The sequence below is a fragment of the Ictalurus furcatus genome, chromosome 7 (assembly GCF_023375685.1).
Source record: "Ictalurus furcatus strain D&B chromosome 7, Billie_1.0, whole genome shotgun sequence".
In the NCBI taxonomy this organism is placed as follows: Eukaryota; Metazoa; Chordata; class Actinopteri; order Siluriformes; family Ictaluridae; genus Ictalurus; species Ictalurus furcatus.
The window spans coordinates 1,506,405-1,578,493 of record NC_071261.1 but is presented as its reverse complement, the minus strand read 5'-3'; the positions used below and the strand labels follow the sequence as shown (position 1 = coordinate 1,578,493).

Here is a 72,089-nt window from a genome sequence, read left to right as displayed (position 1 = left end):
TCACCTGAGCGGTGGAGCCCGGCCTCTCTCACTCCGTCACGGGGTGCGGTGTGAGGTGAGCTCTGAGGTCTCGGTGGAGCAGGTGCTAATGGCGGTAGGGGAGTTTATTAAATGCGAAAACATTGTGGCGGCATCGAGAATGAACAAGGCCGTGGTGGTGTTCGTGAAGGAGAGGGAACTTGTGCACCAGCTGACTGAAAATGGAATAAAGGTAAGTGGAGAGCTTTATTCCGTCACTCCGCTGGGGGCTACAACAAATAAAGTTACGGTTTCGAATATTCCGCCGTTCATTCCTAATGAGGATATCGAGCGGGAGCTGTCTCGCTTCGGTAAAATAGTGAGCGGTGTGAGAATGGTTCCGTTAAACTGTAAAAACCCCGCGCTGAAGCACGTGACCTCTCTCAGGCGCACAGTGCTCATGTTTCTGAATGAACCCACGCTGGATATTTCATTCAGAGTATGGCATGAGGGAAAATCATACATGCTGTACGCCAACACTGGGAGCATGAGGTGTTTCGAATGCGGGGACATTGGGCACAAAAAGTTTGCGTGTCCACATAAAAAACAAGACGGAGAGGAATCCGGGACGAGCGGAGTCAGGGTGGAGAAGCAGGTTAATGTGAGCAGTCTAGAGCAGTCAGAGACTGCTGGAGGACAGGACACTGACCAAACCACTGCGGGGGGTAATGGACCTGATAGACCTGAGCAAACAAGGGAGGAATTAAGAGAGGGGTCAGATGAGCTGACTCCTGGAGGGAGAGGCCCAGAAGTAGAAAGAACTCAGGAATCTATAGTACAGGCACAAAAACGGAGCAGAGTAGGGGGGTCAGACAGCACCAGGGGTGCGGCAGTGGAAGCGGGGTCAGATAGCACTGGGGGTGCAGCAGTGGAGGGGGGGTCAGATAGCACCGGGGGTGCAGCAGTGGAGGGGGGGGTCAGATAGCACCGGGGGTGCAGCAGTGGAGGGGGGGTCAGCTAGCATGAGGGGTGTAGCAGTGGGGGGGGGGCAGACAGCATGGAGGGTGCAGCAGGGGAAGGGGGGTCAGACAGCACCAGGGGTGCAGCAGTGGAGGGGGGGTCAGACAGCACCGGGGGTGCAGCAGTGGAGGGGGGGTCACCTAGTATGGGGGGTGCAGTAGTGGAAGGGGGGCCAGACAGAAAATGGGGTACAGCAGTAGGGGGGGGGGTCAGATAGCATGGGGGGTGTAGAAGGGGAGGGGGGGGTCAGAAAACATGGATATAGCAGACAGTAGTGAGAAGTCAGTAAGTCTTCAAGCAGAGCAGGAGAAGGAAGTGGAAGAGGAGGAATTCCAGGATGACAACCTCTCCGATATCTCAGACATTAGTGGGTCGCAGTTGGGGGAAGATCAAGAGCTCTATTCACTAACTGAAATTGTGGGATTTCTGGATGACACATTTGGCAGACCGGTTGAGATCAAGGATTTTTTTCCGGATACTGAAAAATTTATTGCTTCAGCAGTAAAGTTACGACGTACAGCAAGTTACGAGGAGCTAGACCAAAGGAAGAGATACCGTTTAAAAAATCATCTAGCTAGATTACGGAAACCTTCGGCCAAAAGAAAGAAAAAATGAAGGCGTTACACTGGGTGTTTTTCTTTTTCTGCACTGCTGTCTTTTCTGTTTTCTCTTTTTTCTCTTTAATCCCTCCAATGGAGAAATTAAAAATAGGCTCCTTAAACATCAATGGTGGTAGGGATAGGAACAAAAGAGCAGCAGTTGGAGAACTGATAAAACAAAAAAACATGGATATAATTTTTTTACAAGAGACTCATAGTAATCCGGAAAATGAGATAGAGTGGGCAATGTGGTGGGAAGGGAAAAATTTCCAGAGCCATGGAACGAATGTTAGCGCTGGGGTAGCAATACTTTTTAACAGAACATTAGGGGAAACCAACACACGCATAACAGAACTGGAGCAGGGCAGGGTTTTAATGGTGCAGGCGGAAATAAAGGGAATAGAGTGCATTTTTATAAATGTTTATGCCCCCAACAATGGCAGTGAGAGAGCACAACTTTTCAACAAACTAAAAAATGAAATACAACAAAGTGGAAGAAATCCCCTAGTAATATTGGGAGCGGATTGGAACTGCACCACAGATTTTACCCTAGACAGGATCGGGGAGGAACCACACCCACAGTCTGCTAAGGCACTTGAGGGGCTTATCAGACAGTGTGGCTTGGTTGACGTGTGGAGGGAGAGAAACCAGGGAATCAAACAATACACTTGGGTCAAAATTACTAATAAGAGGATCACTGCAGCAAGATTGGACAGGTTCTACGTCACCAGAACAAACGGAAATAAATTCTATAAAGCAGTCATGAGCCCCTCTGGTTTTTCAGCTCACCATTTAATTACTGTAGACCTACTGATGTCTGTCACAAAAAAGTATAAATCATATTGGCATTTCAACACAAAACTGCTTCAGGATGAGGGTTTCTGCGGAAATTTTAAGGCTTTTTGGGGTGAGTGGAAAAAAACAAAAGAAGATTTTAACAGCTTGGTCTCCTGGTGGGAGGTGGGAAAAACACAAATTAAAGTATTTTGTCAGAAATACACAGCACACTCAGTAGAGACAATAAAAGGTAAAATACAAGAACTCGAGGCGGAGATAATTTTAACAGAAAGCGAAATAACTGGTAGAAATGACCCAAACACGAGCAGTTTGCTGGAGGGAAAGAGAAAGTCCTTAAGTTCCTTCCTCCACGAAAAGGCCAAAACAGCACTAATAAGATCCCGTTTTTCAAATATCAAGGCATGGACTCTCCCAGTGCCTTCTTTTTCAACCTCTCCAGGAAGGTGAAACCACAAAACCAGATGCTGTACCTCAGACGAGCGGATGGAACTATAACAAAAGAGGCGGCTGAAATGAGGAGAGAAGCTACAGTCTTTTACACCGACCTCTACAGCGCTGAGACTTGCGATCCATCCTGCAGGGAGGAGCTGTTCAGGGAGCTGCCCAAACTGACTCTGGAGCAAAGCAGTATGCTGGACGCAAACCTTGAAATGCAAGAAGTGACCACTGCTGTTCAGCAGCTCGCACAGGGACGAGCACCTGGAATAGATGGAATACCAAACGAGCTGTACAAGCATTTTTGGGGACTCCTAGGTGCAGACCTGCTGGAGGTCTTCAAGTGTTCGTTCACCACAGGAAGGTTACCAGTGAGCTGCACAAGAGCGGCTTTGACTTTGCTGCCAAAAAAAGGAGACCTGGGACTCTTGAGGAATTGGAGACCTGTGGCACTTCTTTGTAGGGACTATAAAATCTTATCAAAATGCCTGGCTAACAGACTAAAAAAGTGCATGCACACAATTGTACACAGAATCCAATCATACTGCATACCGGACCGTACAATAATGGACAACATTTTTGTTGTTAGAGACGTAATAGAGCTAAGTAAACTGAATTCATGTGATTTAGGTCTTCTTTCATTAGATCAAGAAAAAGCTTTCGACAAGGTTGATCACGAATACAGTAAGGGAAAAAAGTATTTGATCCCCTGCTGATTTCGTACATTTGCCCACTGACAAAGAAATGATTAGTCTATAATTTTAATGGTAGATTTATTTGAACAGTGAGAGACAGAATAACAATAAGAAAATCCAGAAAATGCATGTCAAAAATGTTATGAATTGATTTGCATTTTAATGAGGGAAATATGTATTTGACCCCTCTGCAAAACATGACTTAGTACTTGGTGGCAAAACCCTTGTTGGCAATCACAGAGGTCAGACGTTTCTTGTAGTTGGCCACCAGGTTTGCACACATCTCAGGAGGGATTTTGTCCCACACCTCTTTGCAGATCTTCTCCAAGTCATTAAGGTTTCGAGGCTGACATTTGGCAACTCGAACCTTCAGCTCCCTCCACAGATTTTCTATGGGATTAAGGTCTGGAGACTGGCTAGGCCACTCCAGGACCTTAATGTGCTTCTTCTTGAGCCACTCCTTTGTTGCCTTGGCCATGTGTTTTGGGTCATCGTCATGCTGGAATACCCATCCACGAACCATTTTCAATGCCCTGGCTGAGGGAAGGAGGTTCTCACACAAGATTTGATGGTACATGGCCCCGTCCATCGTCCCTTTGATGCAGTGAAGTTGTCCTGTCCCCTTAGCAGAAAAACACCCCCAAAGCATAATGTTTCCACCTCCATGTTTGACGGTGGGGATGGTGTTCTTGGGGTCATCGGCAGAATTCCTCCTCCTCCAAACACGGCGAGTTGATGCCAAAGAGCTCCATTTTGGTCTCATCTGACCACAACACTTTCACCCAGTTGTCCTCTGAATCATTCAGATGTTCATTGGCAAACTTCAGACGGGCATGTATATGTGCTTTCTTGAGCAGGGGGACCTTGCGGGATTTCAGTCCTTCACGGCGTAGTGTGTTACCAATTGTTTTCTTGGTGACTATGGTCCCAGCTGCCTTGAGATCATTGACAAGATCCTCCCGTGTAGTTCTGGGCTGATTCCTCACTGTTCTCATGATCATTGCAACTCCACGAGGTGAGATCTTGCATGGAGCCCCAGGCCGAGGGAGATTGACAGTTCTTTTGTGTTTCTTCCATTTGCGAATAATCGCACCAACTGTTGTCACCTTCTCACCAAGCTGCTTGGCAATGGTCTTGTAGCCCATTCCAGACTTGTGTAGGTCTACAATCTTGTCCCTGACATCCTTGGAGACCTCTTTGGTCTTGGCCATGGTGGAGAGTTTGGATTCTGATTGATTGATTGCTTCTGTGGACAGGTGTCTTTTATACAGGTAACGAGCTGAGATTAGGAGCACTCCCTTTTAGAGTGTGCTCCTAATCTCAGCTCGTTACCCGTATAAAAGACACCTGGGAGCCAGAAATCTTTCTGATTGAGAGGGGGTCAAATACCTATTTCCCTCATTAAAATGCAAATCAATTTATAACATTTTTGACATGCATCTTTCTAGATTTTCTTATTGTTATGCTGTCTCTCACTGTTCAAATAAATCTACCATTAAAATTATAGACTGATCATTTCTTTGTCAGTGGGCAAACGTACAAAATCAGCAGGGGATCAAATACTTTTTTCCCTCACTGTATCTATTTCAGGCACTTGAAGCCTTTGGTGTGGGGAGAAATTTTTTACTGTGGTTGAAAATGTTTCATTCTGAGGCTTTTTTTTACACTCAAGGTTGGAGGGGGTCTTAGCTGCCCAGTTAAAATGGGAAGAGGAATTAGACAGGGGTGCCCGTTATCTGGCCAGCTTTACAGTCTGCCTATAGAACCGCTGCTATGCCGCCTTAGAGCAGAACTACGGGGATTGTCCGTGAGCGGAGCGCAGGAAAAGCTGGTCTTGTCTGCATACGCAGATGACGTGACAGTTTTTATAAAAAACCAGGACGATATCCAAACACTGACTCGCAGCCTAGAAATGTACACAAGAGCTTCTTCAGCACGCATCAACTGGAATAAATGTGAGAGTCTTTTAATAGGGCAGTGGCAGGAACAAGGCCCTCCCACGCTACCGGGCAATCTCCAGTGGGGAAAAGCTGGGTTGAAATATCTGGGAGTTTTTTTAGGAACACCAGACTTTCAAAACAGGAACTGGGAGGGGGTAGTGGAGAAGGTATGTGCCAAGTTGTCTCAATGGACCTGGGTTCAGCCCCAGTTGTCCTATAGGGGGAGAGTACTGGTTGTCAACAACCTGATTGCCTCCATGCTGTGGCATCGGTTCACTGCTCTCGAACCCCCAAGGACTTTGAGCAAAGAAATTCAGAAGAAGATTGTGGACTTTTTCTGGGCTGGACAGCACTGGACTCGTGCCCCTGTTATCTACCTGCCATTGCAGGAGGGGGGGCAGGATTTGATTGACCTGTCAAGTTGAGTCAAGACTTTCTGACTGCAGACGGTACAGAGGTTACTCTATGGGGAAGGGATAGCGTGGGCCAGCACAGCCTGTGCCTTACTTCAGCGCATTGAAGACCTGGCGTACGATAAACACCTGTTCGTGCTGAATTTGAAGGAAATGGACCTATCAGCTACAACAACTTTCTACCAGTCTGTCCTGAGAGCCTGGTCTTCAGTACTGAACATCAGCAGGACCGGTGCAGATTTTTTTCCCAACATTGAAGAGCCGTTGTTCTACAACTCAGTCATACAGTCCAAAATGTTAGAATCAACATATTTTTGACAGCGCTTACGGAGAGCAGGACTCACAAAAATTAAGAATCTGAGGGCTGGCAACAGATGGAAGACGGCTAGCGAACTGTGCACTGAGACGGGGGTACTGTTGGGCCGCCTCATGCAGAGACTGTTGGGAGAGGTGGTCTCTGCACTGCCCTCCCTTTTCAGGGAAGCATTGGGGCAGGATTGAGAGGAAAACCAGCAGGCCTCTTCATCTCTACGAATCTCTGCGGCAGTAGAGGGGAATCAGCGAGAGGGAGGAGCTCTTTTATCCTTTAAAACACTGACACTGACAACTTTGGAGGATGCCTCCAAGAAAGCACTGTATGAAACATGTATCAAAGTTGTGTACAGAGGTGCTTTGACAGGACTGAAAGAGTCACACTGGTCAGGGCTGTTGGAACCGGACTCTTCCCCACGAGGATGCTGGAGGTCCGTGTACAAACCGCCCATCGAGAAGCGCACAGCTGATCTTCAGTGGCGGATAGTGCATGGGGCCGTGGCCACAAACAGACACGTGGCACACATCGACCCCACTAGGGGCAGGGAGTGTCTCTTCTGTGGCGAGGATGAAACAGTAGAACACTTGGTCTTGCATTGTCGAAGATTACAAAGGTTGTTCTCTCTACTTAGAGCCTGGTGCAGAGGGTTGGGCGTTACATGGGCAGAAAGCCTTTACGTATACGGGCCAAAGTACGTTCCAAAAAATAAAGCTGTGGTTCTACTAAATTTTATAATAGGCCAAGCCAAGATCGCTATCTGGCTTTCAAGAAAAAACAAAATGCAGGGAGGAGGCACTCAGGAGGTGGAAAAAACTGCTAACTGCACTAGTTAAAGCTAGACTCAAAGTTGAATATGGCTTTTTTAAAATGACTCGTAGGCTGCGGGAATTTTTGGAAGTTTTGGGCAGTTGGGGAGGTTTTATGCTCTGTAGGTGCAGGAGTTTTAAGTTTTAATTAAAAGGTAAAAAAAAAAAAAGGGATGTGAAATAGTTTCCTTTTTACCTTGGTTTTTTGTCAATTTTATATATTTTTTATAATTTCTATTTTTTCTACACTTTTTTATATTCTGTTTATTTATTTATTTATGTATTAATGGAATTTTTTTTCATTATCTACCATGTCTCTCAAAATTTTTGGAGGAATCTAAATGACTGAATAAAAAAGACAATTTAAAAGTCAAAAAGTCTCTCTCTCTCTCTCTCTCTCTCTCTCTCTCTCTCTCTCTCTCTCACTCTCTCTCTCTCTGTATCAAGCTGCATTGCTGCTGCCTGATGTGATGGCCATGCATGACATTAGTCTTGTGTTTTCAAGCAATGAGATGACAATCAGATGTTAGTGAGCATCCTATTTTATTTAAAGAACAGGGATCCATTAGATCTATTAATCAAAGTCTCATCTTCACATCACATGTTTTTGGGAGTGTATCATGGCATGAACAAAGAGATTTTTGAGGACCTCAGAAAAAGAGTTGTTGATGCTCATCAGGCTGTAAAATGTCACAAAACCATCCACTGAAACCATTGAAAGCCACTGCTCTCCAAAAAGAACATTGCAACCCGTCTGCAGTTTGATAAAGATCATGTAGACAGGCCAGAAGGCTGTTGGAAAAATGTTTTGTTGATGTATGAGACCAAAATAGAATTTTTGGTTTAAATGAGAAGTGTTATATCTGGAGAAAAGTCAACACTGCATTCCAGCATAAGAACCTTATCCCATCTGTGCAACATGATGGTGGTAGTTTCATGGTTTGGACCTGTTTTGCTGCATCTGGGCCGGGACGGATTGCCATCATTGATGGAACAATATTCTGAATTATATCAACGAATTCTAAAAGAAATTGTCTGTGGTCTGAATCTCAAGACAAAGTGGGCCATGCAGCAAGACAAAGACCCTAAGCACACAATTCATTCTACCAAAGAAGAATAAACTCAAAATCCTGACCTTCAGAGAAATGTTGTAGAAGGACCTGAAACAAGCAGTTCATGTGAGGAAACCCACCTACATCCCAGAGTTGTAGCTGTTCTGTACTGAGGAATGGGCTAAAATTCCTCCAAGCCAATGTGCAGAACTGATCAACAGTTACTGGAAACATTTAGTTGCAGTTATTGCTGCCACTTTTGCCACTCACAGATTTGTAATACTGGATCATTCTCCTCAATAAATAAATGATCACGTATAATATTTGTGTCTCCTTTGTTTAATTGGGTTCTCATTATCTACTTTTAGGACTTAGTGTGAAAATCTGATGATGTTTAGGTCATATTTATGTAGAAATATAGAACAGTCTAAAGGGTTCACAAATTTTCAAGCACCACTGTATAGTGGTTAATGATCAGTATCACTTTATCTGGTTCAACCAGAAGAGGATTGGATTATCTGGTTCGCCTTTCAAGGTTTCTTCCTCATGTCATCTCAGGGCGTTGACAGCAACTGTAAAAAGAATTGAGTTGAATTTCTTTACTGAAGCAGAGTGATGACTACATCAATAATATAAGGAACTGTACATGTTGTAGGCATGCTTTTATAAAGTGAAATTTCACGCTTTCAGTATTTTAAACTGATAGTCTCTAAAATAATAATAATAATAATAATAATAATAATAATAATAATAATAAAAGCAAGAATGTAGTATCTTAGTATTAGCTCTACAAAATTTAGAATTTAAGATTTATTCATTTGTCCAATGGGATACTGGCTAATCTGCCCCCCAAATAAATTAAAAAATTAATTTTGTGCTAAACTAAAACCTTGTGGAAATAATTGAATGAAAAGACTCTGAAAAAGCACTAGTCTCTGTTATTCCACTAGGGGGCAAAATAAAGCAATAAACTCAGCTACTGAAAAAATGTCCTACAATGACTCTGTAAACGTGTCTCTTTAAAAAAATCAGGTTCAAGAAATTAAAAAGTTGTACATTTTGTAAACAGAATGTGGATTTTTATTTTTATTTTCCAATGAACTGTAGTCTATTTATCTATTTTGTATGTGACGTATTCATTTGTACATTAAGAATAAAGCTTTCAGATGCTAATGAGTGAAGACATTTAAGAGTTGTTGTTGATTTGATTCTTTTGTCTAACAACAACAGTGGTACCTTGGCAATGCTGGGGCTTGAACCTCCAACCTTCCGCTCAGTAACCTTGAGCCTTAACTGCCAATCCACCACTGCCATTAGATTATGATGTTATAGATTTTTCATTAAATACATTTTCCCCTTTCAGTTTGACTTTGAATAAAATGACAGGTTCCCCATATGAGTCTGAATGTAAAGCCAGGAAACAGCATGAAGTCAAGAATCTGTCAGCATACTAGTGACTCTGTCATGTGATGCTGTGGGGCGGAGCGTCATGAACCTTTAAAATACTAACATAATACAGTACAAAAAGACCTCAGAATATTGTCATTTGGCAACACCATTCATCATGCTCAGTGTTATATTTATGTGTATATGGCTTTCAATAGGTAAGTCACAACTTTGTGTTATTTCAAAATTAAATGTTGAATTAGTGAGTAATTAGACTGTGTGATGTTAAGACAAATCAGAATACGAGTCTGCATTATGTAACTCTGGCTTGCTGGTGTTAAAAGAGATTTTAAATAATTAGTTTTCTTCTCTATGACAGGTGACTCCCTGGCAGATCCAATAGAGCCACTTTTAACTCATAAAGTTGTAGATGAAGGTCATGACGTTACTCTGTCCTGCAGCTACAAAGACTTCAGTGGTACAGTAAGAACCCTGCAATGGTACAAACAATATCCAAAATCTACACCAGAGTTCCTTCTTTACATCACTCCAGGTGGAGTTACAAGTGACTCTGTACCACGTCTGTCTGCTAAAGTTGATAATAAAAAAAAACAAGTGGATCTGCTCATCTCCTCTGCTGCTGTATCAGACTCTGCACTATACTACTGTGCCGTGGAGCCCACAGTGACAGTGACAGTGACTTAGGGGTGTACTCACTTTTGTTGCCAGCGGTCTAGACATTAATGGCTGTGTGTTGAGTTATTTTGAGGGGACAGCAAATTTACACTGTTACACAAGCTGTACACTCACTACTTTACATTGTAGCAAAGTGTCATTTCTTCAGTGTTGTCACATGAAAAGATATCATCAAATATTTACAAAAATGTGAGGGGTGCACTCACTTTTGTGAGATACTGTATTTTAATGAAGTGAAATCTCATGTTTCAAGTATTTTAAGGTAATAGTCGCTAAAGTAAAGATGTCAATGTGGTATTGGCTATAAGACATTTAATTTCACATTATATTTGAAACAAATTATAGTGAATTTTAAATGTCATTCCACTAGGGGGCAAAATAAAGCAATAAATTCAACTACTGACAAAATGCGCTAAGTAGGTAAAAAAAAATTCAAAAATTGTACAAGATACACACTCTCTATATTTTTTTTAACCAAGATGTGGATTTTTATCAGTATCAATATATCATTATATCAATATATCAGTACATTCAGAATATACACTGGACATGGCAGATTGTTGTAAAAATAAATAAATAAATAAAACCAAGATAAATAATGCCAGAGCTTTTTCAACCTTTATTGTGAAATTTTAATTTAATAATTAAAATGAAAAATTGATAAGAATCATTTTAGCTAAGAAATAAAATAAAGTACAATAACCTGGCTGCAGGTTTAGATTTTATCACAGCATTCAATCTTTTTGGGTAAGAGTAAATCAGTCAGGTATATCCTGATTTAACAATATTTTGACATTCTTCCCTGCAAAAGCATTTTAACTCTGTCAAATGGGCTGGACATCTCCTGTGCACAGCCCTCTTCAGGTCACTTCACAGATTTTTGATTGGATATAGGTCTGGACTCTGGCTGGGCCATTCCAAGTCTTTGAATTTGTTTTAGTGAAGCCAGTCCTTTGCTGATCTGGAGTTTGCCTTGTGTTATTGTTGTCATGCTGAAAGGTGAAATTCCTGTGTTTTAGCAGAAGCCTTATGGTTTTGCGCCAATATTGGCTTGTATATGTAGCTATTCATTATTCCTTCTACCCTGATTAAAGTCTCAGTTCCAGTTGAAGAAAAAACGACCCAAAGTGTGATGCTGCCAGCACCATGCTTCCCCATAGGGAGGTTGTTCTTTTGGTTATGTGCTGTTTTTTTTTTTTGTGCCAAAAAGTTCAACTTTAACACATAACACATTATTCTACATGGTTTTTTGGGAGATTGTTTTTATTATTATTATTATTATTTGGATAAAAAAGGCTTCCGTCTTGCCACACTATCCCATAGCCCAGCGATATGAAGAATTTGGGAGATTGCTGTCACTTGGGAGCAACCAGTACTTGCCAGAAATTGTTGCAATTCTTTTAATGTTGGTGTAGACCACTTGGCAGCCTTCCTGACTAGTTTAATCCTGATCTTCTCATCAATTTTACAGAGACATGCTGTTCTTAGTAATGTCACTGTCATGCCATATTTCTCAATTTGCTTATTATTGTCTTTACAGGTTTCCATGGAATATCCAATCTCCTGATTCATATTTTTCAGTGAGATCCTGTACCTGCTTTGTCAGCTCTGTGTGTATCATGGCTTTTCCAGTTGAATGTTATCAAGATGTCAGGAAAATCCTATAGAAACTGCTGCATTTTATTTGGGGATAATCAGTCACTTTAATTGATGACTAATTGATGGCTGATTGACTAATTACAATTTAACATGAGTTTGAATCTGATTGGTAAAAAAAATAATAAAAAAAAACACATTCCCAATTATAAAAGGGTGTGCACACTTATGCTAGCTGGCTATTGGAAGTTTTTTGACCCCCCCCCCCCCCCCCCCAAAAAAAAAACATTTCTAGGTGTTTGTCACGTTATGTTTATATGTTGCAATTTCACAATAAAGGTGAAAGGTTCTGACATGATTTAACTTGCCATTTTAAAAGAGGTGTGTAGAATTTTTATATCCATTGTAGCTGATAAATTAACAAATTTTAGAGTTGTTACTGTTATGTATGTATTTATTTATTTTATTGTTTGGCCCACTTGACATTGGACTAATGCTAATGTGAATAAAATATAATATGAATAAAGACCTTAATTATTATGAGACCTATTTTATATTACGATCATAAATAATCAAATCAATAAACTTGTGCTAGAATCAAAATGTGCAGACGGGTGATCCGCTGTGTCGTCCCTGAAGGGCAGCAGTCAGAGAGGAAAATAATTATAACTTTCTTTTATTTTGTCCTCGATTAAAATGGCTGGTTCCCTATGTGAAGAAACAAGTTCCCCAGATTCTTCACTTGATGCAGTATCCTGACTTTACATTCAGCCAATCATCAGTGACATGGGAGATGTCATGTGATGCTGTGGGGTGGAGCTTCATGAACCTTTCGGATATTTACATAATAGAGTACAGAAAGAACTTTTATGTAAATAAGAATATTTTCATTTGGCAAGACCATTCATCATGTTCATGGTTATGCTGGTGTGCCTGTGGCTTTCACTAAGTAAGTTAACATTGACTTTTTGTTAAATTCAGAAATCGTAGAAGTAATAGTAAATTGTAGTGAGTGATTAGTCATTAGTCAAGAATGTGAGTTTGAGTTATGTAACTTTGCCTTGATTGTATAAAATGTTTAAATATTTTGTTCTCGTCTGTAGGACAGGTGACTCCATGGCAGATCCAATAAAGCCACTTTTCAGTCATAAAGTTGTACATGAAGATGATGATGTTACTTTGTCCTGTAGCTACAAAGACTTCAGTGGTAGTGTAAATAATCTGCAATGGTACAGGCAATATCCAAAATCTACACCAGAGTTCCTTCTTTACATCACTCCAAGTGGTGTTAAAAGTGCTTCCATCCCACCGCGTCTGTCTGCTGAAGTTGATGATGATAATAATAAAAAACAAGTGGATCTGCTCATCTCCTCTGCTGCTGTATCAGACTCTGCACTATACTACTGTGCTCTGCAGCCCACAGTGACAGGAAATCCATCTGCACTGTACCAAAACTCTGACACAGTTTTGTTATGCTAAAGGCAGAACAACTGATAAAGGTCTATAACTTAAACCCCTTCAGACCAGGAGCCCTGCTAATTTTTGCTGCTCTCTCTCTCTCTGTGTCTATCTGTCTGTCTGTCTGTTAATTTATCTACACTATGGACATCATATTGTTGCATCAGAATTTTATGTTTTTTATTGACACATAACACAGGGCTCAGAAAAAACCTTTCTGGAAATATTAAAATAAAATATTTACAGCATTTTTTCTAAATTACTGGTTATGAGAAAGTACAACTTTCTCAGAATTCTGCAGTTATTACGTATTAAACCTGGAACAATTACAGATGCTTTCTTTCCTTCTGAAGCACTCCACCTTAGATGAACAGCTCACATATTTCAGGTGAAATAAAACTGTTACTGCAGTATAAATTCATGAGCAGAACATTCCTGTACATCCCTCCACTCTACAGAGTCTCTGTGCAATTACAACTTTATCAAAGCAATCAAATTTACAAAAATATAATTGTAGTAATAAATTACAGATGCACCGATGTGTCGGCCGTTAAAGGCAATTTTTCGTGCTATGGGCCGATAGTTTAGAAACATCAGGTGATCAGGGCCGATCATATCCTATCAATCAAAAGAGGGCGGGAAAACACATGAATTTTGTTCTGTGTGTAAAGATGTCTCTTGTGTGGAATGAGGATGAAACTGCAGTGTGTAATCTCTGTAATCTCTGCACTGATAATATTTTACACCGGACTCTGCAGCAGTGAAGCGGGAGTTTCAGCATCCAGTCTATTTCTTTTTTGATTTTTTTTGCTGTGCTGCTCGCGCTGAATTAAAGGGCCAGTACACCATTGGAAGATTTAAATGAAGCTGAGTTGACAAAAAAGTATATATTGCACAGAAAAATATATTTGTAGACTAGTATATTTCACATCCAGTTAATGTTAATATATTTAAAAAAGTTTATATTATATGTTACCAGTTTGATGTTCAATGATGTGAAGTGGAAGTGGAAATGCTTTTGTTTGTTGTGAGTGAATGTGAGCCTGTCACGATTTCCCCTCGTGCTAAGCACTGGAGCACGCAGCGCTCTCCGAAGAACAAGTTTGCGCTTTCAGGTTCCAGAGACAACAACTTTCTTTACTTCTGACACGTGTGTTTTTTGACTTCTGACCTGTCACCGCCCCTGTATTGTCATTGGTTGTTTCTCAAATGTGTCATTAGTCTCAGCTGTTTTGTGTTTCACCCCGATTACGTTTGTCATTTAAACCCCTTGTGTCTCTTTGTACTTCGCAAAGTATTATGTGAGTTTTCCAGATACCAAGCGTTTGTTCCTCGTTTCATGTGTTGTAGTATTGATCTTGTTCTCGCCCTCGTTCTTCGATTCTGCTTTGCCCTGTTTATGCCCGTATGCAGATCACCTGACCCATTGCCTGTTTTTGACCATGCTATTGCCTCACGTATTGGATTTGTCTGCCTGTCTCTACTCTAATAAAGCTCTTACCTGCATTTACATCCATCTTAATGTCCATTACATGCGTAATTTGACAGAGCCTAACAGGAGGTTTTTTAGAATTCAGTCAGTTCATTCTGTTAATATGAATGAATAACATTCAATAAATTACGAAAGCTTACTTTAATCTTCAGAATTTAGTTAATGTGAACTATTGGTATCGGCCACTATCACTCAGAATAATCGGTTATCGATATCGGCTGAGAAATTTAGATTATTATTTATTAGAGATTATCATCTCTAATTATTACAGTAATACTTCTTAACACTCAATTTAAAAATATACAAACATGTATTTGCAAACAAGAATCAGTTTGATGAAATTAAGTGGCATAAGAACTAAGTAAATAAGGTAGCAAGAGCAACCCTTACGACTAGCAAGAGCGACCTCTAGATCATCTGTCCTCATCCTACTTGACCTCTCTGCTGCTTTCGACACTGTGAACCATCAGATCCTCCTATCAACTCTCTCCAGCCTGGGCATCACTGGAACGGTTCTGCGCTGGGTGGAATCCTATCTCTCTGACAGATCCTTCAAGGTATCATGGAGGGGAGGTATTTCTGAAACTCAGCAACTCACAACTGGCGTTCCACAGGGGTCAGTTCTGGGTCCACTACTATTTTCCATCTACACTACATCTCTAGGGCAGGTGATTGAGTCTCATGGCTTCTCATATCATTGCTATGCTGATGACACCCAGCTCCATTTGTCCTTCCAGCCTGAAGATCCATCCGTCTCTGCATGCATCTCTGCTTGCCTGTCGGACATCTCGGTCTGGATGAAGGAAAACCATTTTAAGCTTAAACTGGCAAAATCTGTGCTTCTCGTGATCCCAGCCTGTCCCTCAATCAACCACAACCTCACTGTACAGCTCGGCTCACTCACACTCATGCCAAACAGGACGGCCAGGAACATTGGGGTGATTCTTGATGACGGCTTGACCTTTACAGACCATATCTCAGCAACTGCAAGGTCCTGTAGGTTCATCCTGTACTACATCAAGAAAATCAGACCCTACATCACCGAACAGGCCACACAGATACTAGTCCAGGCTCTTGTTATCTCTAAACTGGACGACTGCAACTCACTGCTTTCAGGCCTCCCAGCCAGCTCCATTAAACCCCTTCAGATGATTCAGAATTCAGCGCGCCTCGTCTTCAACCAGCCCAAGAGAACCCATGTCACACCCCTCTTCATCTCCCTCCACTGGCTTCCTGTAGCTGCCCGCATCAGGTTCAAGGCCTTAATGCTCACCTACAAGACCTTGTCAGGAACAGCGCCCCCTACCTCAACTCTCTCCTGAAGGCCTACGTTCCCTCTCACAATCTGCGATCGATTAGCGACTGACGTTTAGCAGTTCCAACTCAGCGTGGCGCAAGGTCCCTTTCCAAAACCTTCACGCTAACTGTTCCTCAGTGGTGGAATGCACTTCCAATCTCAATCCGGACCGCAGAATCTCTCACCATCTTCAAAAAACAGCTAAAGACCCACCTCTTCCATGAACACCTAACCAACTCATAATTTAAATAAATAAATAAATAAATAAAAATTTAAAAATTTAAAAAATTGCACTTACACCTCTACTCTGTGCACTTTGCTTCTTCTGGAATTCAATTAATGGATCTTGTATGGTAGCACTACTTGTATTGTTCTCTGCTTGATATATCGCTTTGCTTGTATTTTTCTCATTTGTAAGTCGCTTTGGATAAAAGCGTCTGCTAAGTGAATAAATGTAAATGTAAATGTAAGTAAATGTAACCCTAGCAGCCATCAATACCACTGTAACTATTTAAGAGTATTTAAACTAATGTATAGTTTTATTTGAAGACTGTTAAAATCCCCTTACAGGCCTGTCAAAGTACTGACATAATGTGCCTAATGTTAAAGATCCTGAATATGATCCGCTACACAATACCACCTTAAGGTACAGGTCTTTATATGAAAGTTCAGCTTTATTAAACAATAATGATTATAGGAAATCAATATGTTTGCTACAAAAAGTAAAACAGTCAATGACATGAAATTACACTACAGTGAGACTGTAACAATGTCATTGTCATGTGATACTGTGGGGTGGAGCTTCATGAACCATTATGAGTTTAACATGTCAGAGTACAGAAAGACCTCCAAATGCTTTCATCCAGCAAAGACCATTCATCATGTTCCCCATTATATTCATGTGTCTGTGGCTTTCACTAGGTGAGTTTCCATTTAAATGAAAACTGTTCAATTAGTGATTATTTAGTGAGTGTGGTGTTAAAATATGTCTGACTCATGTACATTGGCAAAGTATTCTATTCTCTATGACAGGTGATTCAATGGCAGATCCAATAAAGTCACTTTTCCCTCATAAAGATCAATATGAAGGTGATAATGTTATCCTGTCCTGCAGCTACAGTGGTACTGTAAGAACCCTGTACTGGTACAGGCAATATCCAAAATCCAAACCTGAGTTCCTTCTTTACATCACTCCAAGTGGAGTTAAAAGTGCTTCCATCCCACCGCGTCTGTCTGCTGAAGTTGATCAAAATAATAAACAAGTGGATCTGCTCATCTCCTCTGCTGCTGTATCAGACTCTGCACTATACTACTGTGCTCTGGAGCCCACAGTGACAGGAAATCCATCGGCACTGTACAAAAACCTTGACACGGTTTTGTTATACTGAATGCAGATCAACTGGTAAAGTCTAAGCACATAACAGATATGGTGAACAACTGTGAGGTGTACAACAAACATAAAAGATTCCAAAGCAAAGATCCACTACATCTGCACAGTGTTCCAGAAAGACTTTGGCAGAAGGTTGGTGCTGACCTGTTTACCTTTGATCAAAAAGTGTATCTACTCTTAATGGACTATTACTCGAAATTCTTTAAAGGGTCATGAAACGTCCCTCTTTCAGCTCAAGTCTACCTCTCAGTGTTTTTGAAAAATGCAGCTTAAATGGGCGTGGATGGCTGTGCGAAGAAGGGAGGGGGAGTGGGTGTGGCAGGGAAAGGCATGGGAGGAAGAGGGGGGCGAGCCTTCAGAACACTCACAATATAAGTTGGATAGTGACAAAGTTTGCAGATGAGCCAGAGGACATCTCTCCTCCTGAATCCCCAGGGCTAAATGGAGACACAATAGGTAGCAGTGCAGGTCCTAAGCCCTGTCTATTTAATCATTTGCCCCTGGCGTGACTATGGAGGAAAACATAACAAAACCAGAGGCAGTGCAGATGAAAGAAATGTCGGAATAGTAGTTAGCTAATAGGCTCAAGCTTTTCATGAATAAAAAGATGAAGGCTCTTCCCTTCAACATGAACTCTCGGTGTATAGTTTTGCACGTGACGGCCCGCGGAGCTTTAAGTGGTTTAATTAGTGGCTAACCTGGCCCACCAAATAAATATTAAAGTCAATTTTGTTCTATGTTAAAGTAGAAGTGAAGTAAGTCTAGAGGGCAAAATCAAGGAATAAACTCCATAAACTCCAAATAAACTCAGCCACAGCCAAAATGTGCTACATTCTCTCTGTAACCATGTCTCTTTCCAAAAGAAAAAAAAAAATAGAGGTTTCACAGTAACAGGGGTGAATACTTATTCAATTAAATCCTTAAAACAGGACATTTTTATTGGTAATATTTTTCCTCAACTATATTAATAGTTAAGTATAGAGTTATTTTGTGTAGATTCATGATACATATAATCCCAATTAAGTCTATATATTTTGGAGCCAAAATGTGGATTTTTCCCCTAATAATTCACAGTCAGTGCATCTGTTTAGTAGGTGATATATCCATTTGTACATTCAGAATGTAGTTTTCAGATAGATCCTGATAAATAAATACATTATATATACATTATCTTTATTATAACTGTAAAAATGAGTTTGACACCCTGAAAGAAAATGTCAAATAAAACTTTTAATTATGAGTTTATAATGTTTAAGGATTGAAATGATCTCTTTTAATAAGAACAGTACTTTTATTATCTTTTCAGTTTGAGCCACAGGTTCCCCATGTGAGATGAATGTAATGCCAGTGTACTGCATGAAGTCAAGAATCTGTCAGCAACATTGGTGACACTGTCATGTGATGCTGTGGGTGGAGCTTCATGAATATTTAAAATGTTAACATAATAATGTACGGTAAGACTTCAGAATATGTTCATTTGGCAACACCATTCATCATGTTCACTGTACTATTTATGTGTCTATGGCTTTTATCAGGTGAGGTAACATTAACATTTTGTTATTTTAGAAAAATTATGTGTTGAATTAGTGATTAACTAGTCCATGTGGTGTTAAGAAAAATTTGAATGTTATGTAACTCTGAGTTGATCATGTAAAGGTTAAAAATTTTATCTCTGTGACAGGTGACTCCATGGCAGACCCAATAGAGCCACTTCTCACTAGTAAAATTGTAGATGAAGGTGATAATGTTACTCTGTCCTGCAGCTACAAAAACAGTGCTTCAGTACCAGACTACCTGTACTGGTACAAACAATATCCAAAATCCAAACCCGAATACCTTCTTTTCCTTGCTCCAAGTGGATTTAAAAGTGACTCCATCCCACGTCTGTCTGCTGAAGTTGATGATAATAAAAAACAAGTGGATCTGCTCATCTCCTCTGCTGCTGTATCAGACTCTGCACTATACTACTGTGCTCTGAGGCCCATAGTGACAGGAAATCCATCTGCACTGTACAAAAACCCTGACAGTGTTTATCTGCTTTTCAAAACAAGTTAAATAATTTACACCTCATCAAACTCTCTCTTTCTCTCTCTCATGCACACACACACACACACACACACACACACACACACACACACGCACACTCTTTTCTCTCTCACAATAATTTATATAGATTCATACAGACATAATAAAGTTGTACAGTTGATGTTTAATTTGCTTAATTCGCTTAATATTTGTAACGTTTACAGCATATTCAAATACAAAATTACTTCCACAAGATGATTTTATTTTAGAACAATTCAATCATTTCTAAATTTATTTAGTGGGCCAGATTAGCCAGTATCCCATTAGAGCTTGTCACTTCTGCATCAGAAGTCTGCACCCTTCATCTTGGTCCACTTTCCCCAGTGGCCTAACATAGATCCGAATTATGGATTGTCTGACTACCTGGCACCGTACAATGTCCCACCTGTAAGAAACGTGGGAGAGCCGGATCACATTTGTGCTCTCAGGAATGTTTCATGGGCAGCTCGCATGCCCTCCAAGCACACCACAAGAAATCAAGAGCAGAGCTCCAACCTGAGACCCACAAGGGGGTCTCACCTGCCGAGCTCCAGCCAGAGGTCAATGTAGTGACCTCCTCCCCAGAACCCCAACCTGAGACCCACGAAGTGGTCTCACCTGCCGAGCTCCAGCCAGAGGTCAACATGGTGACCTCCTCCCCAGAGCTCCAACCTAAGACCCACGAGGCCAAGTTCTTGTTTGAGGTCGAAGAGACGACCTCTCAAGCCAAGTTCCTGTCCGAGGTCGAAGAGGTGACCTCTCAAGCTAAATTCCTGTCCGAGGTCGAAGAGACGGCCTCCCAAGCCATGTTCCTGTCCGAGGTCAAAGAGACGTCCTCACAAGCCATGTTCCTGTCCGAGATCGAAGAGACGGCCTCCCAAGACACGTTCCTGTCTGAGGTCAACGAAGCGAACTCGCATGCCAAATTCCAATCTGTAACTGACGTCACGACCAACCAGGTTCTCCTCATACATGAAACCGACGTCACGACCAACCAGGTACTGGTCATGCCTGAAGCCGACATCACAACCATCCAGGTTCTATTCACGCCTGAACCCGGCATCACGACCAACCAGATTCTGCTCACGCCTGAAGCTGACGTCACGACCAACCAGGTTCTGCTCACGTCTGAATCCGACGTCACGACCAAACAAGAGTTGCTCATGCCTGAAACCGACATCACGTTCAACCAAGTTATGCCCATGGCAGTGTTTGTTGACATGACCAACCAAGTTCTCCTCATGCCTGAAACTGACTTCACAACCAACCAGGTTCTGCTCACGCCTGAAACCGATGTAACGACCAACCAGGTGGTGCTCACACATCAAGCCGACATCACAACCAACCAAGTTATGTTCATGCCAGAGTCTGTTGACACGACCAGACAAGTTCACCCCATGCCTGAAACTGACGTCACGACCAGCCAAGTTCTCCTCATGCCTGAAATCGACGTCACGACCAACCAGGTTCTGCTCATGCCAGAGGCGGACGTCACGACCAACCAAGTTATGCTCATCCCAGAGTCTGTTTACACAACCAACCAAGTTCTCCTCATGCCTGAAACCGATGTCACGACCAACCAGCTAATAGGCTAATAAGCTTTTCACAAATAAAAAGGCAAAGGCTCTTTCCTTCAACACACACCACGTGCTCTCATGAATAATTAAGTGACAGCATACAGGTTCAAGATGCTGACGCTTCTTAAAGACTAAAGACGCATACTTCTAAAAGATGCATATTTCCACATAGGAATATCGCCCAGTCACAGGAAGTTCCTGAGGTTTGCGTTTGGAAACAACGCATACCATTATTGGTTTCTTCCCTTCGGGCTAGATTTATCCCTTGCACCTTCACAAAGTGCATGGATGCTGCTCTGGCTCCCTTGTGACTCATGGGCATCTGTGTACTAAACTACCTGGATGACTGGTTAATTCTAGCACAATCCAGGGAACTGGCGCTTCAAGATGTTGTTCTCACTCACATGAGGAGCTTGGGGCTCAGGTTGAACCTCAAGAAAAGTATGCTTTCTCCAGTGCAGAGGACAACTTTTCTAGGGATTATATGGGATTCTACTATGATGAGGGTGTTTCTATCCCCAACACGCATAGGGTCGATCCTATCAGTGTTGAGCAAGATAAAGCTGGATCTGGGCATCCCCCCCAGTCCTTACGAGAGACTATTGGGCCTTATGGTAGCAGCAGCCAACGTCATAAGGTTGGGCCTATTGCACATGAGACCATTTCAATGGTGACTGAAAAGTTGGGGAATGTCCCACGGCGATGCCTACATGCTCTGAATATTTGGAGGTGTCCCCAGTTTCTAGCCTCGGGTCACACTCTAGTGGCATTTACTTATCACAAGACGTTAATGACAGACGCCTCCCTCACAGGCTGGGGTGCGGTTTTAAACGCTGTCCAGCTCACGGTCTTTGGAGCGGCCCTCATCTGGAATGGCATATAAATCGCCTAGAGATGCGGGCCATTTTCCAGCAATGAAGTTCTTACTTCCTCAATTAAGAGGTCACCATGTGTTAGTGAAATACAACACAGCGGTGGTCTCATATCAACCACAAAGGAGGGTTACGTTCACGCCCCCTGTTCAGGCAGGCGCAACTAATTCTTCTCTGGGCAGAGGGAAGGTTCTTGTCAGTGAGTGCAATCTACATTCCGGGCAGCCAAAATGTGGGGGCAGACATCCTGTCGCAGCAGGGGCTGAGGCCCGGGGGTTGGAGGCTCCATCCACAAGTGGTGGAGTCCATATGGCATTGGTTCGGCCAAGCGGAAGTGTATGTGTTCACCTCAGTGGAGACAAAACACTGCCCACTGTGGTTCGCCTTCACTCCTCCCGCACCATTAGGGTTGGACGCCATGGTGCACATGTGGCTGAGGTCGCATCTATATACTTTTCCCCCGATCTCTCTGCTCCCACAAGTTCTAGCGAGAGTTCGCCAAAACTGTCTATGTCTGCTTAGCTGCACCTTATTGGCCAGCTCGAATATGGTTCTCAGAGATAATATCCCTGCTAGACAGTACTCCTTGGGAGATTCCCATCCACAGGGATCTACTGTCTCAAGCCGGAGGGCTGATTTATCACCCTCAGCCGGAACTATGGAAACTGTTTGTCTGGCCCCTGAGGGGCACTAGTTCATAGATTCTGGTCTCACAACTAAGGTTGTAGACACCACGTTGAATGTTAGAACACTATCCATGAGGAAATTGTATGGGCTCAAGTGGTAACTTTTTGATTTGTGGTGTGAGGAGCGTCAGCAAGACCCAGTGAACTGTGCAATAGCTACAGTCCTGGAGTTCTTAAAAGGATGTTTCTCAGTGGGGTGTGCTCCTTCTACAATCAGGGTTTATGTTGCCGGCAATTTGGCCAGCCATGCCCTTGTTGATGGAGCGTCCGTGGGCAACATTCTCTAACTTTGAGGTTTATGCGTGTTGTCAGGCGGGTGAGGCCAATTTGCAGGCTGCGCATACCTTCCTGGGACCTTACTGTGGTCCTGGAAGGTCTGTCAGGGGCCTCATTTGAGCCCTTAGAGTCAGCCTCTGAGAAGCTTCTCACTCTAAAGGTAGCTCTTCTGCTGGCCCTGACATCACTCAAGCAAGTAGGAGATCTACAAACTGTCTCTGTTGCCCCTTCCTGCCTTGACTTTACCCCTGGATTTGCCAAGGCCTTATTATATTCCTAAAGTGCCTGGATCTGCTGCCCAGCCTGTGGTGTTGCAGGCTTTCTGCCCTCCTCTGTTCCTCACACTGGAGCAAGAGAGAATGCACCTGCTGTGTCCAGCTCTCTGTACTTACGTCCACCACTCCAGCCAGTGGCGTAAGTCAGTGCAGCTGCTGGTCTGCTTCGGCAGTGACAGTAGAGGTGATGCCGTGTCGATGCAGCGTATCTCTAATTAGATAGTGGAAGCAATCTCTATCACTTATGAGGTGCGTGGTCTCGCTACGCCTCTGGGCATAAGTACTCATTTCACTAGAGGGGTCGCTTCCTCAAAGGCTTTGTCCAATGGCTTATCCTTACAGGACATGTGTGCTGCTGCAGGTTGGTCTACGCCACACACATTCATTCGTTATTACAGCCTGGATATTCATTCCGCCCCAGGCTCGAGTGTCTTGCAGTGACGCTTGGGCTTGGGTCTTTTTGAACAGGATCAACCCTCGGTATGACGGAGTGGGTATTCTCGTTCCCATAGCGTTCCCATAATGTGGCGTTCCCTTTGAAAGGGAACGTTTGGGCTATGCATGTAACCCTGTTCCCTGAGAAGGGAACGAGACATTGCGTAGCTTTGTCATACCAGGGCAGGCCTGTTAATTGCATCTTCACTTCAGATAATAGAGGCTGACGGCACGGTTCACAGGTGCCATATATATATATATATATATATATATATATATCATGCGACGCACTTAAATGCCACGTCACCTGATCACGGCAGGCCTATAAATAGGCATGATGTTACACAAGCGTCAGATGCCGAGGGTGCTCCCCCCATAGTGTTATGCTAAACGTAACATCTCGTTCCCTTGTCAGGGTACAGGGTTACATGTGTAACCCAGAAGTTTTTGCAGAAGCCTTATAGTTTGGTGTCAAAATTTGCTGGTATTTCACGCTGTTAATTATTCCCTCCACCCTGATTATGCCCCAGTTCCAGCGCAAGAAAAACAGCCCCAAAGTATGATGCTGCCACCACCATGGTGTTCTTTTGCTGTGTTCTGACATGATTGGACTTCATTTCATTTTTTGTTAAATTTTTTTTACATCACAAAAACCTGCCATTTTAGGGATATGTAGACTTTTTATTTCCACTCATTATAGAGTGAATAAATTCACCTGGATATTATAGTTGTAAAACTAAAAATCTTTCTAACACACAACAATGCTTGACTGTAGAAGAGTGATTTAGAATCTCACTATTGGGTGTTAGCCAGAAGAGAATGAGATCCCTTTTGAGTCAGATTCTTCTCAAGGTTTCTTCCTCATGTTATGTCAGGAAGTTAAAAAGCGATTAGTCACTCAGGCGAACAGTAACTGGTAGGTGTTTCTTTCCGGATTTTTTTAGTTGAAACTAGTTTTAGCACCGATTGTCAGATAGAAGCTGTAACTGCACTTCCTAGTTGCTACAAGCTGTTTACACGTTGCTAGATTAAAGCTAATTCCGGTATCCATATTCAGTTTTGGCCGGGAGTCGCTCGTTCACGTGACTCTGTACTCTTTGTTTTACTAATTAAAGAGGGGTGCTCAGCTGGGATGCACCACAGTATTTAAGAATTAAGAAGCGCTGAGGTGGAAGCGTCAGCCCTTGTCGTGTGAAGACTGAGCTTGTGTAAAGACCTGCGAGTCTACCTGCGCAAGTCCATCAAGCAAGAACACCGACAAGACACCACTTACGCTGCTAAGTATAATTTTTTCTCCCATTATTCCTCTTGCTGTTTACCTGTTTACACACTAACATGTGTTATCAGTTTATCCCTGTTATTTGCCACAGGCACAGACCACGGCACACTCCCAGAAAAGTATGCAACTTGGACAACCCATGCTCTCTGAATGTGGGCTCTGCAGGTTCCCTCTCGTTCTCTATCGGACTTTGGAACTGCCAGTCTGCCTTCAACAAGGCAGATTTCATTCCTGCCTTTGCAACATACTCCAACTTCAGTGTGCTGGCTCTGACTGAGACCTGGATCCATACTGAGAACACTGCCACACTCGCTGCCCTAGCCTCCAACTACAACTTCTCCCATACCTCACGTCCCAACAGATGAGGGGGTGGTACAGGTTTGCTTCTCTCAAAAACATGGAAATTTACCTGTCTTTCTCCCTCTTGTTCATACACTTCCTTTGAATTTCATGCTGTTACAGTCACTGACTCTGCCAAAATGCACTTTCTTGTTGTTTACCGTCCTCCAGGTCAACTGGGGAAGTTCAGTGATGAATTTGAAACGCTATTTTCCCCTAACCCGGATGATGAAACTCCTTTTGTGGTCCTTGTTGGCTTCAACATTCATCTAGACAAGTCACATGCAGCTGACTTTCTTGTTCTCCTTCCCACAATTGACCTCAAGCAGTTCACCACACCAGCAACCCACAAAGCCGGCAAACAGCTCGAACTCATCCTCACTTGTAACTGCACCACACACAATCTTAATTACTCCTAAAAATTACTCCTCTCCACACCTCTGACCATTTCTTTATCCAGTTCTTTATTTCTCTCCCCTCACCACCTTCACTGTCTCCACCCTCTATCTCTTTTCATCTTCGCTCTCTTTCCTCCTCACACTTCTCCTCCATTGTTACAACCTTACTTCTGTCTGATAGCCACCTCTCCTCACAGGACTTAAACATCGCAACTGACATGCTATGTTCCACTCTAACATCTGCTCTTGACAGAATCTGTCCCCTAACCACAAGACCTGTTTGCACGTCACCCTCTAGCCCTTGGCTCTCAGAAGCTCTGCGTAACAACCGGGCCAAAGTAAGAGCATCTGAAAGGAAATGACGTAAATCTAACAATCCGACTGACCTAACCAATTACCAGACACTTCTCTCCTCTTTCTCCAATAGCATCTCCACTGCTAAAGCCACATACTACCAAGAGCAGATTGGCAGTTCTCCCAACACCCGCACTCTCTACAAAACCTTTTCTTCTCTTCTTTGTCCCCCTCCTCCCCTTCCCTTCCTCTCTCACTGCAGATGACTTTGCCACTTTCTTTTCCAAAAGGTTACATCAATCAGGAACCAGTTCTCAACCCCAGACCTGCATAGACCGGCTCCTCCTCCATGTAACTCCAAACTGGCCTCCTTCACTCCTCTCTCAGAGACTGATCTCTCAAAACTCCTCCTCTCTAGCTGTCCCACAACCTGTCCTCTTGACCCTATCCTTTCTCACCGTCTTCAGTCCATCTCTCCCACGCTATTACCTGCACTCACACACATCTTTAACATATCCCTCTCTACTGGCATATACCCAACCTCATTTAAGCAGACCTGGGTTACCCCACTGCTTAAAAAAACATCACTTAACCCTGCTGTAGTTGACAACTAAAGACCTGTTTCCCTCCTCCCTTTTCTTTCCAAAACACTTGAAAGAGCTGTTTTTAATCAACTCTCCAATTTTCTCACACAGAACAACCTCCTGGACACCAAGCAATCTGGTTTCTAGAGCAATCACTTCGTGGAAACTGCTCTGCTTTCCATCCCTGTAGCCTTACAACTAGCAAGAGCAACCTCTAGATCATCTGTCCTCATCCTACTCAATCTCTCTGCTGCTTTCAACACTGTGAACCATCAGATCCTCCTGTCAACTCTCTCCAGCCTGGGCATCACTGGAACGGTTCTGCGCTGGGAGGAATCATATCTCTCAGACAGATCCTTCAAGGTATTGTGGAGGGGAGGTATTTATGAAACTAAGCAACTCACAACTGGTGTTCCACAGGGGTCAGTTCTGGGTCCACTGCTCTTTTCTATCCACATTACATCTCTGGGGCAGGTGATTGAGTCTCATGGCTTCTCATATCATTGCTATGCTGATGACACCCAGCTCCATTTGTCCTTCCATCCTGACGTACCATCCATCTCTGTACGAATCTCTGCTTGCCTGTCGGACATCTCGGTCTGGATGAGGGAACACCACCTTAAGCTCAACCTGGCAAAATCTGAGCTTCTTGTCATCCCAGTCTGTCCCTCAATCAACCACAACCTCACTGTACAGCTCGGCTCAACCACACTCTAGCCAACCAGGACGGCCAGGAACCTTGGGGTGATTCTTGATGACAGCTTGACTTTTACAGACCACAACAACTGCACGCTCCTGTAGGTTCATCCTGTACAATATCAAGAGAATCAGACCCTACCTCACAGAACAAGGCTCTTGTTATCTTAAAACTGGACTACTGCAACTCACTACTCTCGAGCCTCCCAGCCAGCTCCATCAAACCCCTTCAGATGATTCAGAATGCAACAGCATGCCTCTTCTTCAACCAGCCCAAGAGAAACCATGTCACACCCCTCTTCATCTCCTTCCACTGGCTTCCTGTAGCTGCTCGCATCAAATTCAAGGCCTTGATGCTCACCTACAAGACCTTGTCTGGATCAGCACCCTCCTACCTCAACTCTCTCTTGAAGGCTTACGTTCCCTCACGCAATCTGCGATCGATGCTATCAATCAACGACCTACGCTTAATAGTACCTACTCAGCGTGGCTCAAGGTCCCTTTCAAGAACATTCAAACTAGCTGTTCCTCAGTGGTGGAATGAACTTCCAACCTCAGAATCTGTCACCATCTTTAAGAAACAGCTAAAGACCCACCTCTTCCATGAACACCTAACCAACCCATAAAATAAATAAATAAATAAATAAAATCTTACTTTAAACTTACACCTCTACTCTGCGCACTTTGCTTCTTCTGGAACTCAATTAATGTATCTTGTATGGTAGCACTACTTGTACTGTTCTCTGACACACACACACATACATACATACATACATATATCATACTACAAATCTAGGGAAATGTACTGTACAAGTAGCAAAACTTTCACATAGTACATAAAGTTTCCAAAGCTAAATGACAAAATTCACGCTTCAGCTGTGCAAGCGAAGTCCTTCTGAACCTTGAGGAGGTCCAGTATACAGTCCCCTCTGAAACTATTGGAACGGCAAGGCCAATTCATTTTTTTTATGGGGTTTTTTTCTGTAGACTAAAGACATTTGAGTTTGAGAAAAAAGATTAATATGAGAGAGACATTAGAATTTTAGCTTTATTTCCTGGTATTTATATGTAGGTGTTAAATGACATAGAATGTAGCAAATTTTGTATTAGACCACCCAATTTTTAAGTAAGAAAAAATATTGGAACATGTAACTGACAGGTGTTTCTTGTTACCCAAATTTGTCATTTTAGCTTGCTTGTTTAGACAAGAAAAAGTTCTGAACACCTACTCTTGGATGTACCCTTCAATTTCACCTGTGAAGACTGCATTTTTTGTTTAAAAAAAAAAAGGATGTGCCACCCTGAAGAACAGAGGACTGTCTATGGGAGAAAAGCAAGCCATTTTGAAGCTGAGAAAACAGGAAAATCAATCAGAGGCAATGCACGAACATTGGGCATAGCCAATACAACAATTTGGAATGTCCTGAGAAAAAAAAACAACTCTGGTGTACTGAGTAACAGACACCCAATGGGTCAGCCAATAAAAACAATAACAGCTGATGGCAGAAACATTGTGAGATCTGTGAATAAAAACCCAAATACAACAGTTAGTGACATCATCAACAACCTCTATAGTGCAATCTGTAAATTGCTAGACAATTTAAACAGAAATGCATTCCAAATTAATTGGGAGGAATCATGCAGCAAGACAATGATCCAAAACACATGCAACGCAACAAAGGACTTTATCGCTTTGGAAAAATGGAAGGTTTTCACTGGCCAAGTCAATCACCAGACTCTAATCCAGTTGAGCGTGCATTTCACCTTCTGAAGAAGAGACTGGAGGGTGAAACTCCCTGAAACAAGCAACAACTGAAAGAGGCTGCAGTAAAAGCCTGGATAAACATATCCACACTGGAAACCCGGATAAGTTGATTTTACTTAAAAATTTAAGTAATGTTTACTCGATAGCATAAGTGAACTTAACTTAAAAATTCCATCCCGTCCAAGTTTAATACACTAAATGCTAAGTTAATCAAACTTAAAATCTTTTGTACTATTAATTAGAACATTAAAGTTCAATGCACTAAATTCCAAGTTGATTTAACTCAAAATCATTTGTGATATCAATTGCTCTGTCCAATTACTCAACTCAGTTCCTTAAGTTAAATTAAGTAAACTTTAAATTCATTAAATTACATTTAAAGAATAAAAATAAAAAAAGCAAGCAAATACCAGAAGAAAAAAGAATAATTAAAAAAATATTTAAACTGAAATATTTTCATTTGAAAATACAATACACACAGTCAAGAAAATTCAGTAAAATTATTTGCCAGATTTTACTTCCTAAAGATCTGGTCTTCTGAACAATGTTAGGAAACTTGTCTGTAAACATGTTATTCAAAAAGTGCAACATTACAAAGTTTCTCTTTTTGGTATTGTAGCTGGAATTACACATGGGCGACATGGGGGGGGGGGGGGGGGGTAAGAGTGGGCCCCCCCTCCCATATTACCATCAATTTATTGTAGTCATGGAGTTTCAGATTTGAAAATTGTTTAATACGTATGTATATGTACATCTCCGCGTTGATAGTGGGCAGTAGAACAAAATAAGAGCAGTTACTTTATTGAGATTTGGCCGTAATCAACCAGTAATTTCATTTCCAGTGACTGACGGGAGAAAGTTCCATAAAGAATAGTATGGGATTTATGAATGGCTTGAATATAGTCCCACCATTGATTGGGCTTTTTGTTTCACGTGTCGCGCATTTGGTGGCAATGAGTCTAAGACAGACACATTTCATGTGACTGGATTTACCAACTGGAAAAAAGCCACTGAAAAATGAAGATCAGAAAAGCAGCGTGCACGTTTCTGCTGGGTTAAAAATGAACGGCATGCTGTTTTTGAGTCTTTGCGAGAATGGAGCAGTGACTTTTCAGGTAAATCTACTACATTGAAATCTCTGAGCAACACAAGCTGGAGCTGCCATGCAGAGGCTCTCAAGGCCATACTTGATAACTTTGAGACTTTCGTTGGCAAGTTTAGCGAAACTTCTGAAAACGATGTGCGAGTCAGAGGAAAGGCAAGTAGTCTGCTGACATCTGTGACCCATTTTCACTTTTTGCTCCCTTGCATTTTGATGCGATGAATTCTCATACAGTGCAGTGTACTGTCCAAAGCGTTACAGTCATCCACCTTACATTATACCATTGTAAAAAGCCTAGCATCTTCCGCAATCTCTGCTCTTTTAGCAATGAGAACTGATCATCACTCTCAGCAGCTTTGGGAGTTCACAGTCGAGTTGTGCGATAAGAACAACTTCTGCGGCCCGCAACATGCATGGAGGAGAACAACCAAAGCAACGGTGCCTGGACTGAATTCGGCCTCAGCTCAGGACTATTACAAGGAATTGCTTTTCAGAGTACTGAATAATACTATTAAAGAGATCTGTGAGCGATTTCAGGAAAATTACACTTTGACTGCACTTAATCACATCCTCAGCTCTAATACAGATACTGAAGGGGACCTGACATTTATTTGTCATCACTATGGATTTCCAGAAGAGGAGACAAATGCAGAATTGGCACTTTTCAACGTTATGTCAACTGGAGAAGTGAGTTTTGAACAACGATTATCACTGTTCAGAGAGTCAAAGCTAGTCCACAGTCTAGTAAATGTTGGTAAACATTGGAGGGTTTACTACTCACAAACAGCACCTCGATGTGGAAAATACCCAATAAAAATGAACAGATGAAAAAATGTTCCCTGAACTCGTCTGGTTCAAGTTCAAGCGGGAGAAAACATCCAAAATTGTTTCAAACTATATTTTTATTACTCACAAACGGCCTCTCAATGGAAAATAGAAACAATAAAAACTGGCTAAAACATACTTTCTAACTGCTCATCAACAGCTCCTCGAATTCACTTGCAACCACGAGAAAATGGCTTCCCCTGACTCTGCAACAGCTAACCAGTGGGGAGGCGTGGCCAGGACAAAAAATAATTTTAATCCATTTAACTTAAAGTTATTCACACACTGAAATATTTCTACAAATTAGTAGAATCTACTTACATTTTTATTGTAATGCACTCAAACTTGAATAATTTAAGTATGTTGTAATTAAATTGTTAATTAGATATTAAATCTGGGCTAACAGTGCATCTATTGATCTCAAACCCAAATGTCTTTGATGTATAGCACAAACAAATTAATTGGCCTTGCCATTCCAATAGTTTCAGAGGGGACTGTATTTAAATGTTAAATGCATGTACAGTATTTTTAATGACTGGCAATGTAATAGCTGTCAGATTTGATATAATATCTTGTTATAGAGTAAGTTTATGCTTGATTGCTTTGTGTGTGGCTCCCTTTCAGTACATTGACATGTTTGCTTCCTGTTCTCCTTCACCTGCTCAGTAACCATAAGCCTGTACAATTGTAATTCAAATTGTGACCCAAGTAAATCTTTGGCCCTCAGAAGGGAAGGAAAATGGTCAACAGCTGTTGCAGTGGAATTCATTATTTTTTAAAGTTTGCTGTTAATTAAATAGGTGTATTATTTATTTTTCTTAAAAAATGTTGTATCAAAATTTGCCTATTACCCAAAGACAATTAATATTTAACAGAGAAACAGATACTCACATACATTAACCAGTTGAAGGACGAAAGTAAGACACCGGGCCCATGAGTGAGGAGAGGCAAGGGAACAAGTTTATTGTTGCATGAGATCACACAGTTGAGACGTCCCAAGGATGATCCAAAAGACCAGAGCTGAAGCTCTTCTATTTATACAGTTTTCTTAGGGTCAGGATGACCCAGACATCAGTATGTTTAGAGTTAGCTGTTCCAGAACACCATTACGTACATCAGTTGGCACTGTTGAGCGACCCTTATCATGCAGGTGCAGTTCCGGCTCCAAAATATATTTTGTCTTGTTTCACTCTTTAAAAATAACTTGACCTTGTCTGTGTCGCTTCCTGACTGGATTTTCATCGAGAAAGGACACTTTCCAACACACCATCTCTACTACATTATGAGTAAATTTTATGTTTGTTCTACATTTCTTTTTTTTATGGTGCTTGCATGTACATTACCCTATAATAGTTTTTCATGAAACAGAATATGAAACAGATTAATTTGTTTTCTGCATACACACCAGGCCTCTGTGTGTGTGTGTGTGTCTCTTAGTTGACCTTCTGCCTGTGTGCAGACGTACTCCACCTACGCTCTGAGACCTGCCGCACTTAATCAAATACATGTATTGTTAACCCCCTTCGCATTGCTTATCTGTGTGTTGTGTCTTAGGTGAACATCCGTACATACAGTCCACCAGCCCAGTGAATTCTCAATAAGATTACATATTATTCATACTAGGTCTCCCTCGTGTTTATTTCATGTATATTTTATATACAACAAAAAACTAAGAGTAAAATTAAATGCACTACAAGACTGGAAACATTGACATGACAGGTACAGGCAAATTAACATGGAAGAATTCTATGTTTTAAAAAAGTGAAATCTCATGTTTTAAGTTTTTAAGGTGATAGTTGCTAAAGTAAAAATGTCTTCTTGGCTATAAAAAAAATAATAATAATTTCATATTTATATGCCCACAAATTATAGTGAATTTTAAATGGTGTTTTCCAACAAGGTGAAGACAGCCTCTTACAGCACTACTTCTGATGCAGAAGTGACACTTTAAGCTCTAATGGGATACTGGCTAATGTTGACACCAACTGAATTTAGAAATGAATTGTTTATAAATAAAAAACAAAGCATTAAATTGAACTACTGAATTTTACATATATATATTATATATATATATTTTTCACTCTGTAACTGTGTTTTTTTTCCAAAAGAACCAATTTAGGGATTTCACAGAAACAGAGGTGAATATGCATGCAGTGTGCTTTTGTTTTTATCTGGTAATAATTTTTATATTATTGGCTATTTTTGTAGATTCAAGATACTGTATATAATCCCAGTTAAATCCATTTCAGTTAAAAAAAAAAACAGTTAAAGGAGGTGAAAAATTGTGGAAGACACACACTCTATACATATTTTGGAACCAAAATGTGGATTTTTTTTTTCTAATGATTTTTTTTTTTCATTATGGTTTTGTTGGTGATATATCCATTTGTATAATCAGAATATAGCTGATAAATGAATTATGTTTAAGGAGCTGCATATTTCATTACACTTGTTTTTTATTATTATTATTATTCTTTGGTTTGGTCCACTGACATTGGATTAATTGTAAGGTGGCCCATTAATTAAAATGAGTTTGATACCCCTGGTAATTAAAACCTTAATTATTAGATGACCATTTCATAGATTACGATTATAAATTTTTAATAACTACTTTGGTTTCCTGATGGACTAGTGGTTAGCATGTGGCACTCTCACTCAGACACTGGAAGGTTGCGTGAGCCAGTGCACTCTCAGTGCCGGTCCCAAGACCAGAAAATGGGGAGGGTTGCATCCAGCATAAAACGTGCCAGAATCAAATATGCAGACGGGTGATCCGCTGTTGCTTTCCTGAATGGGTGCAGCTGAAAGAGGAGGAAAAATATTAAAACTACTTTGATTTTCTTTCATTTTGACTTTGATTAAAATGGCTGGTTCCCTTTGTGAAGAATCTGGTTCCCCAGATTCTTGCCTTATGCAGTACCCTGACTTTACATTCAGCCAATGTAATGCCAGGAAGCTGCAGCAAGTCAAAAATCTGTCCGCAACATTGGAAATGTCATGTGATGCTGTGGGGTGGAGCTTCATGAACCTTTAAGATGTTCACATAAAAGAGTACAGAAAAATATTTTCATTTGGCAAAACCATTCATCATGTTCATGGTTATACTGATGTGCCTGTGGCTTTCACTAAGTAAGTTAACGTTGACTTTTTGTTAAATTCAGAAATTGTAGAAGTAATAGTAAGTTGTAGTGAGTGATTAGTCTGTGTTGTTAAAAAATAAGAATGTGAGTTTGAGTTATGTAACTTTGCCTTGATTGTATAAAATGTTTAAATATTTTGTTCTCGTCTGTATGACAGGTGACTCCATGGCAGATCCAATAAAGCCACTTTTCAGTCATAAAGTTGTACATGAAGATGATGATGTTACTTTGTCCTGTAACTACAAAAACTTCAGTGGTAGAGTAGATAGTCTGCACTGGTACAGGCAATATCCAAAATCCAAACCTGAGTTCCTTCTTTACATCACTCCAAGTGGAGTTAAAAGTGCTTCCATCCCACCGCGTCTGTCTGCTGAAGTTGATGATGATGATAATAAAAAACAAGTGGATCTGCTCATCTCCTCTGCTGCTGTATCAGACTCTGCACTATACTACTGTGCTCTGAGGCCCACAGTGACAGGAAATCCATCTGCACTGTACAAAAACTCTGACACAGTTTTGTTATGCTAAAGGCAGAGGTCTATAATTGAAACCCCTTCAAACCATGAGATCAGGATCCCTGAGTCCTGATATTTTTTGCTGATTTCTCAGAATTCTGCATGTCAGCCAATGTTATTATGTATTAACCAAGCTCTACTGTGATATTAAAGTGACATATATGTGTATAAATCTGAAACAATTGCAGATACTTTCATTCGTTCCTAAGCACTCTATAGATGACCAGCTCACACATTTCAGGTGAAATAAAACTGTTACAGTAGCATAAATTCATGAACAGAACATTCCTGTACATCCCTCCACAATTAAGAGTCTTTTTCCAATTTAAGTTTCCAATGCAATCAAATTTACAACAACAAAAAAATTGTTTAACTGCATTATTACAGTAATACTTCTTAACACTCATATTTAAAAATAAACAAAAATGTATTTGCAAATAAGTATCAGTTTGTTTAGATTAGATGAGAGAAAACTAACTAAGTAAATGTAACCTTAGCAATCATTAATACCACTGTAACTATTTAAGAGTATTTAGACTAATGTATAGTTTTATTTGTAGACTTTATTTATTTATTTATTTGTTTTAGTGTGTGGTAGTGGAGTTGTAGTGCAGTGACTCAGGACCAATTGGTACTGCAGAGTTTTATAATGATGGAGGATGCAGGGTTTTACCAGATGATGGGAGGGGGGGTTGAGAAAACAAAATAAAAGCTTAAAGAAGTCCTTTAATATGCTGACAGCATTGCTTTCACTGGACTAGTCATGACAACACTGAGGCCCTCTATAGAAAAGGATGGAGTAGGATGTTCTTTCTGAGGAGGCTCAGGTCCTTTAATGTGTGCACAAGGCTTCTACCAGTCTGTGGCAGCCAATGTTAACATCTTTGCTGTGGTGTGCTGAAGTAGGTGGCATTGGGACTTGTTGACCACAAGTTGTGGTGCCAACAAACTGAGCAATCTGGTGAGGAAAGCCAGCTCTGTGGTGGGGATTGAACTGGACAGTGTGGAGGCAGTGACTGAGAAGAGGATGAGACTAATGCTGAAAGCTATCATGGACAATCCTTCTCGACAACAGTTAATTATCATTTCAGATATTGCACATATATACATCACAGATATTGCACATATATATAAATAAAAAATTACATTGCACATGTACATTTATAAACAGAACTCTAGCATATGTACATACACTCAGATCTATTTAATTGTTTTCTGTTAATAAGCCTACCCTGACTAGATTCTGTTCTACTACTTCGCAGTCATAATTATCTTTTTTCTCCCTCTCTCCTTTCGCCGAGCCCCACACGAATTTATGGAGATACTAGAGATCCAGATCCTTTCTGCCTCTGGATGGAGCTCAAATCTTTTCTAATTCCAGACTGCTGGGACTACGGTTGCTCCTAAGGCCATACAGACTTCATATAAATCCATAATGAACTTTTTCACACTATCTGTTGTTACCCAGATGAGGATAGGTTCCCTTCTGAGTCGGGTTCCTCTCAAGGTTTCTTCCTCTTAAAACATCTTAGGGAGTTTTTCCTTGCCACCGTCGCCACTCAGTGGCTTGCTCAGTTGGGATAAATTCACACCTTTAATATCTGTATACCATGTTGATATTTCTGTAAAGCTGCTTTGAGACAATGTCTATTGTAAAAAGCGCTATACAAATAAAATTGAATTGAATTGAATTGAATTGAATACGGGCTAATCTTGCCACCAGCTGAATTTAGAAATAAGTTGCTTATAAATAAAAAAAATCTTGTGGTTGTAATTAACTGAAAAGATTTTTGAGAAAAAGTGCTAGTCCCTGTTATTCCACTAGGGGGCAAAATAAATCAATAAATTCAACTACTGACAAAATGCGCTAAGTAGGTAAAAAAAAAAAATTGTACAAGATACACACTCTCTATATTTTTTTAACCAAGATGTGGATTTTTATCATTATCAATATATCATTATATCAATATATCAGTACATTCAGAATATAGACTGGACATGGCAGATTGTTGTAAAAATAAATAAATAAATAAAACCAAGATAAATCATGCCAGAACTTTTGCAACCTTTATTGTGAAATTTTAATTTAATAATTAAAATGAAAAATTGATAAGAATCATGGCTTGTATATGTAGCTATTCATTATTCCTTCTACCCTGATTAAAGTCTCAGTTCCAGTTGAAGAAAAAAACGACCCAAAGTGTGATTCTGCCAGCACCGTGCTTCACCATAGGGAGGTTGTTCTTTTGGTTATGTGCTGTTTTTTGTTTTTTTTGTACCAAAAAGTTCAACTTTAACACATAACACATTATTCCACATGGTTTTTTTGGGAGATTGTATTTTTATTATTATTATTTGGATAAAAAAGGCTTCTATATTGCCACACTTGCATCAGAAGTCTGCACCCTTCATCTTGGTCCACTTTCCCCAGTGGCCTAACATAGATCCGAATTATGGATTGTTTGACTACCTGGCACCGTACAATGTCCCACCTGTAAGAAACGTGGGAGAGCCGGATCACATTTGTGCTCTCAGGAATGTTTCATGGGCAGCTCGCATGCCCTCCAAGCACACCACAAGAAATCAAGAGCAGAGCTCCAACCTGAGACCCACAAGGGGGTCTCACCTGCCGAGCTCCAGCCAGAGGTCAATGTAGTGACCTCCTCCCCAGAACCCCAACCTGAGACCTACGAAGTGGTCTCACCTGCCGAGCTAAAAGTTCAACTTTAACACATAACACATTATTCCACGTGGTTTTTTGGGAGATTGTTTTTATTATTATTATTATTTTTATAAAAAATGTTTCCGTCTTTCCACACTATTCCATAGCCCAGCGATATGAAGAATTTGGGAGATTTCTGTCACTTGGGAGCAACCAGTACTTGCCAGAAATTGTTGCAATTCTTTTAATGTTGGTGTAGACCACTTGGCAGCCTTCCTGACTAGTTTAATCCTGATCTTCTCATCAATTTTACAGAGACATGCTGTTCTTAGTAATGTCACTGTCATGCCATATTTCTCAATTTGCTTATTATTGTCTTTACAGGTTTCCATGGAATATCCAATCTTCTGATTCATATTTTTCAGTGAGAACCTGTACCTGCTTTGTCAGCTCTTTGTGTATCATGGCTTTTCCAGTTGAATGTTATCAAGATGTCAGGAAAATCCTATAGAAACTGCTGCATTTTATTTGGGGATAATCAGTCACTTTAATTGTTGACTAATTGATGGCTGATTGACCAATTACAATTTAACATGAGTTTGAATCTGATTGGTTAAAAAAAAAAAAAACACATTCCCAATTATAAAAGGGTGTGCACACTTATGCTAGCTGGCTATTGGAAGTTTTTTGTCCCCCCCCCCCCCCCCCCCCACCCCACAAAAAAAAAAAAAAAACATTTCTAGGTGTTTGTCATGTTATGTTTATATGTTGCAATTTCACAATAAAGGTGACAGGTTCTGACATGATTTAACTTGCCATTTTAACAGGGGTGTGTAGAATTTTTATATCCATTGTAGCTGATAAATTAACAAAGTTTAGAGTTGTTACTGTTATGTATGTATTTATTTATTTTATTGTTTGGCCCACTTGACATTGGACTAACGCTAATGTGAATAAAATATAATATAAATAAAGACCTTAATTATTACGAGCCCTATTTTATATTACGATCATAAATAATCAAATCAATAAACTTGTGCTAGAATCAAAATGTGCAGACGGGTGATCCGCTGTGTCATCCCTGAAGGGCAGCAGTCAGAGAGGAAAATAATTATAACTTTCTTTTATTTTGTCCTCGATTAAAATGGCTGGTTCCCTATGTGAAGAAACAAGTTCCCCAGATTCTTCACTTGATGCAGTATCCTGACTTTACATTCAGCCAATCATCAGCGACATGGGAGATGTCATGTGATGCTGTGGGGTGGAGCTTCATGAACCTTTCGGATATTTACATAATAGAGTACAGAAAGACCTTTTATGTAAATAAGAATATTTTCATTTGGCAAGACCATTCATCATGTTCTTGGTTATGCTGGTGTGCCTGTGGCTTTCACTAAGTAAGTTAACATTGACTTTTTGTTAAATTCAGAAATTGTAGAAGTAATAGTAAATTGTAGTGAGTGATTAGTCATTAGTCAAGAATGTGAGTTTGAGTTATGTAACTTTGCCTTGATTGTATAAAATGTTTAAATATTTTGTTCTCGTCTGTATGACAGGTGACTCCATGACAGAAGCAATAAAGCCACTTTTCAGTCATAAAGTTGTACATGAAGATGATGATGTTACTTTGTCCTGTAGCTACAGAGACTTCAGTGGTACTGTAGAGAATCTGCAATGGTACAGGCAATATCCAAAATCCAAACCTGAGTTCCTTCTTTACATCTTTCCAAACGGAGTTAAAAGTGACCCCATCCCACCGCGTCTGTCTGCTGAAGTTGATGATGATGATAAAAAACAAGTGGATCTGCTCATCTCCTCTGCTGCTGTATCAGACTCTGCACTATACTACTGTGCTCTGAGGCCCACAGTGGCAGGAAATCCATCTGTGCTGTACAAAAACTCTGACACAGTTTTGTTATGCTAAAGGCAGAACAACTGATAAAGGTCTATAACTTAAACCCCTTCAGACCAGGAGCCCTGCTAATTTTTGCTGCTCTCTCTCTCTCTCTGTGTCTATCTGTCTGTCTGTCTGTTAATTTATCTACACTATGGACATCATATTGTTGTATCAGAGTTTTATGTTTTTTATTGACACATAACACAGGCTCAGAAAAAACTTTTCTGTAAAATATTCAAATAAAATATATTTACAGCATTATTTCTAAATTACTGGTTATGAAAAAGTACAACTTTCTCAGAATTCTGCAGTTATTACGTATTAAATCTGGAACAATTACAGATGCTTTCTTTCCTTCTGAAGCACTCCACCTTAGATGAACAGCTCACATATTTCAGGTGAAATAAAACTGTTACTGCAGTATAAATTCATGAGCAGAACATTCCTGTACATCCCTCCACTCTACAGAGTCTCTGTGCAATTACAACTTTATCAAAGCAATCAAATTTACAAAAATATAATTGTTTAAATTACAGATGCACCGATGTGTCGGCCGATAAAGGCAATTTTATATGCTATGGGCCGATAGTTTAGAAACATCAGATGATCAGGGCCGATTATATCCTATCAATCAAAAGAGGGCGGGAAAACACATGAATTTTGTTCTGTGGGTAAAGATGTCTCTTGTGTGGAATGAGGATGAAACTGCAGTGTGTAATCTCTGTAATCTCTGCACTGGTAATATTTTACACCGGACTCTGCAGCAGTGAAGCGGGAGTTTCAGCATCCAGTCTATTTCTTTTTTGATTTTTTTTGCTGTGCTGCTCGCGCTGAATTAATGGGCCAGTACACCATTGGAAGATTTAAATGAAGCTGAGTTGACAAAAAAGTATATATTGCACAGAAAAATATATTTGTAGAGTAGTATATTTCACATCCAGTTAATGTTAATATATTAAAAAAGTTTATATTATATGTTACCAGTTTGATGTTCAATGATGAAGTGGAAATGCCTTTGTTTGTAGTGAGTGAATGTGAGCCTGTCACGATTTCCCCTCGTGCTAAGCACTGGAGCACGCAGCGCTCTCCGAAGAACAAGTTTGCGCTTTCAGGTTTCAGAGACAACAACTTTCTTTACTTCTGACACGTGTGTTTTTTGACTTCTGACCTGTCACCGCCCCTGTATTGTCATTGGTTGTTTCTCAAATGTGTCATTAGTCTCAGCTGTTTTGTGTTTCACCCCGATTACGTTTGTCATTTAAACCCCTTGTGTCTCTTTGTACTTCGCAAAGTATTATGTGAGTTTTCCAGATACCAAGCGTTTGTTCCTCGTTTCATGTGTTGTAGTATAGATCTTGTTCTCGCCCTCGTTCTTCGATTCTGCTTTGCCCTGTTTATGCCCGTATGCAGATCACCTGACCCATTGCCTGTTTTTGACCATGCTATTGCCTCACGTATTGGATTTGTCTGCCTGTCTCTAAAGCTCTTATCTGCATTTGCATCCATCTCAATGTCCATTACGTGCGTAATTTGACAGAGCCTAACAGGAGGTTTTTTAGAATTCAGTCAATTCATTCTGTTAATATGAATGAATAACATTCAATAAGTTAAGAAAGCTTACTTTAATCTTCAGAATTTAGTTAATGTGAACTATCGGTATCGGCCGATGTCACTCTGAATAATCGGTTATCGATATCGGCTGAGAAATTTAGTATCGGTGCATCTCTAATTATTACAGTAATACTTCTTAACACTCAATTTAAAAATATACAAAAATGTATTTGCAAACAAGAATCAGTTTGATGAAATTAAGTGGCATAAGAACTAAGTAAATAAGGTAGCAAGAGCAACCCTTACGACTAGCAAGAGCAACCTCTAGATCATCTGTCCTCATCCTACTTGACCTCTCTGCTGCTTTCGACACTGTGAACCATCAGATCCTCCTGTCAACTCTCTCCAGCCTGGGCATCACTGGAACGGTTCTGCGCTGGGTGGAATCCTATCTCTCTGACAGATCCTTCAAGGTATCATGGAGGGGAGGTATTTCTGAAACTCAGCAACTCACAACTGGCGTTCCACAGGGGTCAGTTCTGGGTCCACTCCTATTTTCCATCTACACTACATCTCTAGGGCAGGTGATTGAGTCTCATGGCTTCTCATATCATTGCTATGCTGATGACACCCAGCTCCATTTGTCCTTCCAGCCTGAAGATCCATCCGTCTCTGCACGCATCTCTGCTTGCCTTTTGGACATCTCGGTCTGGATGAAGGAAAACCATTTTAAGCTTAACCTGGCAAAATCTGCGCTTCTTATGATCCCAGCCTGTCCCTCAATCAACCACAACCTCACTGTACAGCTCGGCTCACTCACACTCATGCCAACCAGGACGGCCAGGAACATTGGGGTGATTCTTGATGACGGCTTGACCTTTACAGACCATATCTCAGCAACTGCAAGGTCCTGTAGGTTCATCCTGTACAACATCAAGAAATCCGACCCTACATCACCGAACAGGCCACACAGATACTAGTCCAGGCTCTTGTTATCTCTAAACTGGACGACTGCATCTCACTGCTTTCAGGCCTCCCAGCCAGCTCCATCAAACCCCTTCAGATGATTCAGAATTCAGCGCGCCTCGTCTTCAACCAGCCCAAGAGAACCCATGTCACACCCCTCTTCATCTCCCTCCACTGGCTTCCTGTAGCTGCCTGCATCAAGTTCAAGGCCTTGATGCTCACCTACAAGACCTTGTTCGGAACAGCACCCTCCTACCTCAACTCTCTCCTGAAGGCCTACGTTACCTCTCGCAATCTGCGATCGATTAGCGACTGACGTTTAGCAGTTCCAACTCAGCGTGGCGCAAGGTCCCTTTCCAGAACCTTCACGCTAACTGTTCCTCAGTGGTGGAATGAACTTCCAATCTCAATCCGGACCGCAGAATCTCTCACCATCTTCAAAAAACAGCTAAAGACCCACCTCTTCCATGAACACCTAACCAACTCATAATAAAAAAAATAAATAAATAAAAAAGAAATACATAAATAAATTGCGCTTACACCTCTACTCTGCACTTTGCTTCTTCTGGAATTCAATTAATGGATCTTGTATGGTAGCACTACTTGTATTGTTCTCTGCCTGATATATCGCTTTGCTTGTATTTTTCTCATTTGTAAGTCGCTTTGGATAAAAGCGTCTGCTAAATGAATAAATGTAAATGTAAATGTAAATAAATGTAACCCTAGCAGCCATCAATACCACTGTAACTATTTAAGAGTATTTAGACTAATGTATAGTTTTATTTGAAGACTGTTAAAATCCCCTTAGTAACAGGCCTGTCAAAGTACTGACATAATGTGCCTAATGTTAAAGATCCTGAATATGATCATCTACACAATACCACCTTAAGTACAGGCCTTTATATGAAAGTTCAAACAATAATGATTATAGGAAATCAATATGTTTGCTACAAAAAGTAAAACAGTCAATGACATGAAATTACACTACAGTGAGACTGTAACAATGTCATTGTCATGTGATACTGCGGGGTGGAGCTTCATGAACCATCATGAGTTTAACATGTCAGAGTACAGAAAGACCTCTAAATGCTTTCATCCAGCAAAGACCATTCATCATGTTCCCCATTATATTCATGTGTCTGTGGCTTTCACTAGGTGAGTTTCCATTTAAATGAAAACTGTTCAATTAGTGATTATTTAGTGAATGTGGTGTTAAAATATGTCTGACTCATGTACATTGGCAAAGTATTCTATTCTCTATGACAGGTGATTCAATGGCAGATCCAATAAAGTCACTTTTCCCTCATAAAGATCAATATGAAGGTGATAATGTTACCCTGTCCTGCAGCTACAGTGGTACTGTAAGAACCCTGTACTGGTACAGACAATATCCAAAATCCAAACCTGAGTTCCTTCTTTACATCTATCCAAACGGAGATAAAAGTGCTTCCATCCCACCGCGTCTGTCTGCTGAAGTTGATGATGATGATGATAAAAAACAAGTGGATCTGCTCATCTCCTCTGCTGCTGTATCAGACTCTGCACTATACTACTGTGCTCTGGAGCCCACAGTGACAGGAAATCCATCGGCACTGTACAAAAACCTTGACACGGTTTTGTTATACTGAATGCAGATCAACTGGTAAAGTCTAAGCACATAACAGATATGGTGAACAACTGTGAGGTGTACAACAAACATAAAAGATACATTATTTATTTATTTATTTATTTTTATATTTTGTCATTCACACATATAACCTTCTAGCGCCATTGTAGTCAGTTTGCTCTTTGAGCAGAATTAGCAGCCTTTGGACTGTGGATAGTTCTATGAGATAGTTCTGAGTAGTAGATGCAGAGTGTTTCTTTTTTGTCTATATTGCTCATTTCATTCAGTGCTTTTATGTCTATAAATCCTGCAGAGATGTTAGATATGAGATTTGTATTTTAATCTACACCGGATTTTTAGTTACTAATGTTATATGACTTAAAATTAGTCATTTTTCCTGGTTTAAAAGGCTGTATTCTACTGGAGAAAATCTAATTGGAGCAACATACGTTTTAAAATGATTGTCAACTTAACAACTTGTGTTCATAACTATGGTAATTTAGTACATTTAAATTCTTAAAACACTTAAATTCCTTTTAAATAATGTGAAATAAAAGTGTGCGTTTGTGTGTGCGTGTGTGTGTGTGTGTGTGTGTGTGTGTGCGTCATATTTTTGGCTGGATGTGTGTGTGTGTGTGTGTGTGTGTGTGTGTGTGGAATGCACATGACCATACTATGTCTGAGAACATGTGTGTGTGTGTGTGTGTGATATTTTTGGTTGGATGTTTACGTTAATTCATTATTTATTATTTTATCATCCTTATGTGTTTGTGTGTGTGGTGTGTGTGTGTGTGTGTATGGTGTGGTGTGTGTGTGTGATATTTTTGGTTGGATGTGTACGTTAATTCATTATTTATTATTTTATCATCCGTGTGTGTGTGTGTGTGTGTGTGTGTGTGTGTGTGTGTGGTGTATGTGTGTGTGTGTGCGTGCGTGTGATATTTTTGGTCGGATGTGTACTGAAATTCATTATTTATTATTTTATCATCCTTATGTATGTGTGTGTGTGCGTGCATGTGTGTGTGTGCTATTTTTGGTTGGATGTATATGGAAATTCTTTATTTATTATTCTATCATCCTTGCGTGTGTGTATGTGTGTTTGTGTGTGTGTGTGTGTGCGTGTGATATTTTTGGATCTGTACGGAAATTCATTATTTATTATTTTATCATGCTTGTGTGTGTGTTTGTGTGTGTGTGGTGCGTGCGTGCGTGCGTGCGTGTGTGTGTGTGTGTGATATTTTTAGTTGGATGTTTATGTTAATTCATTATTTATTATTTTATCATCCTTATGTGTGTGTGTGTGTGTGTGTGGTGTGTGTGTGTGTGGTGTGTGCATGCATGCATGCGTGCGTGTGTGTGTGATATTTTTGGTTGGATGTGTACGGAAATTCATTATTTATTATATCATAATATGATATTATACATTATTATTTTATCCTCCTTATGTGTGTGTGTGTGTGTGAGTGTGTGTGTTTGTGTGTGTGTGGTGTATGTGTGTGTGTGGTGTTTGTGTGTGTGTGTGTGTGATATTTTTGGTTGGATGTGTACGTTAATTCATTATTTATTATTTTATCATCCTTATGTATGTGTGTGTTTGTGTGTGTGTGTGTGTGTGTGTGTGGTGTGTGGTGTGTGTGTGTGTGTGTGTGTGTGTGTGTGATACTTTTGGTTGGATGTGTACGGAAATTCATTATTTATTATTTTATCATCCTTACGTATATGTGTGTGTGTGGTGTGTGGTGTGTGTGTGTGTGTGTGGTGTGTGTGTGCGTGTGGTGTGTGGTCTGGGTGTGTGTGTGTGTGTGTGTGTGTGTGTGTGTGTCTGGAATTCACCGGAAAAACTATAAGAATGAACATGCAACAATAATTAACATTAACCTTTTGACCTAGGCCTAACTCAGGAAAGCAAAAATCGACCTATACAAGGGATATGCGCGGGAAAGCTATCGGTATGAGCGTGTAACGATAATTATCATGAACCTTTTGACCTAGGCCTGACTCATGAGTGTTAGAATAAACAGGGGATATTCATGGGAAAACTATAGGAATAGAACATTCAGCAATAATTATCATTAAACTTTTTGACCTAGCCCTAACTCATGAGTGTTTCACAATCTATGGGAAAGGAAGGAACTTGTGTGTGTGTGTCTAGAATACATCGGAACTGGATTTAACATAATTAAAATTGATTATGATGACCCTTTGACCTAGACCTGTCACATCCAGTTAGTGATTTTTAATAGCTTACAAAATATACAAAGTATCTCTCTCTGACTGCCACCATTGTGCCAGTACCAAAACATTCCACTGCCTCGGCCCTCAGTGACTTCCGTCCGGTTGCACTCACCCCCACCATTGCAAAGTGCTTCTAGAAACTGGTCCAATCACACTTAAAATCTTGTCTCCCTGCCACATTGGATCCACATCAGTTTGCCTATTGCCGCAATAGGTCAACAGAGGACGCCATCTCGACTCTGCATTGACCCATCCAGACAGTCGAAACTCATATGTCAGAATGATGTTCACTGACTTCAGTTCAACATTTTGATCTCCAAGCTCAGCCAGCTTGGTATAAGCACTTCACTCTGCAACTAGACTCTGGACTTTCTAACTAACAGGCCCCAGTCTGTTAAGTTAGACAACCTCTTCCCCTCAATCATCACCCTGAACCACCGCGTGCCACAAGGCTGCGTGCTATACCCGCTTCTGTACTCCCTGTTCACCCATGACTGCGCTATTGTTTATGGCTCCAACTCCATAATCAAGTTCGCAGATGACACCACAGTGATTGGCCTGATCAAGGACGACAATGAGACGGCCTATAGAGATGAGGTTCAGCACTTGGCCAGGTGGTGTGCCACAAATAACCTGGAACTTAACATCAAGAAGACAAAAGAGATCATCATGGACTTCAGGCGGACTGGAAGCCAGGCACTCACCCCCATCTACATCAACGGAGCTGTGGTGGAGCATGTGCCTGGTTTCAAGTTCCTTGGCATCCACATCTCAGATGATCTCACCTGGTCCCTTAAAACCTCCACCATAGTTAAAAAGGCGCAGCAGCGCCTTCACTTCCAAAGGAGCCTCAAGAAAGCACACCTGTGTCCTAGGATCCTGGTGGACTTCTATCGCTGTACCATTGAGAGCATACTCACTAAATGCATCTTAGTCTGGTACGGCAACTGCTCTGCTTCCGACCGCAAAGCACTCCAGCGAGTAGTTAAAACTGCCCAACGAATAACCGGCGCCCAGCTACCCACCATTGATAACATCTACCGCAAGCGTTGCCTGGGGCAGGCAAAAAACATCATTAAGGATGCCTTCCACCCTAACAATGGACTTTTCACCCTCCTCCCTTCTGGCAGGCGCTACAGGAGTCTACATTCCCGCACAAGTAGGCTCAGGAAAAACTTCTTCCCCGAGGCTGTGACCCTGCTAAACTCAAACCCTCCACTCTACAATTCCACACCATGCACTATACTGCACTGCTCAGTACTTTATTAGTCAGTTATTTGTTGGATAGTTACTTGCACTATTCATATTTGTATTACCTGTACATTCACACTATTCAACAATGTTCTCTATATATAACATTTAACAATGTTCTCTATATATAACATGTTACTTGCACTATCCATATTTGCATTATCTGAACAACCTCACTGTTTAACTATGTTCTGTACATATATCATCCAACTGTTGATGTCCATACTGTACATACCTCTCATCTGCAATATCTGCTGTCTATATTTTAATATATTCACTGATACTGTATTTTTTTTAACTCCACTGTACATATTACTTGTATTGCACTTACGCTGCAATACGTACTCCTGCACTTTCAGTGTATACGTATATACACATATATACACATACATACATATATATATATCACTATATTCTTGCACTACTGCGTTTCGTTAGCTCTGTACTTGTACTCTGCTTAATGACAGTAAAGTTGAATCTAATCTAATCTAATTCTTAGTTCATGACCTAGTGAACCAACATCAGGATGTATTTATTGATAGAGACTTCTGTAAGTCTCTTTGGATAAGTATATGTATAAATAAAAATACATATAATAGGTATAAATAAACAGTTAACATATGTACAGTATATAATATTATTTAAAATATTAAATACATACATAATATATACATTTAACTCCATTATTACCTCTAGGTTGGAATATTGTAACAACTTGCTGTTCCAGTAGAGACTGAGATTTCAACAAGCTTCAGTTAGTCCAGAAGCAGCCAGTGTCTTTATAGAATTAGGACGTTTGACCATATTATCCTATTTTATCCACGCTATGTTTGCTCCTGTCACAATAAATGGAGCAGACAACAAGGTAAACTCACAGTCTTAACTTTATTGAGCACACATCGGTGACATAACTCATTACTAGGGCAGAAATTACCATTGGGCTTGACTGGGCTCCAGCCCATCCGGAGCCTATTCTGGGAACACTGGGTGTGAGGCAGCGATACAACCTGGATGGAATGGCAGTCCATTGCAGGGCACCATGTTCACACACTCATCCACAGGCAATTTATCTTAGCTGATCCACTAATTTTGGATGGTGGTAGGAAACTGGAGAACCCAGAGGAAACTCACAAACATGGGGAGAACATGCACATCAACCCAAGTTCAGGATCAAACTGGAACCTTGTTCAATGAAGTAATTGCACTATAAAAAGATTAACAAAGCATATTAAACCACTGTATGCCCTTAGTATACCTGATAATCTGTTCTCTCTGTTCTCTGCTCTCTCTCTCTCTCTCTCTCTCTCTCTCTCTCTCTCTCTCTCTCTCTCTGTATCAAGCTGCATTGCTGCTGCCTGGTGTGATGGCCGTGCATGAAACTATGAAATTAGTCTTGTGTTTTCAAGCAATGGAATGACAATCAGATGTTAGTGAGCATCCTGTTTTATTTAAAGAACAGGGATCTATTAGATCTATTAATCAAAGTCTGATCTTCACATCACATGTTTTTGGGAGTGTATCATGGCATGAACAAAGAGATTTTTGAGGACCTCAGAAAAAGAGTTGTTGATGCTCATCAGGCTGGAAAATGTCACAAAACCATCCACTGAAACCACTGAAAGCCACTGCTCTGCAAAAAGAACATTGCAGCCTGTCTGCAGTTTGATAAAGATCATGTAGACAGGCCAGAAGGCTGTTGGAAAAATGTTTTGTTGATGTATGAGACCAAAATAGAATTTTTGGTTTAAATGAGAAGTGTTTTGTCTATAGAAAGGTCAACACTGCATTCCAGCATAAGAACCTTATCCCATCTGTGCAACATGATGGTGGTAGTTTCATGGTTTGGACCTGTTTTGCTGCATCTGGGCTGGGACGGATTGGTATCATTGATGAAACAATATTCTGAATTATATCAACGAATTCTAAAAGAAATTGTCTGTGGTCTGAATCTCAAGACAAAGTGGGACATGCAGCAAAACAAAGACCCTAAGCACACAATTAATTCTACCAAAGAAGAATAAACTCCTGACCTTCATAGAAATGTTGTAGAAGGACCTGAAACAAGCAGTTCATGTGAGGAAACCCACCTACATCCCAGAGTTGTAGCTGTTCTGTACTGAGGAATGGGCTAAAATTCCTCCAAGCCAATGTGCAGTACTGATCAACAGTTACTGGAAACATTTAGTTGCAGTTATTGCTGCCACTTTTGCCACTCACAGATTTGTAATACTGGATCATTCTCCTCAATAAATAAATGATCACGTATAATATTTGTGTCTCCTTTGTTTAATTGGGTTCTCATTATCTACTTTTAGGACTTAGTGTGAAAATCTGATGATGTTTAGGTCATATTTATGTAGAAATATAGAACAGTCTAAAGGGTTCACAAATTTTCAAACACCACTGTATAGTGGTTAATGATCAGTATCACTTTATCTGGTACAACCAGAAGAGGATTGGATTATCTGGTTCGCCTTTCAAGGTTTCTTCCTCATGTCATCTCAGGGCGTTGACATCATCTGTAAAAAGAATTGAGTTGAATTTCTTTACTGAAGCAGAGTGATGACTACATCAATAATATAAGGAACTGTACATGTTGTAGGCATGCTTTTATAAAGTGAAATTTCATGCTTTCAGTATTTTAAACTGATAGTCTCTAAAATAATAATAATAATAATAATAATAATAATAATAATAATAAAAGCAAGAATGTAGTATCTTAGTATTAGCTCTACAAAATTTAGAATTTAAGATTTATTCATTTGTCCAATGGGATACTGGCTAATCTGCCCCCCAAATAAATAAAAAATAAAAATAAAAATAATTTTGTGCTAAACTAAAACCTTGAGGAAATAATTGAATGAAAAGACTCTGAAAAAGCACTAGTCTCTGTTATTCCACTAGGGGGCAAAATAAAGCAATAAACTCAGCTACTGAAAAAATGTGCTACAATAACTCTGTAAACGTGTCTCTTTAAAAAAAATCAGGTTCAAGAAATTAAAAAGTTGTACATTTTGTAACCAGAATGTGGATTTTTATTTTTATTTTCCAATGAACTGTTGTCTATTTATCTATTTTGTATGTGATGTATTCATTTGTACATTAAGAATAAAGCTTTCAGATGCTAATGAATGAAGACATTTAAGAGTTGTTGTTGATTTGATCCTTTTGTCTAACAACAACAGTGGTACCTTGGCAATGCTGGGGCTTGAACCTCCAACCTTCCGCTCAGTAACCTTGAGCCTTAACTGCCAATCCACCACTGCCATTAGATTATGATGTTATAGATTTTTCATTAAATACATTTTCCCTTTCAGTTTGACTTTGAATAAAATGACAGGTTCCCCATATGAGTCTGAATGTAAAGCCAGGAAACAGCATGAAGTCAAGAATCTGTCAGCATACTAGTGACTCTGTCATGTGATGCTGTGGGGCGGAGCATCATGAACCTTTAAAATACTAACATAATACAGTACAAAAAGACCTCAGAATATTTTCATTTGGCAACACCATTCATCATGCTCAGTGTTATATTTATGTGTATATGGCTTTCAATAGGTAAGTCACAATTTAAATTAAAACTTCAAAATTAAATGTTGAATTAGTGAGTAATTAGACTGTGTGATGTTAAGACAAATCAGAATACGAGTCTGCATTATGTAACTCTGGCTTGCTGGTGTTAAAAAAGATTAAAAATAATTAGTTTTCTTCTCTATGACAGGTGACTCCCTGGCAGATCCAATAGAGCCACTTTTAATTCATAAAGTTGTAGATGAAGGTCATGACGTTACTCTGTCCTGCAGCTACAAAGACTTCAGTGGTACAGTAAGAACCCTGCAATGGTACAAACAATATCCAAAATCTACACCAGAGTTCCTTCTTTACATCACTCCAGGTGGAGTTACAAGTGACTCTGTACCACGTCTGTCTGCTAAAGTTGATAATAAAAAAAAACAAGTGGATCTGCTCATCTCCTCTGCTGCTGTATCAGACTCTGCACTATACTACTGTGCCGTGGAGCCCACAGTGACAGGAAATCCATCTGCACTGTACAAAAACCTTGACACACTTTTTGGTTATACTGAAGACAAGTCTGCAGTACTGCAAATCTATGAAAAGTGATACCATCAAACCAGGAAACCTGCTACTTTTTGACAGTGTCTCTCTCTCTCTCTCTCTCTCTCTCTCTCTCTCTCTCTATTATTATACAGTTGTAGGAGACATACAACGAGTGAAAAATCTAAGCCCAGCATAATATTTAAAATATTTAAAGCATCTTCAAATACATTCAGTTATTTGGTATGGGAAAAATTTACTATTTCACTGAATACTACAAAAACAACAACAGGAAACTGTAGACTGAGCATTACATACAGGAGTCAAGATCACGTCAGATTGGAAAAATCTTGTAAAAACCATTCCAGATTAATATGTCAAATGCCTCATTTCCGGTTTATTGGGGTGAAAAAAAAACATTAGTTTATATGATTTATTGCCATATTTTTGAGCGATAACTTGTACTAGCATGCTCAAAGATTTCATTATGGAGCTCCGACACAAAATGCGTTAAGTTTGTCATGGCACATAATACAATAAAATCTGCATAAACATCACTGGATATCATGCAGTGTAATGTAATATTGAGTAGGGGTGATAAAATCATTACATCACACAATGCTATGAGATCAAATTCCCTAAAATTAACTACAAGTAAATTTAACCCTGTAGCAAACAATAATACACTGTAACTCTGTAAGAGTAGCTACACTATGTTATAATCTTATCTGCAAAATATTAAATCTCCATGCTTGATAAAGTACTGAAACATGTGCCTTGAAATTCTGTCACTATAATGAGATCTTGTGGGGTGGCACTTCATGAACATTTATGAGGTACAGAAACACCTCAGAATATGTTTAGTATACATTTTTATAGTACATAGATGTACTTTTTTGTAGTTAATGTTTTGTAAATAATCCAACTAATAAAAAAATAAAAAATTAATTTAAAAAAGTAATCAAAATTACAAAAAAATCAATAGATTAATCAATTATCAAAACAACTGTTATATTTCATCGTGTGAACTGAATGTGTACCCAAACTATGACTTTTTTTTCTAAACCTAGCAATAATAAAATAATAATAATAATAATAATAATAATAATAATAGTTAGTAGTAGTAGTAGTAGTAGTAGAAAAATGCAGCCTAGATGCAGACTATATAATGATGTCTATTCTTCTATTACTTTTATACTTACTCTTTAAAAAAAAAAAAAAAAATGAAGCAAATCACAAACCCTTCCACATAAAATAAAGGTAGTTGTAAATTACAACGGAGCCATTGTTGTTGCAGCAGTTAAGATTTTGGAGGAGAAACATAGATGGGCATCAACATGCTTTGCAGGCTATACGATACCATTAATGCTAAACCATGGCCTGAAAAACAGGCTATCAGCAGCTGTATGGGAGCTGTGAGTACCCTTATAGACCGATTCAAGAAAATCGAACTGGCTTGTGCCAAGCTTAAAGCCAAGCAACTGCAAATGGGCACACCCCAACATATGCTGGTACAGGTTGTGAGTACCTTATCTAACAGTACTTTTCTCATGATAGCCAGGATACTGGAGCAGAGATGGACAATAACAGGTATGATGTCATATCCCACAGTCAGAGGGGAAAGCACTATCGTGACCTCAAGACTGAGCAATAGAACATCATAGAAAAACTGCATAAATCACTTGAGCCATATGAATGAAGAGTATTCCATCTCTGCAGTACCTGAGTTGGTACATGGACTTTAATATATTGTCATACCATGCACTAGCTGGTGTGTGTGCGCATCAGTAGTTACCAGAACAGTAGCTCAGGAGTTCTGGGCCCCCTGAAAAAATATTCATGTGGGCCTCCACCGCCCTCCACCCATATCATATACTGTATAAGATATATGGCATGGAGGCCCACATCTACCACACATATTATTTTAAAAGTTTAATTTCATATCACTTTGACACAGTCTATTTACTCTTTTATCACAAAAGTTAAATGTTTACATAAATATTACATCAAAACTATGGCATTAAGGCATTAAAAACATCTTATGAATCATTGTTTAAAGTCCTCCAGCAATTATTCAAGACAAAATAAATAAGATAATAACAAGAGACAAGAAATTTATAAAAATAAATAAATAAAGTGCCACCAGTATAATTCTTAATATAAGTCTTTCCAGTCACTCTGTTGTCTAACAGCTTAGACATTCAGTAAAGTAAAGAAAACATTCAGAAATTGAAAAGAATTCAGTCAAATATAAAATAAAACCATTTCAATTATTTATTGTCTTCATTTTTAATGAAAATATTATGTTACTGCGTAATATATTACATAAAGCTAATAATTGTATCCATCCAAAAGAAATGAGTTGTAGTTATGTTTTCTTGACAGTATTGTTATCTTAAAACACATTTCACATCAGCAGCCAGCAGGTCTGTAATCCTTGTGACACGCATATCCATTTTTTTCACGTGTATTATACAAACCAACTCTATTTACATAACAGTGCAACAAGAAGGAGACTTTGACTGCGTAATAGTTCAGTCAGTACACACCAGTAGAGTACTGAGAAAATCTGATAGTGCCGGCAGGGGGTTATGGTAAGGGTTATATACAGTATCCCACAAAAGTGCGTACACCCCTCACATTTTTGTAAATATTTGATTATATCTTTTCATGTGACAACACTGAAGAAATGACACTTTGCTACAATGTAAAGTAGTGAGTGTACAGCTTGTGTAACAGTGTAAATTTGCTGTCCCCTCAAAATAACTCAACACACAGCCATTAATGTCTAAACCGCTGCCAACAAAAGTGAGTACACCCCTAATGAAGTGAAATCTCATGTTTCAAGTATTTTAAGGTAATAGTCGCTAAAGTAAAGATGTCAGTGTGGTATTGGCTATAAGACATTTAATTTCACATTATATTTGAAACAAATTATAGTGAATTTTAAATGTCATTTTACAACAAGATGGAGACAGTCAGCCTCTTGACAGCACTACTTCTGATGCAGAAGTGACTACGCTCTCATGGCATACGTTAGAACGTGCATTAATCAGAACGTAATCGGGCCTACTCATAATGGTGGTCACACTCTTGACCTCATACTAACATACGGACTAAGTATAGAAAATATTATAATTTTTCCGCAGTCTGAAGTTGTCTCAGACCATTATCTTATCTCGTTCATAATACGTATTGATCATAATATTTCCACCTCACCTCGCTACCGCGTAAAACGTACCTACACATCAGCTACTGCACCGAGCTTCATAAATAACCTCGCAGAAACATCAATTAGATTTGGATCACCGTCAGATCACATAGAACTCGATCAGGCGACGGAAAGCTTGGAGTCAACACTCCGCTACATGCTAGATAGAGTGGCTCCACTCAAAAGGAAAATAATTAGAGAGAAAAAATTAGCACCCTGGTATAACGATCAAACGCGAACCTTAAAACAGACAACTCGACAATTAAAACGTAAATGGCGTCAAAGCAAACTGGTGGTATTTCAAACAGCATGGAAGGAGAGCCTACTGAAATATAGGAAATCTCTTGGCGATGCTAGAAAAATCTATTTCTCCACCTTAATAGGAGACAACAAAAACAATTCTAGATTCCTTTTCAACACAGTAGCAAAATTAACTAGGAATAAAACCACTACAGAGAGGAACACTCAATCATTACATAGCAGTGAAGATTTCATGAAATTTTTCAATTATAAGGTTGAAAATATTAGACGTGAAATACAGGCCATTAAATTAAAACCGGACAGTACTGTAACAAACCCATTACATGACAATGTAGCAATATCAGATCAATGTTTAGAGTGTTTTGCTCCGCTTAGAGAGACCGAGCTAGCTACATTAATCTCTTCAGCCAATTCATCAACTTGCATACTAGATCCCGTACCTACATGTTTGTTTAAACAGATTTGTCCAGGAGTAATTGAACCACTTTTAAATATACTCAATTCTTCCCTAAGCACTGGCTATGTACCTAAATCACTTAAATTAGCAGTTATTAAACCCCTGATTAAAAAACCTGATCTTGACCCGTCTCAATTGTCCAGCTATAGACCAATATCAAATCTCCCCTTCATCTCTAAGATTTTAGAAAAGGTTGTAGCAAAGCAGTTATGCTCGTACTTAGATAGGAATAACATTCATGAAATGTATCAGTCAGGGTTTAGACCTCATCATAGCACAGAGACAGCGTTAGTTAAAGTAGTAAATGACCTTCTACTGACCTACGATCAGGGTTGTGTCTCTCTGCTTGTGTTACTCGACCTTAGTGCAGCTTTTGATACTATAGATCACACTATTCTCCTTGATAGATTAGAAAATGTTGTTGGTATTAAGGGAACAGTCCTCTCCTGGCTCAGGTCTTATCTGACCGATCGTTATCAGTTCGTAGATGTAAATGGTGAATTCTCCATGCGTACTGAGGTTACTTTTGGAGTTCCACAGGGTTCTGTTTTAGGCCCACTGCTCTTTACTTTATATATGCTACCCCTAGGTCAAATTATTCGTAAACATGGAATTAGCTTCCACTGTTATGCTGATGATACACAGTTGTATGTTTCAGCGAAGCCAGAGGACAGACAGAAGCTTAGTAAAGTTGAGGATTGTGTAAAGGACATTAGACATTGGATGTTAACTAACTTCCTTCTACTTAATTCTGATAAAACAGAAATACTTTTATTAGGCCCACGTGTAGCTAGAAGTAATCTTTCTGATCACATGGTTACTCTGGATGGTCTTTCTGTTTCATCATGTGCAGCAGTTAAAGACCTTGGAGTGATTATTGACTCCAGCCTATCATTTGATGCTCATGTAGATAATATTACTAGGATAGCCTTCTTTCATCTCAGAAATATTTCTAAAATAAGAAACATATTGTCACTACATGATGCGGAAATACTAGTTCATGCATTCGTCACCTCTAGATTAGATTACTGTAATGCCTTACTGTCTGGATGTTCCAGTAGGAATATAAATAAGCTCCAGTTAGTCCAGAATGCAGCTGCTAGAGTCCTAACTAGAACTAGAAGATACGACCATATCACACCGATATTATCAATACTGCATTGGCTCCCAGTAAAATCTCGCATTAACTATAAAATACTTTTATTAACCTATAAAGCACTAAATGGTCTCGCGCCACAATATCTAAGCGACCTTTTGGTTTTATATGATCCGCCACGCCTACTTAGATCAAAAGATGCAGGCTATTTGACGGTACCTCGAATAGTGAAGGCTACAGCAGGGGGAAGAGCTTTCTCTTATAGAGCCCCACAGTTATGGAACAGTCTTCCTATTAGTGTTCGGGACTCAGACACAGTCTCAGTGTTTAAGTCTAGGCTTAAAACGTATTTGTTTACTCAAGCCTACCCTGACTAGATTCTGTTCTACTACTTCGCAGTCATAATTATCTTTTTTCTCCCTCTCTCCTTTCGCCGAGCCCCACATGAATTTATGGAGATACTAGAGATCCAGATCCTTTCTGCCTCTGGATGGAGCTCAAATCTTCTCTAATTCCAGACTGCTGGGACTACGGTTGCTCCTAAGGCCATACAGACTTCATATAAATCATATAAAATTACCCAGATGAGGATGGGTTCCCTTCTGAGTCGGGTTCCTCTCAAGGTTTCTTCCTCTTAAAACATCTTAGGGAGTTTTTCCTTGCCACCGTCGCCACTCAGTGGCTTGCTCAGTTGGGATAAATTCGCACCTTTAATATCTGTATACCATGTTGATATTTCTGTAAAGCTGCTTTGAGACAATGTCTATTGTAAAAAGCGCTATACAAATAAAATTGAATTGAATTGAATTGAATTGAATACGGGCTAATCTTGCCACCAGCTGAATTTAGAAATAAGTTGCTTATAAATAAAAAAAATCTTGTGGTTGTAATTAACTGAAAAGATTTTTGAGAAAAAGTGCTAGTCCCTGTTATTCCACTAGGGGGCAAAATAAATCAATAAATTCAACTACTGACAAAATGCGCTAAGTAGGTAAAAAAAAAAAAAAAAAAAAATTGTACAAGATACACACTCTCTATATTTTTTTAACCAAGATGTGGATTTTTATCATTATCAATATATCATTATATCAATATATCAGTACATTCAGAATATAGACTGGACATGGCAGATTGTTGTAAAAATAAATAAATAAATAAAACCAAGATAAATCATGCCAGAACTTTTGCAACCTTTATTGTGAAATTTTAATTTAATAATTAAAATGAAAAATTGATAAGAATCATGGCTTGTATATGTAGCTATTCATTATTCCTTCTACCCTGATTAAAGTCTCAGTTCCAGTTGAAGAAAAAAACGACCCAAAGTGTGATGCTGCCAGCACCGTGCTTCACCATAGGGAGGTTGTTCTTTTGGTTATGTGCTGTTTTTTGTTTTTTTTGTACCAAAAAGTTCAACTTTAACACATAACACATTATTCCACATGGTTTTTTTGGGAGATTGTATTTTTATTATTATTATTTGGATAAAAAAGGCTTCCGTCTTGCCACACTATCCCATAGCCCAGCGATATGAAGAATTTGGGAGATTGCTGTCACTTGGGAGCAACCAGTACTTGCCAGAAATTGTTGCAATTCTTTTAATGTTGGTGTAGACCACTTGGCAGCCTTCCTGACTAGTTTAATCCTGATCTTCTCATCAATTTTACAGAGACATGCTGTTCTTAGTAATGTCACTGTCATGCCATATTTCTCAATTTGCTTATTATTGTCTTTACAGGTTTCCATGGTATATCCAATCTCCTGATTCATATTTTTCAATGAGATCCTGTACCTGCTTTGTCAGCTCTTTGTGTATCATGGCTTTTCCAGTTGAATGTTATCAAGATGTCAGGAAAATCTTATAGAAACTGCTGCATTTTATTTGGGGATAATCAGTCACTTTAATTGCTGACTAATTGATGGCTGATTGACTAATTACAATTTAACATGAGTTTGAATCTGATTGGTTAAAAAAAAAAACACACACACACATTCCCAATTATAAAAGGGTGTGCACACTTATGCTAGCTGGCTATTGGAAGTTTTTTGTCCCACCCCCCCCAAAAAAAAACATTTCTAGGTGTTTGTCACGTTATGTTTATATGTTGCAATTTCACAATAAAGGTGAAAGGTTCTGACATGATTTAACTTGCCATTTTAACAGGGGTGTGTAGAATTTTTATATCCATTGTAGCTGATAAATTAACAAAGTTTAGAGTTGTTACTGTTATGTATGTATTTATTTATTTTATTGTTTGGCCCACTTGACATTGGACTAACGCTAATGTGAATAAAATATAATATAAATAAAGACCTTAATTATTATGAGCCCTATTTTATATTACGATCATAAATAATCAAATCAATAAACTTGTGCTAGAATCAAAATGTGCAGACGGGTGATCCGCTGTGTCATCCCTGAAGGGCAGCAGTCAGAGAGGAAAATAATTGTAACTTTCTTTTATTTTGTCCTCGATTAAAATGGCTGGTTCCCTATGTGAAGAAACAAGTTCCCCAGATTCTTCACTTGATGCAGTATCCTGACTTTACATTCAGCCAATCATCAGCGACATGGGAGATGTCATGTGATGCTGTGGGGTGGAGCTTCATGAACCTTTCGGATATTTACATAATAGAGTACAGAAAGAACTTTTATGTAAATAAGAATATTTTCATTTGGCAAGACCATTCATCATGTTCATGGTTATGCTGGTGTGCCTGTGGCTTTCACTAAGTAAGTTAACATTGACTTTTTGTTAAATTCAGAAATTGTAGAAGTAATAGTAAACTGTAGTGAGTGATTAGTCATTAGTCAAGAATGTGAGTTTGAGTTATGTAACTTTGCCTTGATTGTATAAAATGTTTAAATATTTTGTTCTCGTCTGTATGACAGGTGACTCCATGACAGAAGCAATAAAGCCACTTTTCAGTCATAAAGTTGTACATGAAGATGATGATGTTACTTTGTCCTGTAACTACAAAAACTTCAGTGGTAGAGTAGATAATCTGCAATGGTACAGGCAATATCCAAAATCCAAACCTGAGTTCCTTCTTTACATCTATCCAAGCGGAGTTAAAAGTGCTTCCATCCCACCGCGTCTGTCTGCTCAAGTTGATGATGATGATAATAAAAAACAAGTGGATCTGCTCATCTCCTCTGCTGCTGTATCAGACTCTGCACTATACTACTGTGCTCTGAGGCCCACAGTGACAGGAAATCCATCTGCACTGTACCAAAACTCTGACACAGTTTTGTTATGCTAAAGGCAGAACAACTGATAAAGGTCTATAACTTAAACCCCTTCAGACCAGGAGCCCTGCTAATTTTTGCTGCTCTCTCTCTGTCTCTCTCCCTCTCTGTTAATTTATCTACACTATGTACATCATATTGTTGTATCAGAGGTTTTTATTATTATTATTATTATTATTATTGGCATAACACAGGGCTCAGAAAAAACCTTTCTGGAAATATTAAAATAAAATATTTACAGCATTATTTCTAAATTACTGGTTATGAGAAAGTACAACTTTCTCAGAATTCTGCAGTTATTACGTATTAAATCTGGAACAATTACAGATGCTTTCTTTCCTTCTGAAGCACTCCACCTTAGATGAACAGCTCACATATTTCAGATGAAATAAAACTGTTACTGCAGTATAAATTCATGAGCAGAACATTCCTGTACATCCCTCCACTCTACAGAGTCTCTGTGCAATTACAACTTTATCAAAGCAATCAAATTTACAAAAATATAATTGTTTAAATTACAGATGCACCGATGTGTCGGCCGATAAAGGCAATTTTTCGTGCTATGGGCCGATAGTTTAGAAACATCAGATGATCAGGGCCAATTATATCCTATCAATCAAAAGAGGGCGGGAAAACACATGAATTTTGTTCTGTGTGTAAAGATGTCTCTTGTGTGGAATGAGGATGAAACTGCAGTGTGTAATCTCTGTAATCTCTGCACTGGTAATATTTTACACCGGACTCTGCAGCAGTGAAGCGGGAGTTTCAGCATCCAGTCTATTACTTTTTTGATTTTTTTTGCTGTGCTGGTCGCGCTGAATTAAAGGGCCAGTACACCATTGGAAGATTTAAATGAAGCTGAGTTGACAAAAAAGTATATATTGCACAGAATAATATCTTTGTAGAGTAGTATATTTCACATCCAGTTAATGTTAATATATTAAAAAATTTTATATTATATGTTACCAGTTTGATGTTCAATGATGAAGTGGAAATGCTTTTGTTTGTAGTGAGTGAATGTGAGCCTGTCACGATTTCCCCTCGTGCTAAGCACTGGAGCACGCAGTGCTCTCCGAAGAACAAGTTTGCGCTTTCAGGTTTCAGAGACAACAACTTTGTTTACTTCTGACACGTGTGTTTTTTGACTTCTGACCTGTCACCGCCCCTGTATTGTCATTGGTTGTTTCTCAAATGTGTCATTAGTCTCAGCTGTTTTGTGTTTCACCCCGATTACGTTTGTCATTTAAACCCCTTGTGTCTCTTTGTACTTCGCAAAGTATTATGTGAGTTTTCCAGATACCAAGCGTTTGTTCCTCGTTTCATGTGTTGTAGTATTGATCTTGTTCTCGCCCTCGTTCATCGATTCTGCTTTGCCCTGTTTATGCCCGTATGCAGATCACCTGACCCATTGCCTGTTTTTGACCATGCTATTGCCTCACGTATTGGATTTGTCTGCCTGTCTCTACTCTAATAAAGCTCTTACCTGCATTTGCATCCATCTTAATGTCCATTACGTGCGTAATTTGACAGAGCCTAACAGGAGGTTTTTTAGAATTCAGTCAATTCATTCTGTTAATATGAATGAATAACATTCAATAAGTTAAGAAAGCTTACTTTAATCTTCAGAATTTAGTTCATGTGAACCTTCGGTATCGGCCGATATCACTCTGAATAATCGGTTATCGATATCGGCTGAGAAATTTAATATCGGTGCATCTCTAATTATTACAGTAATACTTCTTAACACTCAATTTAAAAATATACAAAAATGTATTTGCAAACAGGAATCAGTTTGATGAAATTGAGTGGCATAAGAACTAAGTAAATAAGGTAGCAGGAGCAACCCTTACGACTAGCAAGAGCAACCTCTAGATCATCTGTCCTCATCCTACTTGACCTCTCTGCTGCTTTCGACACTGTGAACCATCAGATCCTCCTGTCAACTCTCTCCAGCCTGGGCATCACTGGAACGGTTCTGCGCTGGGTGGAATCCTATCTCTCTGACAGATCCTTCAAGGTATCATGGAGGGGAGATATTTCTGAAACTCAGCAACTCACAACTGGCGTTCCACAGGGGTCAGTTCTGGGTCCACTACTATTTTCCATCTACACTACCTCTCTAGGGCAGGTGATTGAGTCTCATGGCTTCTCATATCATTGCTATGCTGATGACACCCAGCTCCATTTGTCCTTCCAGCCTGAAGATCCATCCGTCTCTGCACGCATCTCTGCTTGCCTTTTGGACATCTCAGTCTGGATGAAGGAAAACCATTTTAAGCTTAACCTGGCAAAATCTGTGCTTCTCGTGATCCCAGCCTGTCCCTCAATCAACCACAACCTCACCATACAGCTCGGCTCACTCACACTCAAGCCAACCGGGACGGCCAGGAACCTTGGGGTGATTCTTGATGACGGCTTGACCTTTACAGACCACATCTCAGCAACTGCAAGGTCCTGTAGGTTCATCCTTACAACATCAAGAAAATCCGACCCTACATCACCAAACAGGCCACACAGATACTAGTCCAGGCTCTTGTTATCTCTAAACTGGACTACTGCAACTCACTGCTTTCAGGCCTCCCAGCCAGCTCCATCAAACCCCTTCAGATGATTCAGAATTCAGCGCGCCTCATCTTCAACCAGCCCAAGAGAAACCATGTCACACCCCTCTTCATCTCCCTCCACTGGCTTCCTGTAGCTGCCCGCATCAAGTTCAAGGCCATGATGCTCACCTATAAGACCTTGTCAGGAACAGCACCCTCCTACCTCAACTCTCTCCTGAAGGCCTACGTTCCCTCTCGCAATCTGCCATCGATTAGCGACCGACGTTTAGCAGTTCCAACTCAGCGTGGCACAAGGTCCCTTTCCAGAACCTTCACGCTAACTGTTCCTCAGTGGTGGAATGCACTTCCAATCTCAATCCGGACCGCAGAATCTCTCACCATCTTCAAAAAACAGCTAAATACCCACCTCTTACGTCAACACCTAACCAACTCATAATAAAAAAAATAAATAAATAACAAATAAATAAATAAATAAATAAAATTGCACTTAGACCTCTACTCTGCACTTTGCTTCTTCTGGAATTCAATTAATGGATCTTGTGTGGTAGCACTACTTGTATTGTTCTCTGCTTGATATATCGCTTTGCTTGTATTTTTCTCATTTGTAAGTCGCTTTGGATAAAAGCGTCTGCTAAGTGAATAAATGTAAATGTAAATGTAAGTAAATGTAACCCTAGCAGCCATCAATACCACTGTAACTATTTAAGAGTATTTAGACTAATGTATAGTTTTATTTGAAGACTGTTAAAATCCCCTTAGTAACAGGCCTGTCAAAGTACTGACATAATGTGCCTAATGTTAAAGATCCTGAATATGATCCGCTACACAATACCACCTTAAGGTACAGGTCTTTATATGAAAGTTCAGCTTTATTAAACAATAATGAGTATAGCAAATCAATATGTTTGCTACAAAAAGTAAAACAGTCAATGACATGAAATTACACTACAGTGAGACTGTAACAATGTCAATGTCATGTGATACTGTGGGGTGGAGCTTCATGAACCATTATGAGTTTAACATGTCAGAGTACAGAAAGACCTCTAAATGCTTTCATCCAGCAAAGACCATTCATCATGTTCACCATTATATTCATGTGTCTGTGGCTTTCACTAGGTGAGTTTCCATTTAAATGAAAACTGTTCAATTAGTGATTATTTAGTGAGTGTGGTGTTAAAATATGTCTGACTCATGTACATTGGCAAAGTATTCTATTCTCTATGACAGGTGATTCAATGGCAGATCCAATAAAGTCACTTTTCCCTCATAAAGATCAATATGAAGGTGATAATGTTATCCTGTCCTGCAGCTACAGTGGTACTGTAAGAACCCTGTACTGGTACAGGCAATATCCAAAATCCAAACCTGAGTTCCTTCTTTACATCTATCCAAACGGAGATAAAAGTGCTTCCATCCCACCGCGTCTGTCTGCTGAAGTTGATGATGATGATAATAAAAAACAAGTGGATCTGCTCATCTCCTCTGCTGCTGTATCAGACTCTGCACTATACTACTGTGCTCTGGAGCCCACAGTGACAGGAAATCCATCGGCACTGTACAAAAACCTTGACACGGTTTTGTTATACTGAATGCAGATCAACTGGTAAAGTCTAAGCACATAACAGATATGGTGAACAACTGTGAGGTGTACAACAAACATAAAAGATACATTATTTATTTATTTTTATATTTTGACATTCACAAATATAACCTTCTAGCGCCATTGTAGTCAGTTTGCTCTTTGAGCAGAATTAGCAGCCTTTGGACTGTGGATAGTTCCACTCACGAGACACCTGAAGCTGGCCCCTCTCACCAGGGTGTCAGTGTTCAACCAGGTGAAGAAGAGAAGGCTGAGACTGAGCCGGATTTAGGTGATAAGGGTACACATGATAGTACGGTGTCACTAGATAGTGTGGATTTGTCCCTTGTTGATGAAGTTGCGGATGATAGCTCTCATATGGATACAGAAGAGAATGTGTTCAAGGTGCCCCGGAGAAAGAGACGGAGAAATCGTCCTCATGCACAGGCTAAGAGGAAAGATGTCGCAGAGGAGCTGAATTTTGGGGAGGTAGAGAGTGAGAGCGAAGCCTCCGACTGTAGTATAACATGTAGTGTAAATCTAAGTGGTTTTTCGAGCCATGAATATAGTGTGGATGACATCAAGGTTTTTCTGAGAAAGACTAAACATGCTAGGGATGTGAGGATAGACGAGTTTTTCCCGGATGTGGAACAGGTTATTAAAAAAACAAGGGGGTTTATGGCAGAAGGGGGTTTCACTAATCAGGAGGGATACCGTCTAAAGAAAATCCTTACAAAAGTCAATGTAATGTTAGACTATAATGATAGTGATAGTCAATCCTAGACATCATGTACGTAAATCTATTATTTTTCCTCTTATTTATGAGTGAGTTTCGAATCGCTTCGTTGAATTTAAATGGGGCAAGGGAAAGAAATAAAAGATTTTTGTTATTTGAAGCGGTAAAGCAAAATAAAATTGATGTAATCTTTGCTCAGGAAACCCACACAGACGCCAGTAATGCTGCGGACTGGGCCAGGGAGTTTAAAGGGTTATCCGTTTTAAGTCATAAGACATCTTCCAGTGGGGGAGTAGCTATTTTATTTTCCTATAATTTTATCCCCTGTTCTTATCAAGTTGATGAAATCATAAAGGGTCGACTGTTAAAGGTTAGAGCTCAATATGAGAATAGGTGGGTTGTGTTTGTTTGTGTTTATGCCCCGACCACGGCCATTGAAAGAATGGTATTTTTACGAAGCTTAGATAATGTCCTGAAGAATTGTGACTCTGATGATTTGTTGATTCTAGGGGGGGATTTTAATTGTACAGAGCTGGATATGGACAGGAATCATGTAGAGCCCCATATGCCATCACGTAGAAGGTTAGTCGAGTTAATGAATTCCTGTGACCTTGTGGACATTTGGAGAAATTTTCACCACATGCAGAAACAATATACCTGGGTGCACTCCTACAATAATATGCTCTCTATGGCCAGATTGGATAAATTTTATGGTTTTAAACACCAGTTAAGTGCTTTTAGAAGTTGTGTAATTATACCGGTAGGATTTATGGACCATTGTATGGTTCTCTCCACTGTGTATTTAAGTAAACTCAAACATAAGAGTGCGTATTGGCATTTTAACACCAGTTTATTGCAAGATGGTCATCTTAGGGATGTGTTTAAATATTTTTGGAGTGATTTTAGAACCACAAAGGGTTCTTTTAAATCGGTGCAACAGTGGTGGGATTTTGCCTAAACGCAAATTAAACAGCTGTGTCAACAGTATACCTCCAGTGTCACGAGAGACACAACTCTACGCATGAAATCCTTGGAGGATGAAATAATGGCGCTTCAAGAGTTAATGAAAAACACAGGACGGCAGGTATGCATAGAAAATTTAAGGACAAAGAAGAATTTATTGACCAAATTGCTAGACGTTACCGCACAAGGAGCTCTGGTCAGGTCACGATTTCAGACTGTAGAGTGTATGGATGCACCATCAAAATTCTTTTTTCATTTGGAAAAAAAGAATGGTCAGAATAAGATGATACATGGCCTGTTTTCTGATGATGGGACACTTTTAGTGGACCATAGAGAAATTCGAAAGAGAGCAGTCGGTTTCTACAAGGAACTGTACATGTGTGAAATCTCCGATGAGCAGGCCCATGATAACGTCTTCTTGAAGGATCTCCCTCAGGTGTCAAAGGAAACACATGCAGACCTCGGAGGGGCGTTGACCCTAGAGGAACTGCTACGAGCCCTCCAGGGTATGGAGAGTGGCAAGGCACCAGGGATCGATGGTCTACCGGCTGACTTTTATAAGTCTTTTTGGCCTGAAATGGGTGCAGACCTACTGGAGGTACTGGGTGACAGTTTAGTCACGGGGCGGCTGCCACTCAGTTGTTGCAGAGCAGTATTGACTCTGTTGCCCACAAAAGGAGATCTACACAACATAAGATCATGGAGACCTGTTTCAGTTCTCTGTGTGGAATACCGACTGCTCTCTAAGGTATTGGCAAACTGACTTAGTATAGTCATGGAAGAGGTGATCCATCCAGACCAGACCTACTGTGTGCCAGGTAGATTTATTCATGATAACATTTCGTTCATTAGGGATGTTGTAGAGGTCGGAAGGATTTTTAATTTGGAATGTGGTTTGGTTTTAATTGACCAGGAAAAAGCTTTCGACAGGGTTGAGCATACTTACTTATGGAACGTTTTGACTGCTTTTGGTTTTAATTCGGATTTTATCTATAAAATAAGAGTTCTGTACGGTGACAGTGAAAGCACACTGAAGATTAATGGTGACTTGTGTGCTCCTTTCAAAGTTCATAGGGGAATAAGACAAGGATGCCCGCTATCAGGCATGTTGTATTCCCTTGCGATTGAACCTCTTTTAGCAAAACTGAGAACAGAACTGCAAGGTATAAGAATTCCAAAGTGTGAGGGTGTTTTTAAACTATCAGCATATGCTGACGATGTGGCGATACTTGTTGGCAGCCAGAGGGATGTTGATACGATGTTGAAGATCACTGACGATTTTAGAATTGTTTCTTCCGCCAAGGTAAACTGGGAGAAAAGCGTGGCGTTTTTAATCGGGAGATGGTCAGGCGGCGTCCCAAGCCTCCCAGACCGCTTATTATGGTGTAGAGATGGTTTTAATTATTTGGGGGTGTTTTTAGGAGACGAAGGGTTTATGGGGAAAAACTTCGAAGGGACTGTCGAGAAGGTAAAGGGTCGGTTGGAGAAGTGGAATTTTTTAGTTAAAAAAGTGTCCTTTAGGGGGCGTGTGCTTATAATTAACAACCTGGTAGCATCATCCCTCTGGCATAGGCTTGCGTGCATCGATCCCCCAATACATGTTTTATCTAAAATCCAGTCAATTTTGGTTAATTTTTTCTGGGACAATCTACACTGGGTTCCACAGAGTGTTCTGTTTCTCCCCAAGGATGAAGGGGGACATGGACTGGTGCACCTGCAGAGCAGGACTGCAGCCTTTCGGTTACAGTTTGTGCAAAGGCTGCTACATGGACCTGTAAATGCAAACTGGAAGGCTGTAGCATGTGCCATTTTACGGACACTTGAAGGGCTGGATTTACATAAACTTCTTTTCTGGATGGACCTGAAAAAGATGGACATCAGGAAACTTCCTGTTTTTTACCGTAATGTTTTTAAAGTGTGGGGACTTTTAACAGTGCAGAGAGTACAATGCTCAAGTTCTCTCTACTGGCTGCTGCAGGAGCCAATCATAAATGGTTCCATTTTAGATGTCTCTCAAAGGAAGCCGTTTCCTGCACTTACGGAGGGGTTCCGCAGGGCTGGAGTCGTCACTCTGGGTGACCTACTGACCTTAGCAGGACCGGAGTTTGGGAACGCGGTGGCAGTTGCTGGACACATAAAGATGAGGTCAGTCCGTGTAGTCACGCAGTTCCTTGTGGATTGGAGGTCCCTGTTGACTGAAGAGGTCTTGAAAATGCTGGAGGAATATTCCGGAGGGCTAATTAGTCCCAACGACCAAGATTCTTTACCGGATTTTAGTGTTTCGGCGAATGTACGTGAGTGCTCAGGTGTGTTTTTTAAATCTGAAAAACTAAGTTTTGTGGGTCCCAAGTTACCATCTGGGAAAGAACTGTATAAAATGTGTGTACTATCTCTAAATAAAAATTTTCTGGACAGAAGAGTCGACACACCTTGGCGGTCTGTTCTACAAACAAAGGAACATGTAAAGCCACAATGGAGGGCTTTGTACAAGTCACCATTAACAAAAAAGTGTGGGGATTTACAGTGGAGGATTTTGCACGGTGCAGTGGCTGTTAATTCTTTTATTTGTGTTTTAAACCCTGATGTGAGTTACGAATGTCCTTTCTGTGCCGTGAGAGAATCTGGTTTTCACATGTTTATGCACTGTGTAAGATTGAAGCCTCTTTTTACTGTTTTACAGAGACTGCTTGGCCATTTTAATGAGAGTTTTACAATCGAAACTTTTATTTTTGGTTTTAAATACTCTCAAAAAAAAAAGGTTTAAGTGTCAGTTGATAAATTTTATCATAGGGCAGGCAAAGATGGCCATATATGTCAGCAGGAGAAACAAAATTGAATCAAATTCAGGGGACAGCGTTTTAGTGGTTTTTGTGATTCTGTTAAAATCTAGGGTATTAATCGATTTTAAGTTTTACCAAGAGATGAAAGACCATGTATTATTTGAAAATATATGGTGTCTGGAAGGGGCATTATGTGTGGTTGCAGAAGAAAAAGTGAGATTTCATCAACTTTTAGAAGTATATATATATAGTATATATGTATATACATTTATTTTACTTTTTATTTTACTTTTTTTCTTTTAGGGTCATTTGCGATGACTCTGAGGGACCGAAATAGGTCGATGTAGCTGTTAAAGCTTGTAAATAAAAGGCCTTTGAAATTCAAAAAAAAAATTCTCTCTCTCTCTCTCTCTCTCTCTCTCTCTCTCTCTGTATCAAGCTGCATTGCTGCTGCCTGATGTGACGGCCATGCATGAAACTATGAAATTAGTCTTGTGTTTTCAAGCAGTGGGATGACAATCAGATGTTAGTGAGCATCCTGTTTTATTTAAAGAACAGGGATCTATTAGATCTATTAATCAAAGTCTGATCTTCACATCACATGTTTTTGGGAGTGTATCATGGCATGAACAAAGAGATTTTTGAGGACCTCAGAAAAAGAGTTGTTGATGCTTATCAGGCTGGAAAATGTCACAAAACCATCCACTGAAACCACTGAAAGCCACTGCTCTCCAAAAAGAACATTGCAGCCCGTCTGCAGTTTGTTAAAGATCATGTAGACAGGCCAGAAGGCTGTTGGAAAAATGTTTTGTTGATGTATGAGACCAAAATAGAATTTTTGGTTTAAATGAGAAGTGTTATATCTGGAGAAAAGTCAACACTGCTTTCCAGCATAAGAACCTTCTCCCATCTGTGCAACATGATGGTGGTAGTTTCATGGTTTGGACCTGTTTTGCTGCATCTGGGCTGGGACGGATTGCTATCATTGATGGAACAATATTCTGAATTATATCAACGAATTCTAAAAGAAATTGTCTGTGGTCTGAATCTCAAGACAAAGTGGGCCATGCAGCAAGTCAAAGACCCTAAGCACACAATTTATTCTACCAAAGAAGAATAAACTCAAAATCCTGACCTTCAGAGAAATGTTGTAGAAGGACCTGAAACAAGCAGTTCATGTGAGGAAACCCACCTACATCCCAGAGTTGTAGCTGTTCTGTACTGAGGAATGGGCTAAAATTCCTCCAAGCCAATGTGCAGAACTGATCAACAGTTACTGGAAACATTTAGTTGCAGTTATTGCTGCCACTTTTGCCACTCACAGATTTGTAATACTGGATCATTCTCCTCAATAAATAAATGATCACGTATAATATTTATGTCTCCTTTGTTTAATTGGGTTCTCATTATCTACTTTTAGGACTTAGTGTGAAAATCTGATGTTGTTTAGGTCATATTTATGTAGAAATATAGAACAGTCTAAAGGGTTCACAAATTTTCAAGCACCACTGTATAGTGGTTAATGATCAGTATCACTTTATCCGGTACAACCAGAAGAGGATTGGATTATCTGGTTCGCCTTTCAAGGTTTCTTCCTCATGTCATCTCAGGGCGTTGACATCATCTGTAAAAAGAATTGAGTTGAATTTCTTTACTGAAGCAGAGTGATGACTACATCAATAATATAAGGAACTGTACATGTTGTAGGCATGCTTTTATAAAGTGAAATTTCATGCTTTCAGTATTTTAAACTGATAGTCTCTAAAATAATAATAATAATAATAATAATAATAATAATAATAAAAGCAAGAATGTAGTATCTTAGTATTAGCTCTACAAAATTTAGAATTTAAGATTTATTCATTTGTCCAATGGGATACTGGCTAATCTGTCCACAAAATAAATAAAGAATTAATTTTTTGCTAAACTAAAACCTTGTGGAAATAATTGAATGAAAAGACTCTGAAAAAGCACTAGTCTCTGTTATTCCACTAGGGGGCAAAATAAAGCAATAAACTCAGCTACTGAAAAAATGTCCTACAATAACTCTGTAAACGTGTCTCTTAAAAAAATCAGGTTCAAGAAATTAAAAAGTTGTACATTTTGTAACCAGAATGTGGATTTTTATTTTTATTTTCCAATGAACTGTAGTCTATTTATCTATTTTGTATGTGATGTATTCATTTGTACATTAAGAATAAAGCTTTCAGATGCTAATGAATGAAGACATTTAAGAGTTGCTGTTGATTTGATTCTTTTGTCTAACAACAATAGTGGTACCTTGGCAATGCTGGGGCTTGAACCTCCAACCTTCCGCTCAGTAACCTTGAGCCTTAACTGCCAATCCACCACTGCCATTAGATTATGATGTTATAGATTTTTCATTAAATAGATTTTTCCCTTTCAGTTTGACTTTGAATAAAATGACAGGTTCCCCATATGAGTCTGAATGTAAAGCCAGGAAACAGCATGAAGTCAAGAATCTGTCAGCATACTAGTGACTCTGTCATGTGATGCTGTGGGGCGGAGCGTCATGAACCTTTAAAATACTAACATAATACAGTACAAAAAGACCTCAGAATATTGTCATTTGGTAACACCATTCATCATGCTCAGTGTTATATTTATGTGTATATGGCTTTCAATAGGTAAGTCACAACTTTGTGTTATTTCAAAAATTAAGTGTTGAATTAGTGAGTAATTAGACTGTGTGATGTTAAGACAAATCAGAATACGAGTCTGCATTATGTAACTCTGGCTTGCTGGTGTTAAAAAAGATTAAAAATAATTAGTTTTCTTCTCTATGACAGGTGACTCCCTGGCAGATCCAATAGAGCCACTTTTAACTCATAAAGTTGTAGATGAAGGTGATGATATTACTCTGTCCTGCAGCTACAAAGACTTCAGTGGTACAGTAAGAACCCTGCAATGGTACAAACAATATCCAAAATCTACACCAGAGTTCCTTCTTTACATCACTCCAGGTGGAGTTACAAGTGACTCTGTACCACGTCTGTCTGCTAAAGTTGATAATAAAAAAAAACAAGTGGATCTGCTCATCTCCTCTGCTGCTGTATCAGACTCTGCACTATACTACTGTGCTGTGGAGCCCACAGTGACAGGAAATCCAACCACACTGTACAAAAACCTTGACACACTTTTTGGTTATACTGAAGACAAGTCTGCAGTACTGCAAATCTATGAAAAGTGATACCATCAAACCAGGAAACCTGCTACTTTTTGACAGTGTCTCTCTCTCTCTCTCTCTCTCTCTCTCTCTCTCTCTATTATTATACAGTTGTAGGAGACATACAACGAGTGAAAAATCTAAGCCCAGCATAATATTTAAAATATTTAAAGCATCTTCAAATACATTCAGTTATTTGGTATGGGAAAAATTTACTATTTCACTGAATACTACAAAAACAACAATAGGAAACTGTAGACTGAGCATTACATACAGGAGTCAAGATCACATCAGATTGGAAAAATCTTGTAAAAACCATTCCAGATTAATATGTCAAATGCCTCATTTTCGGTTTATTGGGGTGAAAAAAAAAACATTATTTTATATGATTTATTGCCATATTTTTGAGCGATAACTTGTACTAGCATACTCAAAGATTACATTATGGAGCTCCGACACAAAATGCATTAAGTTTGTCATGGCACATAATACAATCAAATCTGCATAAACATCACTGGATATCATGCAGTGTAATGTAATATTGAGTAGGGATGATAAAATCATTACATCACACAATGCTATGAGATCAAATTCCCTAAAATTAACCACAAGTAAATTTAACCCTGTAGCAAACAATAATACACTGTAACTCTGTAAGAGTAGCTACACTATGTTATAATATTATCTGCAAAATATTAAATCTCCATCCTTGATAAAGTACTGAAACAATGTGCCTTGAAATTCTGTCACTATAATGAGATCTTGTGGGGTGGCACTTCATGAACATTTATGAGGTACAGAAATACCTCAGAATATGTTTAGTATACATTTTTATAGTACATAGATGTACTTTTTTGTAGTTAATGTTTTGTAAATAATCCAACTAATAAAAAAATAAAAAATTAATTTAAAAAAGTAATCAAAATTACAAAAAAAAAATCAATAGATTAATCAATTATCAAAACAACTGTTATATTTCATCGTGTGAACTGAATGTGTACCCAAACTATGACTTTTTTTTCTAAACCTAGCAATAATAATAATAATAATAATAATAATAATAATAATAATAATAGTAGTAGTAGTAGTGGTAGTAGAAAAATGCAGCCTAGATGCAGACTATATAATGATGTCTATTCTTCTATTACTTTTATACTTACTCTTTAAAAAAAAAAAAAAAAAAATGAAGCAAATCACAAACCCTTCCACATAAAATAAAGGTAGTTGTAAATTACAACAGAGCCATTGTTGTTGCAGCAGTTAAGATTTTGGAGGAGAAACATAGATGGGCATCAACATGCTTTGTAGGCTATAC

General features: G+C 39.6%; 1 pseudogene; it reads left to right on the top strand.

The window, feature by feature from the left end:
- The first annotated feature begins 23,807 nt into the window (after positions 1–23,807).
- LOC128610630 (uncharacterized) lies at positions 23,808–65,570 on the top strand (annotated as a pseudogene).
- Positions 65,571–72,089: the final 6,519 nt, after the last annotated feature.